General features: G+C 32.5%; 2 protein-coding genes and 3 long non-coding RNA genes across 7 annotated transcripts; 4 read left to right on the top strand and 1 right to left on the bottom strand.

The window, feature by feature from the left end:
• Positions 1-8,483: 8,483 nt before the first annotated feature.
• Positions 8,484-9,800, bottom strand: LOC121122912 (solute carrier family 35 member G1). The gene has a single exon (XM_040717991.2). The coding sequence runs from the start codon at positions 9,753-9,755 to the stop codon at positions 8,637-8,639; it is 1,119 nt and encodes a 372-aa protein (XP_040573925.1). The 5' UTR covers positions 9,756-9,800; the 3' UTR covers positions 8,484-8,636.
• Positions 9,801-19,061: 9,261 nt separating this feature from the next.
• On the top strand, positions 19,062-20,090 carry LOC139906142 (uncharacterized). Its single transcript, XR_011781467.1, has 2 exons — positions 19,062-19,556; positions 19,613-20,090. It is a non-coding gene; the product is annotated as an uncharacterized lncRNA (long non-coding RNA).
• An 11,187-nt stretch (positions 20,091-31,277) lies between these two features.
• On the top strand, positions 31,278-42,562 carry LOC121122873 (uncharacterized). Of its 3 annotated transcripts, none has more exons than XM_040717949.2 (3): positions 31,278-31,438; positions 31,791-32,657; positions 41,808-42,562. In XM_040717949.2, exons 2-3 carry the CDS (start codon positions 31,827-31,829, stop codon positions 42,012-42,014), a joined length of 1,038 nt encoding a protein of 345 aa, XP_040573883.1. In that variant the 5' UTR covers positions 31,278-31,438; positions 31,791-31,826; the 3' UTR covers positions 42,015-42,562. The 3 variants fall into 3 exon arrangements, with proteins under 3 accessions (XP_040573883.1, XP_071746860.1, XP_071746861.1); XM_071890759.1 differs by having other exon boundaries at positions 31,351-31,566; XM_071890760.1 differs by lacking the exon at positions 31,278-31,438 and adding an exon at positions 31,565-31,633.
• On the top strand, positions 32,664-35,987 carry LOC139906247 (uncharacterized). Its single transcript, XR_011781622.1, has 2 exons — positions 32,664-35,481; positions 35,538-35,987. It is a non-coding gene; the product is annotated as an uncharacterized lncRNA (long non-coding RNA).
• On the top strand, positions 36,564-41,269 carry LOC139906246 (uncharacterized). Its single transcript, XR_011781621.1, has 2 exons — positions 36,564-37,074; positions 37,136-41,269. It is a non-coding gene; the product is annotated as an uncharacterized lncRNA (long non-coding RNA).
• Positions 42,563-72,089: the final 29,527 nt, after the last annotated feature.

Here is a 72,089-nt window from a genome sequence, read left to right as displayed (position 1 = left end):
GCACTCAAGTCTATTGTCGCAACTCTTATTATAGGGCTCTGATTGTAGTCACAGTCATTTCTCCTCCATTTTTAATGAATAAATATTAGACTATCCAGTTTTCGGGTTAAAATTTTTTTCCTTCTGAACAATTATGGTACTTTTTCTGCTATAGACAATAAATGTTTGCAGACTCTCAGGTAATTTTTGTTGTGATTCAGACCACATTAATGAAGGGAAATGATATATATGAATTAAATTAGCAATTTTTTTAACTTCATGTACCATATGTACTTTTATGAGAAAATAATCGTATTTTTATTTCTCCGATGTGCTTAATGATTTGTAATTTGCCTAGTTGTTTAATATACATTATTACATATTTTAAGATTTATTTAATTGCTAAATGCTAAACAAAGAGAAGATAAGTATTATAAACAAAATATATTACTTAATGTTATTTCCATAAAATTAAACTATGCAGCGCTTCTTGGTATTGATAATAACATCAACTCTTGCTTCCTTCAATCTAAAGGGATGTTCCATTAAGAAAGTTAAAGCACTTTATTATGGAGGCGTTTACTTCAGCTCATATTAAAACTAAAAATAAAATGGGAAGTACTTAATATAAAATTTAAAAAAAATGAGTAAGACTCTAAAAACTAAAGTACTCTCTGGCTCATCAAATATTTTTTTCCTCCTAAATCTGTCATTATTATTTTCTTATTCTCTTCAGGAGAAAATGTAAAAGTATTGAGTGAGGAGCCTCGTATGAGTGTAATTATGAATAATGGAGGGTAACACCAAGGATTTTTTATGTGCGTTATCTTCAGTGATTAAAATCTTATATGGAATGGGCATGCTAAAAAAAAGAAGCCGAAAATCAACAGGGTAACCCTGACAAGTTGAAGAATGTTCTAGAGTAAAGAAAGAATAATTGGTATTACGTTTCATTAGATCAGCTACAATCAGATGTGACAAAAGAGGAAGGAGAAAAGGATATAAACAATGACATTTTCTGTGATGACGATCCCCAATTCTACTCTGAGTCCTAAAAGACTTACAATTATAACTCCACAACAAATCCTCAGGATACGCTCCATCATTTATGAGGCCAAAAGAATGCTCAATCAGCTTTTGAATATAATTGAATCTATTTAGGAAAGGATGTTCACTACTCAGGAATTAAATAATAATGACAACTGCTAAGGAATAGAAAATTCAGACTACCAATAAAAAAAAAAACAATAAAAAAACGGGCCAGCTAAAAACCGGATTTTCATCACTTTTTATCTTCTATATTTTTAAAGCAACATTTCTATGTTCGTCAACGGCTAAATACTCAGTACATTGCTGGGTACTACCGCTAGTGTTTGATAAAACAAGGAAATTGCAAATTATTGAGACAATCTAAGAACCATTAAGTTGTAAAAATAAGGAACACAATATTTTTAACTGATAAACTGAATACATTCATAATATGTAAAAAGTACATATAAGTATTTACCCACAGCATAATATTTGGGAGAGTACAAGAGGCCTAAACATGGGGAATTTGCACCAAAAAAGGCAATTTTTGACCAACTAAAATGTGACCCCGGCTCTTAAGATGACGAAATTAGCATTTTTGCTTTGTGATACATCATAAACCAAAACAATGATGGGCGAGTATAGTACATCAATAAAAGGCTATCAGTTAGCCTTAACAACGTATGAAATAAAAAAAGTTAACCATTAACTTAATCTTTAAGAGTTCAGAAGTTAGAGTTGGATTGAGTTACAGACCCAAAATTTCATTTCTGAGCAGGAGTACTATTAATGATAAAACATATGAGTCCAATCCGTTTCCTCGTGGATTGATATTTCAAATAAACGTCTTTAAGTAGGGTATACACATCCTAAGAACACTGATCTAATTGAAGGTTAATATCAACTCCAGATTGACTTAAAACGATAATTAGAATATGGTTAAAGTTCAAGTTTAATTATATATCATTATACAGATTGGACGATTTTCTCTGTACTCAACTGTATACATGAGGAGATCTGAAAGTTTTGTTATATGCCAAGTCCTAAAAAATGGTCACATAGAGGGATTGGTAGCACAACATGGACTCCAGAGGTTTCTGACCTTCATGAACTCTATCAGAAGGTGGTGTGGGGTCCTCGTGTATGAGGACAATCCCAAGTCGTACTTCATAACCATATCGATGGCCCTAGCAGCCAGAGAGAAGTCGTTGCCGAAGCGATTCGTCGATTTGGCGGGAAGGATCCTTGATCATCTTCTCCAAGCTGGAGAGGAACTCCAAATCCCTATCTAAATGGCGCCCTTCACTTCCTGATTCTTCTACATCTTTCTTAATCATGACCACCTTGAGAACTAGGCTCCTGGAACACTTCACTATGTCCATAATCCTCACCAACTCAACTTCAGCATTTATAAAATCTGAGATGCGCTGCCTATGGCTTTTTGCTCACTCATGCTGACAAGATGATGAAATGCGTATTATGGTTTGTTTATGCACAAAGGATGGCGGAACCAGAATCTTAAAACATGATAACTAAACCTTTCTACATTAATAAGAAAATTAATATTAAAAGTCCACGTTTCGCTTCTTTAACTGGAGAGGGGTTTCTTACGATAGCTATTTTTAACTTCTTGGACAGTATTAGGGTTGTAATCAAGTACTTCCATGAAGTACTTGTATCCCTTAATTTGTCGATAGGTTGTTTTTATTACCGACTGCGCCATATTGGGTTGTCACTCCTTTATTTATATCCAAGTACCTTTTAGACAAATAATACATATATACAGGTTATTGATCTCTTATATACGATGACCTAAGAGTAGTGAAGCGTAAATGTATAAAATATGAACAAATGCGGGAAAAATTGCAGGCATGGAGCAAAAGTGTTGTTTACTTATATTAGTTAGTACATGAAACAAACGACGGAGAGTATGTCTTGTGGTAAAATAATACAACTCTCTGAATGACAATATGTAGTGATGTATCGTAAGCTGAATTTTGCTGCCTGAGTATTTTCGATTTTCTAAGAAAACACTCAAAGAATTCAGAGTTTTTCTCGTTACTCACTTGAATACTTTTTACTTCCCAGAATATCCTTTACTCACTTTGACACTTACTGCTCTCTAAAAACTCGCCAGTCAAAAAATCATATATTTTAAACAATTTTTTGAAATTTTATATTTAAAAATTGTGATCAACAGTTATTTAGTCAACATATCAATATTTTACTACAATCTGGTTATAACTTATAACTAATATGTTTTTATTGGACTGATGCTTAGTAATATGAATACATATTAATGATAATATATAGAACAAGAAAAAAGATTACAGGTCAAAGTCATTCCAAGCTATGTCGAAAACTCTTCTAAACTTTGAAAAAAATAAAACAAAAGATGATTTTTGAAAATAACCGGGATTAAGAGTACACATGACAGAAAAGTCAACATATATCTATCTGTGGAAAAGTATAAATTCTACATTTCAAAGGGAAAGTTTAGGAAGATTTACGAGTTATAATGGGCTCGAAAAAGAAAAACAAAGAATTCCAAGTTTTTTACGAGTTTAAAAGGTTTCGACTGGTCACAAGGTTATGACGAGTTATGCGTATAAATCAGCTTTTTATGACCCCAAACCAAGTTTTTGTGTTTTGTTTTAATATATAATAAAACTCGAGTATTAATTTACGAGTTTTGCTCCTTAGAAATCACTAATAATATGTATTATTTGATAAAAAATATCATGTACGTATGTTTATGACATAGAGGTCACCGTCATAATTTTCTGAGAATGCGCCATTTTGTTAAACAACCATTTACACTCTGTCACATCAGCTTTGTGGATAATATATATTTTTTTAAGATTGAATATCAAATGTCTTCTACAAAATATCGCAAATTTCTCATCACGGAGTGAATTATGTATTCTAATAAATTATAGCAAAGTAATTTATAATTCAAATAGTATCAGTTACAGAGAAAACAATGCAAAACTGAATTTTGTATTACAAAAAGAATAATTCTCTACAAAACTATTTTGTCTCTAAAAAGCAGAATCCCTTTCACAATGATCTGCGTTATATTATAAAGTTGGGATGTCAATTTTATGACTGTAGATTGTTCGATGTTCAAGAGAAAGGAACTTTTGGCACTCTCCCCAGTTTCCACTGCTTACTTCAAATTTTATTGATAGTAGTTTGCATTGACTTGTCTTTAAAGCCTCGATTTGTCCTCAAAAGCTAAAATAATATGTGTAGTATCAAAAACTTTATACTTAATATGAATAAATTTTTGTATCAAGTACGAGTAAATATGAGATTTTTGAGTCAAAACTTGCATTTCAATTAAATTGCCAGTATATTATACCCTAAATATGAATTGATAATTATATAAAAGAGAGATAAAAGTCAATTTGTTTGTCTTTCTACCGAGTAAAATACAAAGTAGGAAAACAAAACGTGAAGTAGCATTTTCCCGTTATTTTTAATTATGAGGTTTCATTATGCAACCAAACGACAGTTGAAGAATTAAAAAAAACATGGTTTTGTTATCATCCAATGTTTCTGGAGCAACAACAAAGAGGAAACGCGTTTGTGATCTCCTTTGGACTGGTGTCAGTGACGAGAAAGCTGCCAAGAACTTTGTGGAATCTCTATAGTTTACCAACAACGCGCTTAGAAGAAGTTATTCTCTTGAACTTAATGTGCGTATGTTTGGGCTCAGGTGATTCCTATAGAAAGAAATATACATTATTATGTATATTGATTTTATAAAAGATTCTTACGTTAGAGGGAGTAACTGTAATATGATAATGTTTACTTATACTTAATCTGGTCAACTCCATCTAATCAATTAAAGGAAAATTTAAAACAAAAAGAACTTTGGCATTTCCACTTGGACTGTCTAAAAGATTGAAAAGGCAATTATTGCCGCACCTCTCATCCACATTGGATTTGATTCGAGCTGCCATAATGGCCATCATGGAAGCAGGGTACGCCGTAGACATGCCCTTCATCGTCAAGAGCTGTCAGTCTGCTTGCTAACGTGTCGAGGCTATTATTGGTTATACAGGAGGTCTATTGAATAAAAAATATAGCTAAATATCGTATTTAAACAAAGGCCAAAAAAATGATCATTTTTGGTTCCTTTCACTTCTTTTTTGATCTTCTAGTTAATTTTTTTTTTTCCTTTTTTATGGAATTGAGAGGTTTTGTAATATTCACAGTCTTTATGTATGAAGGATGATGTTTAGTCATCTATTGGGCTATTACAAAGTAGGAAAGGAGAGGTTAAAGAAACGGGTACCAAATGCAAACATGGGAGGGTGCCAAAAATGGTCAACATACTTTGTCAATGGCCCCTATACAACAGTGGGTATCTACAATCTCACTATCCAGGGAATATAAACTATAAATATTGACAACAAAGCCATGAAACAAAACATATACTCCCATTTAAACAGCTGTTTGTGTATGTGTAAATAATCAATAGTCTGTAATACGCTCCGCAGCCATTTTTAAAGTGGGAGGGAATAACTGAAATTTGAATAAGTCAAAAAAAAATAGAGCGGCAAAATACTAATTGTAAATTCTCAAAAAGTGGGGTGGCCATGATCACTCTTGTTACCTGTAGTATGCCTGCATAATCCTAAAAATATACAGGGTTCGGAAGGAAAAAGTGGACTGTTAATAAATGCAAATTAAGTAATTAAAATAGAGAGGTTTTGTAATTTTTTTCTGCATATTCAAAATTTCCTGTTCTTTTTGCATAAGTAAGCAATAATAAACATTTCTCAAATCTTTTTTCATAAGTGAGCAAGAAGCAAAAAGGCAGAGGATCTCAGACCTTCTGGATGCCAAAATTGACGTGTCAGAGATTATGGACATTGTGAAGTGCTCTAGGAGCCTCATTTTCAAGGTGGCCAAGATCAAAAAGTCCTCTGAAGGAAAGAAGGAAGTGGGGGACACAACTTGGAAAGGAACTCTGAGTTACTGGGGTACCTGAAGAAGAAGATCAAGGAGGACCCCACAAAATCCATGAATCGCCTCTCTAACGAGTTAGACGTGGACGAGGGAACCATTAGGAGGGCTGTGAAGGAGGACTTGGGATTTTCCTCTTACACAAGGACCCCACACCTCCTGTTGACGGATACTCTGAAGGAAAGGAGACTACAGAGGTACAAGAAAGTTCGTGTGTGTATCAAGGCAAATGGATCCACATTAAAAAATTCTCTAACGAGAAGATTTTCACCGTGGACCAGGTCTACAACCGTCGGAACGACCGTTGGCTTGGGGGATTACCAGAAGAGGTCAAGGGGGGTGTTCTATACAAAACATCCGGCCCAAACAATGGTCCTGGAGATTGTGGCGTCCGAAAGGAAGAAGATGCCTCCCTTCTTTTTTAAGGCTGGGGAGAAAATCGGTCGTGAGGCCTACTACAAGATGCTTAGGTTCACCATACTGCCATGGCTCAAGGCCATCTACCCAGAGGACAACTATGTGTGACCCAAGATAGTGCACCCTCACACACATCGGCCAAATTCCAGAAGTTTTGCATCGACAACATGGCTGATTTTTGGTCCAAGGACATGTGGCCATCATCTTCGTTGGATTTAGCTGTGTGGGTCACCTTGGAGAGTTAGACTAAACCGGAAATAAATATATATATATAGTTTTGGTAAAAAAAAATATCAAAAAATAAAATTATTGACATTTTCTCTAAAATCAGTTATTCAGTCCACGTTTTGCTTTCGAACCCGTAGGTAGTTGCACACCTTTGACTACATACACAGTGTTTACATTGTATTTTGTTGTCAGTTGTTGATTTTTCTGTTTCCTTTCTCTTTATCAATGTTCTGAACGTTGATTGGTTGAATTTGAATGACTTCTAATTTGTAAGTGTGAACAATTCCTAACAACTATCAAATAATAATTTCATAGGTGAGAAGAATGGGAACTAACTACCAACTGATTTGAGGCCTCTTTTCTGTTTCATATTAAGGAAATTTGTGGGGTACATCAAAGGGAACAACGTGCATATTATAAAGAGACGTGTCTATTACTTACAAATATTATAGTAATTTAATCATTGTTTCTATCCAAATATAAATTATTCATGCCTTCGTTGTAGTTAGGAGTCAAAAGCATCTAATTAAGGAAATCTTGATAATGATTATTGATATCAATGTATCAATACATACCTATTGTATAATCAATTAAACACTTGCTATGTAGGTATTATATCGAAATGAATACTTTTTATTTTTAAATACCTACAAATTATAAAATAATTCCGGAAGGAGATTTTATCAAATTGACGAATGCAATTGCATTAATTGATTGTTCTATCTACATGTTTGGATAATTTTTTTTGATTTAAATTAGGAATCAATTCATTATATTAAAAAAATACGTGATAAATAGTAATGATGGGATTTTTGTCTATACTTGAAAAAGTAAGTTTTATATAATAAGTATTCATTACAAAAAGAAACACATTATATATATATTTTTTTATACAAAATATTATATTCTTTCTCGTGCGAACACGCTATCTTAAAGATAACCAATGAAAAATTAGAAGATTTTATTTATATTTAGTTTCTTTATGTTAAAATTCTAAGCTAAAACGATCTACTATAGATATATAATAGGTAAATTTCTATTGTAAAACCTTTTTATATACAACCTTTTTAGTTGTTTTCTACCCATTTGATCTAAATATAATCAAACTTCCGCCCCCTTTTGACACTCTTGAAAATGCAACATATAATTGACCATCTAAAAATACTAAATAAAAAGGAATTTTTTCAAATGCTTGACCATTATATTTATCGTTACCATTGCTCACTACCTGCATATTCAATCTTCAACCATTATGAGGATAATACTAAGACTAACTCACTAATCATCATTTTCCTTCCTACATGTACCTAATTCCCTTTTTTAATTCGTATTTTATATACGTTCTCCCTTTTTACGTTAGTAGAATAATTTTGGATTTTTAATTTTTTTTGGTGGATTTTTGAATCGACGACCCGTACTTTAAAAATATTGAAACACGGTGAATCGATCTAGCTTTATGAACAAAATCAACTTATTATTGAAAAAACAAACTTTTATAACTTTTTAAACTAACCCTTCAGAGCCGAGGAATCTGGTCTGATCAGAATAAATCAATAGCCTTAAGTACTTAACTCCAAATTCTGAACAACTTTTATTTTTTGTCTAAAGTCTGTGTGTATCGATATTTTTCAAGTTTTTATCATTGTTTTTCCCAGCAGGACGAACATCAGAGACACACATTAATTATTTTTATACTTTGTTAATGTAGGATTTTATTTCACTCGAACAAGTAATAATTTCCTCAGATTTTACTTAAATCCTTTCTAAATAACAAACTTTCAAGTTGTTGTGTTAAATATTAATCTTTGGCTTGTTTCAGGCATACTCGAGCGTATAATTAAAATGCAAAACTGTTTGTTATCTAACACATACTGTCTAAATTCTACGACGTTGTAGTATTATATTTCAATTTGAAGAATGTATTGTTTATACTAAATAATTTTCTTTAGAACAAGATTAAGTGAACTCACTCACTGTCTTGCCCATTTCAACACTCAAAATAAATACTATAAAAAACATGGTAAAGGCATTATGTGAAGTCCAAAAAAAAAAACATGATAACAAATAGGTGATTTATTCAGCTTGAGGTCGTTTCGTCTTTTTTGTCCTTCTTCGATTTGAGACTGTTTCTTCACTTCTTCTGACGTTTCAATAATACAAAAAAGGAATCTTCGTACTTTAAAGTTGAACAACATTTTCTTGGAAACAATTTTCCGAAATCCCGAAAAAATAACGGAGACTACAATGATCATAACTCCTAAACTGGTTGTTATTGAAGGAAGATCTCCAAAATATATTACTTGTACTCCATATCCTAAGAGTACATCTGTGACCTTTAGCAGAAGAGATGCTATACCCGCTTCTTCAAATCTATAAATGAGAGAGTTTGTACAGACTGCAACGTAACTCATCATTCCGATAAAAATAGACCATCCAAGATTTGGTGTAAAGGAAGAAACCCAGTCTACATCAAAAATCACACATGCAATGGCAGCTGAAATGCCGATACAAATTCCACTCCACCATGTAATTATATTAACAGGAACATCTTTTAATGATCGATTCAAAACTCCAGATGTAGATTGTCCAAAGACACTAACAAGTGCGGCCACAATTCCAAGTGGTGAGTTGTAATGTACACTTTGCTCACTTAGAACAAGAGCGTCTTCAACTCCAAAAATAGAATCTGGACGAATAACTAGTATAATTCCTAGTAAACAAACAGTAAGGAGCAAAATTTCAAACGGACCACAGGGCTCTTTGAGAAATATCCTTGCAAAAAAAGTTTCAAAAAGTGGAATTGAAGTAAAAATAATTGTAGAGTCACCAAGAGCCATGTGTCTGAGGGCATAGAATTTTCCGAGTAATCCGAATGATCCTAGAAATCCACGGAAAAACAATTGTAATGTAATATATTTGGATGGAAATGGATTGAGTCGTTTCATGAGACACCTCGTTGATGCCAATAAAAATATGACTGAGCTCCTGATTAAAGCTATGATGAAGGGATCTACTGCATCAAGTATTTTCACGATAAATGATACAATCATTCCAAGAGTAGAATTAAATAAAACCAGTAAATATCCGATGAAAGGAACATGCTTAAGCTTGGCCGTAAAATCCATTTGAGTATTATTTCTTCAGAAATCAATTTCATTATTCAAACTAAAGAGTGGAAAATAAAATACAAAGATTTTATTAATCCTTCAATAAAGATTAATTTCTGATCACGTATATTTTATTCTGGATTTCAAGCACAGTGACACTACTCCTCAAGAGGCTTTATCTTTCGCTTGAGTATATTTATTTGGGCTTGCATTTCTTTGACATAACAAATAAGATTATAAAATATGAACGTTCTTTAGGACGGAAGTATTTATACTGGCGTATAATACACAATGCCATTGCTAGACCAATACAGTGTGTAACTTAAGGAGTTTTTAAATACTTTTTATTGGCGTTAGACCGGTCTAAAACGACTGGAGTCCTGTCAATCTGATCCTAGTAACATTTTTCAGATACTTATCCGTCTTTTATGGTTACTGCAACAGCTGAAATGACATAGTGTATAACTATGTCCTTCCAGTTCTTCAACATAATATTTTTCAAGAGATAAAAAAGATGAAGTTTTAAGTAGGTCTGTGGCTACGTTCTAGCTATTATTTGTTATTTTCTTTTTTTATATTCTTCAATCCTAGGTTTGATTGAAGAATAGCTATGAAGTCTAGGAGTGAAAGGGGGGGGGGAGACAGACTGATTAGAACTGTGGTTGGGTAATTTAGAAAATTTGGGTGTTATGGGAGTGGATGTCTTAAATGAGAGAAACGAAATTGAAAGTTGATAAAAGAAATTGCAACGCAGAGTCCAGAATTACCATAACTTGGAGAATGGAGAAATTTTGGATGGGATTTAAGACAATAAACTAAACTATACATCACATATAAATAATGAATAACATTGATATGCATTGTATATGTATTACGTCATGTTACGCAAGTGTTGTATCAGTCATGTATTGCTACACGTATGATGTTTTACCCTTTCGATATCTGTGCTTCCCTTAGCAGTTGATATTTTGAAATGGCATCAGGAGAGCGTTAGTTCCCTCAAGAAATCCTGAGAGCGCACCCGCTCCTGCTCAATTACTAATTTTGTGAGCGCGCTCCCGCTCGTTTTGTGAAGCAATGAGTGCCCCTCATTTTTTCGTTCGTATTTGAACGTGACAACTCTTTCAATCCAATTCAATTTTTTCCCTTTTAAACCTGTTTTATATAATAGATAATGGCAAAAAAGAATGTTTCTACATATATTCAATATTAAGGAAATTATGACCAATTTATTATCGGAATTTCACGCCATTTTTTCAGTGCTAAATCTGTTAAATGTTAATGTTATAACCTACACCAAAATCTGTGATATAATAAAATATGATATTTCAATGAAACAACACAACTTTCTTAAACATCTAGAGAATTGAATGAAATTTTCATGAATTACAGAATACAGTACTCTATAAAATATTCTAGTTTTTCTTGAGACATAACTTTACCTCTCTTTTCTTGTAATCTTTAAAATTATTCTTCAACTTTCAAATTTTTCGATATTGTCTCATAAGAAGCAGAAAACGGAAAAAGTAGTACAATACAAATTTATATACATGAGCAAAAATTCGAGCGATCTTTTCGCTCTTCTAAAATGGCGAGCGCGCTTCCGATCTTGCTCGTGATTCAAAACAATGAACGCACTTCCTTCAAGAATTTTGAGTGGTGCTTACTAATGCTTTGAGCATCAGCAAAAAAAGGATATATTATGCTGAGTTCCTTAATTATTGCTTCACATAAATAGAGAAAAAAGGACAAAAAAACCCTCGTTGTGTCTTGTGTGTGAAAGTTCTGACTCTCAAGTCTTTTACAAAGAGTCAACTGAAAAAGCACTAGTACAATGTTCACTCACATCTGTCCTCCAAGCCACGGCAATACTTTGATAATCTGGGACAAATAGTCAATATACAGAGATGGGAAAGTTACAACGGTGAAACGTTAAAACAAGCTAGTTTTGAAGTGATATGTTTGGTTGCTCGAAAAGGAAATTCCACATCATTGGTGAAGACTTAATCAAACCTGCTGCTGTGAAAATGGGAGAAATAATGTACGGGCAGAAAGTATCAAAAACAACTAAATACAGCGCCTGTGTCTGAAAAAAATATGTAAGTAAGAATTTTCATCTTCACAGAAAACATGAAAGAACAACTGATTTCTTTTAGTAAAAAGGAGTACAGAGTTTGCCATTCACCTTGATGAAACTCGATATATGTTAGTAGCCATTCATAGCCACTGGCATGTGTTCGATACAGGGATTCGGAGGAAATTGAAGAAGAAATGTTACTGTGTTCCCCTCTTGGTTTGAGAACTCTTGATGTGTTGAATAAGGTGAGTTTGATTTAAAGTGAGAAGATTGTATTGTAGTATCAGTTGATGGAGCGCCTGCAATGCTTGATCACGTCAGAACAATAGACCAAATATTCATGTCATCCATTGTGTGATACATCGGTAGGCATTAGTTGTGAATAATTTAGAACCAGAAGAAGAATTTGTGTTGAATGATGTAATTAAGATAGTTAATACTTTAAAAGGGCATTCAATAAACACGAGAATGTTTCGTAATTTATGTGAAGATGGAGAGGCTGAATAATAAAACCTTTTTTCAATAGCAAAGTGAGGTGGCTTTCACATTGAAATATCCTGAAAAGAGTGGGGTCTCAACCCAAACTTGGAATGATGTTTCTGGCTGATACAACCAATCTCTTCTTGCATACTTAAATTATACTTTTATGAATAATAATAGGCTAAAACATGGCAGGGAAATAAAATCAATCTCATCTTAGCAAGGAAAAAAATTTGCTTTTGAATCAAAGCTTCTGTTTTGGAACCAAAAATTAAATGCCAATAAGATAACTATCTATCCAAACCTGGCAGAGTTTTTTGAAGACTGTACACCTTATTGACATGAACAAAACAGTCACAAGGCACCTTGCCAAATTAAGGGAAAGTTTATGAGATAACTTTACAGAGTGTGATTCACATGCTGTTAGTTGGATTGTAAATCCTTTCAAATATGAATTAGCTGATTTTCCTGGCGAACTTGAAGGATTGGCAGAGCATATTGAACATTTTTCCAACTAAGCATGGAATTTAAGGCAAAGGATGTACTCTCAAGCCTTTGGATGTTAAAAGCTACAAAGACTTATAGAACTGCACATTTGGAAGAAACTAATATGTTGCTACCCTCCACAATAATTTACTTTTACGAACAAGGTTTTTCTAACCTTATAAATATCAAAACGAAATACATAAACCGGGTGGATCTGGAACGGGAATTCTAATGCCAAAAGAGATAAAAAATCAGCCATGGTAGTGGATGGAATGAAATTTTCTTATTTTGTAGGATTTTGAAATGTATTAAGTAAACTCATTTTGCTTTGTGTCATGGAGGGATAAAAAGAATAACTGGTTTATTTCTGTTTGTAAATGTGTCATTTACAAAAAAAAATTCTGGAGTGTTATTTCCATGTCATAAAGAAGGACTTTCACTTCCTTTTGTTAAACAATATTCCACTAGCTGTGGATAAATTAATGTTACTCCTATTCATTTTGGGGTAATACTAAAAAAAATTACCTGAGACTGGATTAGACAATCAGTCCTAGGACCGATGCAACACTAATGGTCAAACATAATAAAACACTTTTAAAAAACAGAGCAACATACCATAGCTCTTGTATAAAATATGAGTTGCTGATTAGATTTAGTATTTAGCTTCCTTAACAATAAAAACATCATCTACGTGGGCGATGACTAGCTTTTTTATCCACTCTCAACCACGACTCTTAAGAAAAATTTGGTTAAAAACAACATATGGTATCTAGTCTTCTGTATATCTATTCAGAATTATTTTATTATTTTTCTTGTTGTTGTAGTTTTTTTCAGCAAACTATTTTTCATGAACCGAGCTACAACTCTATGAAAAGTATTATTCGTTTTAATAGCATTAGCACAAAATTGACTATTTAAAGTTGGTGTTTTTTTTAAAGTTAATTTTTGCCAATTCTCAGATATATCCAGTAAAATGAAAGTATTATACGGTATACTTTAGGCTTTTCTCTATCAAATAACAAAATAATATAAAATTATTTCAGCTAACATAGACATTATAGGACTGGAAAAAATATAATTTTAGTAACAAAATATAGTAGGTTGTCTACGTGACACAGAAAATACATATGTCAATGTCTACAAATAAATTGTTTTGTTATCTACAAATTTGTGAAAAAAAAACTGATTTTAAATAGCTCTAATACATTCGAAATTGACTTTTTAAAATTTGTATTTTTTTTGTTTAAATTACCAGAAACATCTATAGATCTTTGGTAAACTACGGGTAGGATTTTGTAAATATTAGACTTTATCTATCAAGTGTCATTACTTAATAACAGTATATCCGCTATGTGATGTCATACTATAAGGAAGTGTGTTCTTATGTTATATTTTTTAAACTATAATTCAATATTGTTATTACCCACTGTATTTGATATATTTATGTTAAATAAAATAAAAGGTGTATTAATTTAAAATTTGAATTATAACCTCTTTAACTTAATGAAAGGTTCAATTGGAATATAAATAGTAAAATAAACGTTAACAGATAGTGTTGGCTATAACATTTGTCATCCACCATGTATAAAGATAAAATTCATGTTTGGGACTAGAAAAAGTGCAATTACTCGGTGCTCATCCAACAGTTAAAAACACTTTTAGTGTCAACAAAATTTTGCACTCAATTTACATACATAGTACTACCTTATTTTTAGTCCTTGATTCCATTATTTTTGATTTTTTGTAACCTAATAATATATGACGGATTCTTTAAAAGTTATTTTTAGGATTATATTTAGTGTTATGTTGGTTCCTACTTATTCGGTTCAGTCCAGTCTTAAGACCAGTCTTGACATTCATAGATGGATCCATCACTTCACTCCCGAATCAAAACTATCATCATCTAAGTGGACAGCAAAATTTTGAAACCCGTACAAAGCGCCCAAAGGCATAACAAATGAGTTTGGGATGTGTATGGTATAATATTCATAGATTTTCTTAAGAAAGGAGCCCGCTATGTCTTTCTCACAATGAAAATTCCTAAATCAGGGTCTGAGTCATATAAATTTGCAGGGGAAGAAATCCAGTACCTTCCATCAACTTCACGGAATCATCGAAGTATTGTAAAAAGTGTTTTAAGAAATTTTAACAAATATTTATCATAATTGTTAATTTGCATGTTTACTTCTTTATTTTTTTTAAAGATTGATATTTAGAATGATAGTTTAAATTCTACCGAGGAGCATTAAGTATACACTATAATGTTTATTTATGTACTTTTTACGCAATTGCACTGGTTTATTTATATATGTATGTTGTATATCATATATAAACCAAATAAATAATGCTGAAAAAAACAACAACATACTATTAGCAGTGAATATTATGTATGAAGCGTTATTAGAGATATTAAACAACAAAATCACGGAGAAAAGGCACCATTTGAAGAAGAAAGTGCTGTTTCACCAAAATGACACACTGTATCACAAGCACATAAAAGGAGGGCGTCGTTAGAAAATTAAGGCCCAGGAGATTATATTAAATACAAAAAGGTGTGCAGCTACCTTATACACAGTGTGTGTAGTATCCCAAGTTCCAGCAGTGGCCTAGAAAACTAAGGTTGCTTAAGACAATGGGATTTCAAAAAGTGGGGACCGTGAGGAGAGGCTAGGGGGAGGGACACGGGAAGGTGGATAATTGAGGATTTCATAGTACACATGTTTCGTATACAGGGAGCCTCAGCTAAAAATGTACTTAGCATAGTAAAATTTTTGGGAAAACTTGACTTAGAACTATTTTAGTTATTATATCATAGAGCCCCAAGAACCTTAGTAACGGACCTGGATTAATAATCTACCCCGTCCTTCCCTCTTTTATTTACACTGTCTGATGCCTAAAATAACTTTTTTAGATCCCTTACAAGCTCTTAGTTATTTGGAACTCAGATACAACTGTAATTACCCTGGCGACGTAAAAAAATAATTGGAAAACGCTGGAATCGCACAAGAAAAACTCAGAAAATTGACTTATTGATTAAAGCTAATTTATTTTTTATAATATACTTATATATTCTATACAGGAACAAAAGCACTAGAACCGAGACCCATAATCGACATATAGCAGTCTCGGTTCGATATGCTGGTTCTAGTGGATCAAGAATCGGAACTGCTAGACCGATAAGGACACAACCTTACTCCTAAATGAGTAATTGTATACTTTTAACTGGGAGCCTTCGATTAATTGATCTAGAAAAAATCTTGAAGGGAGTTGAAGTCTGTTTTTAAAAGAGACTCCATGTGGAGGCTTTGTTCACATAATTATATATTTTATTATAAGTAAGTGTATAGCTTATTTAATTAATAGTGAGTAATGTTTAATTGTAAATTTCTTTTGATTTAAAATCATCTTGAAATATATATGTTGTTTAAGAGGATTTTTATTCACTAAGGAAGGGTCCTAATACTAAACTCGGTCCGAATATATAAGAAGTAACATAATACTAGATATTGTCCTAAAAATATTTTTTAATACATTTTACATACGTGATGATCAAGTTTTTAATGATTTAAATAGAGTTACTATGTTCAAAAGATACACAAAAAAGTAAGAAGGCTTTTCTCTAAATCCCTAATCATATAAAACGATATACATATTGTATATAGAAAGCTACCTATTATTTTTTACATCAGAAGAAAAAATAACATCCAAGATCCCGAAATATATTCAATAACAGCTAACTATTATAAGAAAACAAATACATAAATACTGATACAATATAAATGTATTTATGCTTGTATTTAATAATTAAATATTTTATGTAAGAATATTAAATACTTAATTTCCTTTCATATCCCACAAAACACACTTATCCCTTCAAATCCTAATGTGAATAATTTCTCTGGATTCTTTGACACCCACAAACTAAAATGTATTATTATATGTTATTATTTTTAACTACTTTAAATACCACTAGGTCCATTGGGCTCATTTGTTTAATTTGATTGTTTGCCCTACTTCCCGCATTGCCCACATACTTTCCTAATTTTTTATTGCTTTGTTTTTACCTCTAAATCAATGAGTCTCAAACTTCATATATTCTGAGCGAGCTTACAATACGACAAATACTTGCTGGAGCATTGTATATAAAATAGAACTGATACAGGTCCTAATGATCAAATCAATGCTTACGTGTGCCGGTGACTTTGTTATGATGCAGCTGTCTGTATTGCTGACAGAAACTTGTTGTATCAACAAACTTTAGTGAAGTTTTCAGTATCATGGCAACAACTGCTCCAGATATAAAGAAGATTGAATTTACCAAGGAGGAACGGTCCAAAACTACAGGGATAATTCCAATCAGAGGGGAGGGGGAGCTCAAATGTGACTGGAGTCCCAATCCGGACCATGAAAAAGTTTTGTCTGGTTCTTCTGGAGACTGATGACCCCAGATCAATCATCAATTGTAACAATGTCGACCAGGAAAGTCAGGTCAAGCAAATTCATCCAAAAAGTTCAGACCTTGATCTATGATGACCCAACCAGAAGCTTCAACTTCATTGCTGATGAGTTGGGGACCAATAAAGTGACTCTGAGAGCCTGCACGTTGGAGGACTTGAGTACAAGGGACAGCACTTTTTAACATGTCACAGACAGGTTGCTGAAGTGGCTGAGCAAGCACTGCTATAAATTCATTTAGAAGTAAATATAGGCCCCACTAGTCTGGATCTTAATCCGTTGGATTCTTTTGTCGTCTGAGGCTACGTTGATTCTAAAACAAATCGAACATATCATACCATCAATGACTTTTTGATTGCCTCATTCCGGTTCCGAATCTAAGCCTGGATTCATGTTGGAGGTGGATACAATGAAAGAGCTCTTCCTCAACAATCATATGTATAATTCAAGCCAATTTTCAATTATTCAAGAGATGAGAAGCTATTTCCGTGGTCGGGGAACAGGGATAAATGATACCAAATGGGGTAATTTAGAAAATTTTGGGGGTAATGAAACATTTATTTCCTAGTTTTAAAGGAAATAAAACTCATGCAACTACTTTTGGGTAAATTAATTTTGTTAAAAGTTCTTTTGGGGTAGCTCTAAAAAAAGTTAGTCGACTCCTGAGCCATTTATTTGTACTGATCACATACTTGATGACGACATAATTTTATACACTACTGACTTATTATCATAATTATTTTTTTACAAAGATATTCATAAAAATTATGGGATTAATATTAATATTTTGTGCGAATATTCTAATAAATGTTCTTACAGTTACAGAATATCGTTTTAATACCTCATAAAGCAAATATTGGAGCAGCACTTTGTAAAATAAAGATCATTGTTTCAATAACCTGAGGTTGATGCAATTTTTTGGATTCAAGGCTTCAAAGATTTCTTCGAATGTTTTTATCTAATTAAAAAAGGAATTAGTTGGTTTTATAAGTACTCCTCTGGATAAGACTGATATCCAAGGCGTAATGTCTAAGTGACAGACAAGATCAAAGACCAAATTCCCACAGCACAAGAGAAAAATTTCTTTTGTGAGTATTCTTTGAAAAAATATGCATAGAGAAAAATAATTATAATCGATTTAATAATAACTTTAGAACAAATTAAGATACAAAACTCAATTTGAAAAAATGTTAAGAGATAAAATAAAGGTCAGAGCGTGAGCCTCTTTTCCCCTTATTTAGTCCCAATCGAACAGTCGATCAATGTTTAAAAAAACAAACATTATGTGTATTATGAAGTCATATTATATACTAATATCGTTAGGATGAATAAGTTCGAAATGATAAACCAGTTAACAGTTGAAAGGACACCAAATGAAATTGTCGTTAAAAACACACATGTTCTTATTCCTAGTCTTGAAGGATTGACGAATGCAGTGCATATAAATATTTTTAGTTTGTTAGAGTACATCTGTGTTCTGATTAGTCATAAAACAAAGAAAGAACTCACATCAACGGATTGACGTTTGAAGCAACTCCAAACCTTTTAAGACATATTTGTAAAATCTGTTTCGCATGAATGTTCATTTTACCAGCGTATGCACGTATTAGTGTTGGTTTTCGGTCTGGAAATCCTTGACCGTTCTTAATTAAAGAACATATAAATAGTGTAGTAAAAAAAAATTATTTTTATAAAGGGTGGTTTTAGTAAGTAATGTGTATCTTGCGTTGTATAAGTGTAATAGGTTTGCACTAGATAGTGATGGAAATATGATATATTATATATATATAAAAAACATATTAGACAGTTGTGGGATTGTTTGAATCAGTATTGTTGGAGTGCGCGTCAAAGATGGAAACCAAGATAGAAAATACGCCATATTGTAGAGTGTTTTTTTTTAGTAAACGCGAAAACACAAGCCAGGATTCGTTAATTCGGTTCTGCTAATTTTGATGTTAAATATACATTATGGTCGGGGAAGCCAATTATCGAAAATGTGGATAAAGTAATGGAAATCGTCTCGTCCGACCGTCATGGACGCAATGTTTTGATTGCATGGGAAAAAATAAAAAAATGTATAAAAATAATAATCCATGTATTTTTAGCACACCTTACCTTCACATTTCGATGTTGCAATCAATAAGATTGTATTAGAGCTTGAGAGCAGATTTGCCACCGACGATACAAACATCACAATGGATCTCATTGCAATCGTCAATGACAGTGAAGTGGAGACCTGTGTCATTGAGCGTGTCGCCAAGCAATACAGACTTGAACTCGAGCAGCTCCAGTCAGACCATGCAATCTTCCAGCAATTCAAGGTTAATATTATAATGTTTCATTTTGCATTATATGTTTAAAATTTATGTTTCTCTAGGCAGATATTGACACAGAAGACATGGTTTCGTCACAAATTGCTGCAGAGTTAATAAGCTCGGGAGTGTTCCGCCTGATGCCAGAGCTATACAAGGTGATCGTTATCCTGGCCTCAATGCCCATCAGCAGCTATGAGGCGGAGCGGTCATTCTCCTGTCTCAGAAGGCTCAAGAACCACATGAGGACCACCATGGACCAGGAGAGGCTCTCCTCCCTCACCCTCTTGAACATGGACAGGGTGATGGTGGACAAGGTGCTCCATGAAGACATGGACAGTTTGATTGACACCTTTGTGTCAAGGAAAGAGAGGAAAAACTTATTCTTCTATTCATGATAAAGAACACATGCATTTTTTTCTTCATTTTTTTCAAACACATCACCACGTATACATGCGAGTTAAGAACATCAAGACTTGTGAACATAATTTATTTTCTGTCGATGTAACCGTTTCATGGTATATTATAATCCCGTTCATTATCTTCATCCGTTATTATTTTAAAAATATTTAAGAAGGTTTAAATTGTTTGACTTAATTGTATAGTTCAAAAATTTTCTCTCATTCTTGCACCGTGCATTTTATACTCCATTATACTCCTTCCTTTATGAATAGGTCGGCATTGACTTTCCGTCTAGAGTTTTTCCTTTTCATTTTATTTTTCCCAATGTTTGCCTGAAGAAAATAATGGTCAGACAGTCCATTGGACGATATTCTTGCAAGATTTAATCTATGCTGTAGCATTTGCCCTGTTTAAATATCCCACGTTCACCACTGAAAATCAACCGTTCACCCTTGTAAAGCGGACCGAAAAATCTTCCTGACATACGGCACTGGTGAGATTCTAAAGGTTTTCTTGGAATTACAGTCAGTCGCTATCATGAGTTGGAGTAGTGGGGCACGTGCGCTTGTCGTCGAAAAAATATATATATATTATTATATTATATAATATATTATAAAATTAACCTAATTGCAATTTTGCTCTTGAGATAAATTGGTTCGAAAAATTAATAAAAAAAGTTATTTTCTTCAATTTCTAATATGCAAAAACAATTTTTTCAATTTTAAAGAGCTACAATTGGTGGCATCAAATCTGATATTATGCAAAAAAAAATTATTTGTAAAGTTTGTCCTAATTAAGTAATTGGAACCAGATTTAACAGTTAAAATATTTTTACAAAATCGCTAATGACTAATTACTTGATCTACCAATAAGTCTCAAGGGAAAGGGTGTAGACCCAGTAGAAAAAGAATATGTTTTATCCTTCCCTTTGCTAATTAGCTTAAAATTGTCAGCTGTCATAAGGTCTATTTTAAAGATATTGCAGATAATTTATGTACTACATTGTCGGCTCAATATAATTATTTATCATAATTAGCCAATACTTATTAATTGCAATATATTTTTCATAATGGTAACGTGTAGTACAGTGTATTGTAATAATAGATCAACTTCAAGTAAAGAAAGATTATGGACCAAGACAAAGATTTTCTGAATTTTTTTTTTTCAAAACATTTCTTTTTTGGATTTTTTTTAATGGGGAAAAAAATCTCCCCCCTCCACATATAATGCTGCAGACATTCTTGTTTTAACAATAAGAACATAACTTGGCAAAACCACGAATATATATTTTTTTTGTAGAAGAAGATAGACTCCCATAACTTTTTTTTTTCTCCACAAAAAAACTTTTTCGTTTTTATCTTAAGACACAGATTAGCAACAGTTCAATTTACAGCAGCACCAATCACACGGTAGCTGGTCAAAACTCTTTTGGAAACAGCTGAAAATTATTGACAGTCGCAATGAAACATTGATTAATATCAACCAAATCGAGGAGCCCATAGTGTTGTCTGTTGGTATCATATCTACCGGTGTATACTATAGCATCATTATACATTTTGTATTTCTATTTCTGATATACATACATATGTATTTTGATGAATGACAGTTGCAAGAGAAAAATCAAAGTTTCATAATAGATGGATCATCTTTTTTATTAATTCACTTAGTCATCTCCAAAAGAATGACCAAGGGAACCCAAGTATGATCCATGTCAAGTAATCACGCAGTTCTAAGTTACTAAACACAAAATCAAAAATTAGGCCATTAGATAGACAAACAAACTTTGCTTTATAAATATAGATACTCTGGGTTTGCAATCGAGCGGAGAATGAGGTACGCTCATATGTATGTATGTATGTATATCAAAAATAGAAAGACAAAATGAATAAAGCTATAATGCACACCTGGAGGTATAATACCAACAGACAACACTTGACATTCAAGTTAATATCACGATCCTATTCGTGAACGTATTTTTCTTCATTAGGGCATATTTGTTGATATTTATATAAGTTTGAACATGGCTCTTTCACATACAAATAAACTGTTTTTCGGGATCGGCTTTCGATTTTTGTTACTGCGCTCTCTTCGTGAGTGTTCTGAACGTTGACCGTTTGAATTAGAATAAGCTCAAACTTGAGCTTTGAATAGTTACCAACAATTATTCAACAATAAGATAATTAACGAATAATAATAAGAGTTTGAGAAAATAAACTGATGCGTTGGATGATTGATGATTTCTTTAGTCGTTAGAGCGCTCACTAATAAAAACAAACAAAATTAATTTTAACATACCAGCGTTCATATTTTATTCAAATCTCAACATATACTGAATATGTATGTGAATTATGATATACATAAGAGATCCATAAGAAAAACCAAGAGAAACAGTGTAATTTAATTTTAGAGATTAATTAATGGTTTAAAAAAAAAAAAATCCATTTAATTATATGTGTATAGCTATAGATTTTTGAAATTATTTTACAAAAATTTTTGTTTCATTTTTTTTTTCAAAAAATTCAATTTTTCAATTTTTTTTCTAAAAAATTGTAATTAATAGGTTTTTTTCTCCCCCCTCCCCAATTAAATAATTTTACTTTTTAGTAGAAAATTTAATTTGTTGTAAAAAGAAGTGTATTTTTAAAGTTTTTTTTACCAAGAATATAATTTTTTGTAAATGGCTGCGGACTTTTGAATTTTTTTTCAATAAAATATAATTTTTTGTGAATAGCTGTAAGTTAATGAGTTTGTTTGCGATTAAAAATGGATTTCCGAAATTTATTCCCAAAAAATTTAATATTTGAAATTTTTGTAAGCAGATGTAAATTTTAGAACTTCTTTCACGAAAATAGAAGTTTTTGTTCATAGCGGTAGATTTTTGATATTTTTTGGAAAGTAACAATGGATATTTGAATTGTTTTCCAAAAAATTTAATTATTTTGTAAATAACCGTAGATTGAGGATTTTTTTTTTTTGAATAGATATCTATGTATTTATGAAATTTAATTTTTTATAATAATTTTTTATATTTGAAACTTTTTTCCTAAAAAATATATTTTTTTAAACAGTTGTGGAATTTTGATTTTTTTTAAGGATAGCCCTTGATTTTTGAATTTTTTTTCCATCAAATATAATTTCTTTGTGAAAAGATATGAATTAATGATTTTTTTTGAGAATTGATATGGATTTTCGAAATTTTTTTCCAAAACGTTTACTATTTGATTTTTTTTTTTTTTTTAACTATTGTGGATTTTTTAATTTTTTTCACAAAAAAATAACTTTTTGTTAATAGCTGCGAATCTTTGAAATTTTTTGATATCCACAGCGGATTTATGTATTTATAAAATTTATTTCCGAAATTTTTTTTTTTTTTTAAATAGTTGTGGATTTTTGAAAAAATATTCAAAAAAATTTATATTTGAAATTTTTGGATTTTTTTTCAAAAAAATATCAACCCCCCAAACACGATCTTGTGTACTTATTTTACTCTTATCTAATACTTGACTTAACAAATATTCCAGTAGTACTTGGTACATAATATATATTAAGTACATTCAATAATACATTTTAATATTTTGTACAACTGTTTTCATTTGAGGATTTGACGTCACGTAATAAACTTAGTTAGAATTACATAATCACTAAGTAAAACACATCTTTTTATAACCTCTCTGTCGCTCCCCAGCTCTCTCTCTTTCTCTTTTGTTATACTAAGTATTTTAAGTGTATACTGCTGGGGGAAATATGTTGCTCGAGTCGATAAATAGTACCCATAGACGTACATTGTATCCTTCCTTAGTAATCTGAGAAGAGAAATATGTCCCAACTCCCAGTACACTAAAATATAATTCATATATAAGTTATATTTTAATATTAAACTTAAAAGTAACAATACCTACGATTTTATATAAAAATCATATATCGTCACAAGTGACGTGTTTTCTAGTTACATTTATACATAAATTAGTTTTTTTGTGAAAAGCTATATATTTGTTTAAAAAAATTCCCAAAAAAATTGTTTTATGTAATTTTTTGTGAATAGATGTGAATTTTTGAATTTTTCGAAAAAATGTAATATTTAAAATTTTATTTTTGAAATTTGTTTCAAAAAAATTCAATTTTTTGTAAAAGCAATGGATTTTTTAATTTTGAAATTTGTTTCGCAAAAAATGTAATATTTGAAATTTTTTTCATTAAAATTTTATCTTTTGGAAATAGCTATAGATTAAAGAAAAAAATTCCAAAAAATTTTAATTTTTCGTGAATAACAATAGATTTTGGGATTTTGTTTCCAAAAAATTTAATATTTGAAATTTCATTTTTGAAATTTTTTATAAATAACTGTGGATTTTTGAACCGTTTTTTACAAAAAATTTAATTTTTTGTTAATATCAATGATTTTGATTTTTTTTTCCGAAAAATTTACTATTAGAAATTTAATTTTTGAAATTTTTTTCCAAAAAAATTATTTCTGAATCTTGTTTTCCGAAAAAATTTGACTTTGAAATTTTTTAGTAAATAGCTATGGATTTTTGAAAAAATTTCAAATAACTTTAGTTTTTCTATTTTTTTTCCAAAAAATTCCAATAACTGAAACTCCCCTCTCCCTAAAAATTAAATAAAAATAATAATACATATATTATCCTGCAAACATCCCTGATTTGTGTATTTTGTATGTAGTGTTATGTTAATTCTTATTTATTTCTGAGGACTGCACGGGAATTAAATTTAAAGCAAAGCTATTCATTAGTAACTTTGTCCGATCCTATAATTCTATAAATGAAATCTGAAGAGTTCCATAAACACAAATATAATCAAATATAAAATACAGTGAAGAACATAAAAATAATTGAAGCGCCCTCTATGTTGTTAACATACCTATTTGATACTAATACATTTTGAATGTTTGGTCAACTAAGAGGACGCCATTTTTTTTTTTTTTTTTTTTTTTACATCCTCACTCTATCTTTTTGACGACTCGCTTTTCGAAATATACTAAGTTATGGAGAATATTCCTTTAAGCTGTTGTAATGTATTTTCATAATTTTCACTTTTGTATGATTTAAAATAGCTGACTCTACGTATTATGAACTCAAAAAGGTATTGCATTAAATTTGGATAATTTATATCAATCAAGGGCCTTTGTTTAGAATTTGTGTCATTTCATACTATTTTATTGATTCTTATTTAGATAAAATGATCAATTCAATGTATGTAATTATAATATTAATGAACAGTTGCTATTAAAAAAATATAGACAAATTACTTTTGACAATCGAGATTGAGAGTGGATAAAATAGTTGATCCTGTTCGTGGTTAACAAGGTAACGCCATGATCAGGAGAAGAAACTCAATCCGATCCGGGGGTAATTTGACATTTCCACCTCAACGTGAAGGCCAATTTTGACGCGGAGTTGTTATACATATAATAGTCGTTTGAGTGATTTGCTGTGAATGTTTTTTGTTAAAATGAACAAAATCGAGTATCCAGCAGTCATTAAATATTTGTTTTTGAAAGTGCAACCTTTAAATAGATTCAAACAATAGTAGACTTATAAAGGGTTGTTGGGTTAAAATTTGACTTGTCTAAGTCAATCCATGTCGGTGAAATTGAGGGCAAAACAAAAATTGTCACGTTAATATTTAATTTGTAGAGAATTCGCAGAATACTATTTGGACGGGTTACAGAAAAGTTATGAGAGGTTTGTAGAATTACAAGGAGACCCATGTTGAAAAATAAAATAAAAATGCAGAAAAAATGTCTTGTATCTTTGTTACGTCGGAAACTTTTTAGACCACCCTCGTATACTAGATTTATTAGAACAACTTCCCATATAATGAATAATGCTTACATTTAGGATTAAATATGCCCACAATTTATTTACAAAAGTCATAAAGAATTAACCTTCTCTAAAAAAAATGTCTTTCTGAACAACAAAATACTTTGATTAAATATACATAAAATATATAAAAGAAGGCCGTTCGACAATTTTTTTATAAAAATGTAAAATTACACACAAAAAAAAAGTAAAGGTCAAATGTAATTTTTAAATTGATCTTTGGTAGATAAATTATTAAATCAATTGTTAAATTAATCGTCGCAACAATAATTTAATTTTTGAATGACTTCAAATAATCTTTAAAAGATATGATTTTTTCTACTAACGAGTTTGTAAAAAAGAGGTGGCGTGAGTAAGGAGTATAGCTTGTAGTTCCTTGAGGAGGGGATTTTTGTAAAGCTTGAAAATACTTATGCAGCAAAATTCAGCTCGTAGGACATCACTAATATTTTGCCACAAAAAAGTATCAAAATATTGATTTTAATTTTATTATTAGAACATAATATATTCAATATTGACACTTGTTAGATTTAAGTACTTCTAAATCAAGCCAGATGCGCTTCCCTTAATATGCAAGGCTTAAAAAAATTAAATTTTAAGATCCTCCTCTTTTTTTAATTGTAACCTGAAGATGATTTTTTATTTGCCAAAGCTGCCATCATTATTTTTCTGTTCTTAAAGAGAGAACAATAAGTTTAAAGTAGTCAGTAGTCTGTAAGAGTCAAAGAGTAATTCTGAGGATTTGTTGCGGATTTATAAGTATAAGTTCCTTGTTGGACTCGGAGTAGAATTGAGGATTTGTTGCAGAATAATAAATGTAATATAATGAAACGTCATAACAACTCTCCTCCCAAAAACATTATTTCAGTTGTGAGGATTACTGCGTTCATTTTGGGGTTCTTTTTGTTTAAATATATCGGAGATTCATATTATTTGAATCTCCCATATATGGTTGTGTACAAGTTACAGTTGATTTACAATAAAAATTGTTCAGCCTCCTTACCGGGTGCACCGAAAAAATCATTACACTTTGTGTTTGCTACATAAATCAAGGTTTTTGTGAATGCGGTAAAATTGTTCCAGTCAAATAATAATAATAAAAAAAACTAAATCTTCCTAAGTGTCTAAGCTGAGAAAATGCCATGTAAACGTGACCAACTAATTTCGATTCCTGTATTTTTGAAGGCTGGTAAAAAACCAATCGAGGAGAAGTTGTTACCATGTGTCTAGACCGACTCCCCGGACATCAACGGGGTGTTCCAGTAGGATGGTGCCCATGCACTGACGTCCAAAAGAGCCCAGAAGTGGTTATGCACAACTTTCCTCTCTGCCCAAATCAAATGTGGCCCCCTACTCACCAGATGCCAACCCATTGAACTTCACTTTTTGGGTGAATGTTGAGTCCAAGGCCTGCACTCTCCGTCACCCAAATATCAACAACCTCAAGGACACCGTCAACCAGCACTGGGATGCCATGTCTGAGGACTACATCCGTTATGAGCGCAAGACCTTCCGTGACCACCTGGAAGCCATCATTGCTGCCGAGGGGGGCTACATCGATGACTAGGGTAGCCAAGACATTATATAGGTTATATACATCTAGATAAAGTTCTAGATTGAAAGTGTAAAGATTTTTTCGCCGCACCCGGTATGGTGAGGGTAATAAAAAAATGGAAAGTGTGATTGATGGTCAATATTATACAACTTGTATATCGGATGTAATTTTATACTTTTGTGCAAAAATCACATATTAAATAGTATTATGTGGCTCCACTCACCGTTTTTGGAAGCGAAGGGCCCAATAACTATAACGAAAACAAATGTCATTTTTTTGCTCACATATCATAATTTGTAAATTTTCAAAAATCCCAAGGCCCTTTTATTGAATCCTCCTGTTATAATTACAATAAGTTTCTCAATGTGTTTTAATGTATGGGTTGTCGATTCGAAAATGCACCAAAAAAATTAAAAATCCAAAAAGGAATTATTGTACTAACGGAAAAAGGGAGAGCGTGTATTAAATACTAATTAAAAAGGGAATTAGGAAGAGGATTAGCGAGTTAGTCTTAGTATTTATCTTCATTATGGTTGAAGCAAAAACATATTTGTAATGATTATGTTGTATATTGACAAGTTTGACTAACTTCTGGAGTTATTTAAAACATTAATTCGAAATAAAATATATAATTCGGGCACGTCTTAGTTTATATAAAATATTATTTCGTGGAAAATTTTGTAGTAAATAATAATAGTCTCTTGAACAAATGCAGAAATGTGCAAGCTCACTACACATTCTATGCAATGTTGGAAACTTCTACACCATTTTACACAATAAAGTAAATTTTCACTTTTGAGTATTTATAATAACATAAACTCTGCCTTCCTTCCATTTAAAAGGATGTTCTATCAAAGGAATGAGGACGTTAGGTTGGGTTACCGTGATATACAATTTGAGTATTAACAAAGATCGTTGAAATTTCAAAAGAATTTGAACTAAAAAGGGGATTTAGTAGTTTTATAGATAGGTTGAAACGTTGAAAAAAGCTTCAAATTGCGATATTTCTTTGCTCAAACGCCTTTATAGGTCCTCAAAGTGCTATATTTGATGATTTAAAGATGAATTTGTAATAAAATACACACATTTGTTTTTAGCGTTCAAGTTCTCTTGTAAAAGATGTCTTTGCAAGCTATTGAACTACCGTGAGATACTTGAATATATTCATAGTTCATAATATTAAATGAATTATTTATATATGAACATTATAAAGTTCAAATGCCATCAGTTATATTATTCATAAATACATAATAACCATGTGATTTAAATGGGTGATATATTTTAAATAAAAAAGGTATTTACGAGTCTCAAAATTTGTAAATATATCACCTTGTTATTCTTCTAATTAAAAAAAAGTAGTTATGTCACCATGTCTTCTAAAAGAAAATGAGATATATGGGCTAATGTTGTATAATTTAACAAATGTGCCATGCACAATCTTATATAATGAAAATTAACTCCTCAATATAATTGATTTAGTACATCTTCCTCCACCAGAATTTTGTGACCTTAAATTTCTTGGAAAATTTTTTCAAAAATCCAGATCTCTTCACAAAAATAAATTTTTTGCTAAAAAATTTATAGATTAAATTTCAAATAAAAAAAATTTTGGACAAAAATTTCGAATATATTTAATTTTTTTTTAATGCTTATTTTTCTTACTCGTTCTCGCATATTCAGATTCAAGTGATTAAGTGAGTAGATCCAATTTGTCAGAATTGACTGACACATCTGTTCTTTTGCAAATAATATTGTTCATTGTCGTAAAAAAGTGTATAAAAAGTAATATTCATTCAACTTAGAGATATTTAGCAAGGAAAAAATAATGTTGATGTGTGTTTGTATCTGTGGATGAAAACAAAAAAAAATCTAATGTATATACATATTTTTTATCTAAGAAATAACAATTTAGTCATTTTAATTAAATATCGCGTCGTTTTGAATATAGCATTGAGTGTGTATAGAGTATGAATTGTTTATTGTGCTCCCTGATGTGTATCACAGACATATACACATTTTAGATCTAAGAAAATACCAATGTAGTCAAATTAGTTAAATTTCATAGGCGTTCTGCATGTAGCATCTGTCGTGTGTCGTTAAGGCTCACTCAGGTAGGTATCTTGAGACTAAAATACTCCCTAGCCAGGGGTTCCCCAGGATTATATTTTTTGGAAGGCTTGATTTTTGGAATTTTTTGAAAGAAAAAATAAAAAAAAAAATTTCTTCGAAAGAAAAATTTGTACCAGAAGGTATCAAAGAGACAGGAATCACAAGCCTTAAAATATAAGTTACAGCAGCAATTTTCTTCGAGCTATGTCAATTTGTTTATGGAAGAAAATGTGAATGCAAAGCCAAAAAACTGGACTGAAGAAGTTATTCAAAGTTCTCTGATTTTGAGATCAATGGCTGGAGGAAATACATATAAATTATCTTCAGAAACTTTATCAACTTTGAGAAAATTAATTTCAAAATTTAAAGGTGCCCCTGGGATTCACTATAAACTTATAGATATTTTGAGAAAAAAAAGAAGGATATTAGGAGCTGAATTAGCCCTTACCTCCTAATTCGGAACAAAAAGTATCAACAAATTATTCATTTTCTGCCTTGGACTGTGGTATTCAAGGACTTGGTAACATAGCAGGATACACGGCTAAAAAGTTTGAAGCTAAATACCCTTAATATGGATGCAAGGCATGAGATCATCCTTCTTTCAATGCAGATTTAATACTTTGGATATCAGCCTTATCAAGAGGAGGGTTGAATAAGCCAGAAAGTTCATATTTTATTCAAATAAAACAAATCGAGGGTTATCATGGACCAAACATTTCAAACCAACGTCAAGTTATTGATTCATTAATATCTATTATTCAAGTGTCAGCTCCAAATTTCACTCAGGATGCCATTATAAAATATGCTCGATTAAGAACTTGCATTAGAATTAAGGAACTAAATGTGCAAAAAACAAAGAAATTGGCCGAAAAGGACATAAATTATCACATTATATTAGATAAGTTTCTAATAATAATATTAAAATTCTTGCAATTGGTTAATAATAAATTTACCAAATGTTAACTTTTTTATGCAGATGATTTTTAATATTAAGTTAAATTTAAAACACAACATCTCCTACTACTAGCATTATCTAACTACGTCTTAGCGTCAACTTACTTGATCAAGAAGAGCATTCCATTTACCCTGGTTGAAACATTGGTTGTAACTACAAAAAGTCGCTCCCGTTTTCGAGGACATATTTTATACGACTTTGATCATGGCCGTTGGAACTTGCGTCGTAATATCTTTGTTTGTTTGTTAGTGGGAAAATCATATTAAGTAGTATAATTTTTTTTTGTTGGTAAATTGCAGGATTCCCTCTAGCTAAATTGTATCCTACGCCCCGGCATGTTTTTATGTTTTCAATAGTATTTAATATTACTATGTTTTTAGAAACTCTTCATCAGAGAGTATCAGAGTATTCCCTCTTGTTTACATGACTATTTTTCATCTGAAATGATTGGCCTCCCACCATCATAACTTTTATAGATGCTATTAACTCCACATTCTTCCGGATTCATTAACCTTATTATTTATGCAACCAAATATATATATATATTAAAAAATAGGGAACATTCATGTACATACATAAAATAATAAGAGGATGTGAATGAATCCTCCACGTGATTATTTTTAATCTCTAAATGATCCTCTTTGAAATTATCTTTCTACGAGGTATAATGACATTATTAAAGTCGAATCCCGACACTAATCATTATTGAATAAGTATGTCATGGATTAATAAGAAATAATAATAATTGTAGGGATATTTATAGAATATAAATATATAAAAGATATTGTGTGACTCAAGAGAAAAGTCCTGCCTGCTCTTTGAGCACACATGTGAGATATTTATTCCCCCTCCGATGTTGAACCTGTTGATAAAGTTATGGAGGATAAGGAGAGGTGTCTACGTCTAGCTAGCTACGTAACAAAACTGAAGTAGCGCTGCTCCTTGGATGTTGACTGTTGTTGTAAGGAAAGTGAAGAAGGATAGCTAGGGAGAAGAGCCCTGCATGCAGTGGTGGTAATTAATGTGAGAGGTGAGGTGATTAATTAAATCTCGGTGTGTGAGGGTGGATGTAATTTAAATGACGTCTGTGATGTGAGATACGTAGATATACGGGAATGAACTAAAGAGAGAGGGAGAGAGAGACATGCGATACTGAGAGTAAGATTGACTGTATATAGGATCTAAAAGGCAGGCCTTCGGGTTACTTACTTACTACTTGTATAATGTAATGTCAATATATAATAATATTTAAGAGGCGAAACTCTCGAAGGGAAAGGGGGGATCCTTCTTCACCTGCCTTCCATCGAACGCTTTCATTATTATTATTTAGGGAAAAGGCACGTCTAGTGACTTATTCTTGCTTACATATTTGCTTCTTTCAGTTGAATTGTCATGGACTAAGGGATTGAGAGTCAAATATGGCTTCTACAAGTACGAGTTCTTCTGACGATGAGTTGATTCAAGTAATTGATGAAATGAGCAAATATATTCACTCTGAAAATACATCTAAACCTCAACGCTCTCGTCATACAAGTTCACATTCTTCCAAGTCGGGGAGCCTGGACTTCTCTCCCATCTCTGAGCCAATTGCACAACTCCCACCTCCTCCTCTCAAGTCAGGCTCCAATCTTCAACAAAGTCCGAACGAGCCCACTCATTCTACTCTAGACCTGGGCAAACTCCTTCATTTCGATGAAGTCGATCTCGTTTGCTCCGATTTACTTCAACGCTTCCGATCAGCTCGAAGTGAATATCCAAAAAAACTGGCGGAAATAAGGGATTCTGTCTCGAAGGATGATCCTCTCTGCACCACAATTGCACTGCTCAAAAGCTCACTTACAAGAATGAAAGGCTTCTTATTCTCCCTGGACCCAATGAAATGGCTCCCTTTCCACGATCGGTTAGGCTTATACAACACTCATGCTTGTACTGTTGCCATTCTAAGGGCATCAGTGGGATTCAATCCGGAGAGTGCACCAGCGGCATATCCACTTCCTTACGGTGAATATTTGGGAGAAATTGAGGCGCTACATCTTATTTTAGCACATGATCTATACAACGAATTACGATCGTTATTAGCTCATATTCAAGAATTAGATATAAGAGAGCTACACGTCATGCTACTAGTTATGATGGTTGCCTTTTTCTCCCCCTCTTACTCCAGTATCTTACCCCAGCAATCAAAAGTCAGACTCAAGCAACCCGAGAAAGTCGTCAAAGTCCACGATTATTATACGCACAAGCTTCAGGTAAGGAGAATATATTCATAAAAAAGAATAGATTTATCTTTGCACTTTTCTACTAAACTCTTCTTCTCTCCTTTTCTCCTTCATGGGATGGACCTTTCATTTGATAAAGAGGAGTAAAATTTAAATCGATAGGTTTTTTTTTCTTCTCTTAAAACAAAATTGATAAATTTTTTATGTGTTTATCTACAAATCAGCCCCTTCTTTTGATCATTAAACAGACCGAAAATGACTCAATTGATCTTTAAATATAAAATATTCGCATTTGACTACCACTCAATGAATAATACATTTTATCAATTTCATCTGTTTACAATTACATTGATAAGGTCTTTCGCCATGAGCACGAAGATGCCATGGATCAATAATTAAAAGTAAAGAAAAGATGGTTGGTCAGCTTTTCCCTTCCTGCATATTATACATTATTGAAACTTTCTCAGTCATTTTTAACTTATTTGAAAGATTATTTTTTTTGTTCGTCTTTTATGATTTATTTTTTTTACTTGATATTATCAAATTTATATACATATGTACATACGTATTTTCTAATAGGACAAAAAACACATCTCTTTTTCTCTCTATTCCATTCCTTGCAATTGTTTTATATAAAATGATTGTTTAATATTTGAACATTAATTAATTTAAATATCAATTTCCATGCGCCAGAGTTGTGTAGACTAAATGTGTAGTCTCCAAAGCACGAAATATATACATACAGTCAAATCCGAATAAGAGTCAAAATAAGAGGGTTATAGCAAGTATGTTGCTTTTATTCAATGTAAGAGAATAAAACCATTTTTTTGATTACTTAAGTACACTGGTAATCGATCCACTCAATGAAATAAGACAATTTGTTGTTCATTTCAACGTATATGTATTTACTTTTTCTGGGAAAATTGATTTTTTTAAAATTTCTTCAACGGTGGGATTGTCAAGCGCATTGCTAAATGGAACGAATCTTCTTCCAAACTTAGAATTAAATAAATAAATTCGATAAATTAAAAAAAAAAAAAAAATAAAGGCCGTGGAATATTTTTTACCGGTTCTGGTTCAAAAATTAGTTTCCTTAGATTTTATACTAAAAATATAAAACATGGGCACTCGTAGAGTGCGAACCTTTGCCTATGATCACTTGTTCTAATTTGTATCTTAAGCTATCTGGTCGATTATGTATTTTTATCCTTTTGTTCTACCTTGATCTTTGAATTTTCAAAATTTTATGACCTTTTGCTGTGCCCATATATAATCTTCGAACCAAGTTAGATCAAAACCGATCTGTAACTTTTGCCATAAACAGGGGTAAAAACATAAACTCCGTTCAAATTTGTTGGCGGAAGTAATTATGCCTTAAATGCCATTCCGCCAAAGGGGCATCAGCAGGATTGTGTTTGGAATGGTCGGAGGAAGTTAGCTAAGAAATTTGATGACATGTTATACCGGGTGATCAACTGAAATCTGACCACTTACTAATTCAATAAGTAATTAAGGTTGAGTGATTGAAATTAAATAATATTCCGATACATTAACGTATAAACAATTACTTACAAAACAAACTGGAGCTCTCTACCTTACGTACAAGTTCAGAAGATGAGACTCTAACGTGTTCGACGAATTTCCATTCCCGCCCTCCTTGACGCTCGAAAAACCCGGACGGAAGTTTCCAACTAGCACGGCGTTTCCAGGACCTCTGTCTACTCCATCATTAACGAGAGGAAGAAAGCCTGTGTAAAAAAGGCCAAACTAGATCCGGAGGAGTGTAAGAAAACAGCTCAGGCTAATCCATCAAGTTCATGAGGGGCCATGCAAGGGATCTCGGAGTTTCACACCAGATTTTCCAGAGAGCTATCAAAAAAAGTGGGTTGAAAGAGCCTTATGAGGGAAGAAAGGCCACTTTTTTCACCAACAATGAAGGACACCAACAAGGCCAAAACCAAATTGGTCATCATCTTCAGCGACAAGAAGACCTAGACCGTCGGCCCCTTGAGAAACAGGAAGAATATCAGGTACTTAAGCTTTGGAGACATTGATTAATCAATGAGGACACTTAGTACCACAAAGCTATCTGCTTCCACCATATTCGTGGGCTTTTTTGCCTCTAAAGGCAAGGCCTCTCTCTCTTGTGTGGTTACCGGTCGGGTACATGCTCATAGGCTCTGACTATGTGACTGCCTTGGAGGAGAACCATTTGGAGTTGGTGAAGGTAAACTATTCCGATGGAAATATAGTTTTACAGCAGGATGGTGCGCATGCACACACCTCAAAGGAGGCACATGAATGGTTGGCCAACAACATTCCCTTCTGGTGCAAAACTTTTGCCCCCCTAGAGCCCTGATGCCAATCACTCAACTACACCTTTTAGATGCATATCGAGGGAAGGTCTGCAGTGCCCGTTATCCAAACACCGAGGCCCTTAAAGCTTCTGTCAGCCAGCACGCAGATGCAATGACGGAGGATTACATCCGCAGTGGGTGCCATACCTTCCGCCGCCGCCTGAAAACCAATATTGCTCCTAAGGGCGGCTACATTAAGAAAACTCAGACATGCATCTACTTATGGGATTAATTTTGCTGAGGTTCTATTGTTAATAAATAAATTATATCATGTTGAAGATTAAGATTCAGCTTCAGTTTTTAATAGACCCCCCGGTAAAAGAAAATGTTTATTCTTTCTTTGTTTTATATAGGAACATTTCCGACTCAGAAATGGGGGTGTACGGGGCTTTTTTAAAGCCTGCTGGTCCCGCTTTTTGAATTTAGTAACTCGATATGCCAATAATAATAATTAAAGTGATGAAGAAGCTTCTTTCTGGTGGATTGTATATAATTTAGTTAAGCTTATATTTTGAAATAATTAAAAGCGGCATATCCCGATAATTTCTTATAGGTGTAAAACCCCATGAAATCCTTGGATAACGGGATCTTGAAAGAAAAACCATAATATATACCTACATTCAAATCCAAATATAAGAAAAGTACGCTTATAGTCAATGTTCTCTCAAATGCCAATTTTTAATACTTAGCATTTTAAAGAAGGTGAAAAATCTGCAAAGAGTCTCGAAATAAGGAGTTCTAAAGTCATTTCGAATATAAGAAAAATCCGTATTTGAGTGTAAATAGTAATTCTATTTGACATAATACATAAAGGATTGATGCTAAATAGTCTCAAACAATTGTCTACATAGAATCTACATATGCACAATATGATAGCAATTAAAAGAAATTCATAGATTATTTATGTTTTGTAACTTGAAACTTATCTTAATGGCCCAGTCTATTTAAGTAAGTAGTCGCTCTAGCTTTATCTACACGTATATACATATATATATTAATAAAATATGATGTAAAGGCCATTTAAAATTAAATTAGAGTTTTGTTAATGATCCATCATATAGAACAACTTGTCACATACACATAAAGCAGTTTCCCTGAGGTTATAAGTTGCATCATCATTGAAGGCGACGCCATTTTTGGGGGCTTATAGTTGATATTTTAATTAAATTATATGAACAAATTCCCAAAAATCTTAATGAAATTTCTTCAAATGGTTTTGAAAATAAATATGAGATACTGCATTGAATACTACTTAATGAGAATGATAAACACGGATATTTGAATATAATGAAAATAATATGTACGGAAAATCCCTTTGATATGGCTAGATTTGTACAGTTATTTTTGTTCCCGAAAAGGATGTGAGAAAAATATCTTATTCTGTCCACTTAAATAGTTAATTGATTGTCCAAACTATGGAAATAAGATTGTAAAACGATGTGATAGTATATTTATAATGAAATATACAAAATAGGAACATATATTTGATTGACAGCAAACCATATTATTTGTGGGTTCCATCTTGACATCCAAATACAGAGCAATTGTTCACTATTTTTTTTAATAATAATGAAAAAAAAAACATTTTTATTCTTTTAAAACTTGGTTTCTTATCTCCCCAAAATGGCAGATATCAAGGATGGTGACGTCACACGACAGCCCCCTATATTTTTAAATCTATAATATTATATTATTTAAAAAATTTCAAGTTGTAGTGATCATTGCTCAACATAACTTATATATTTTGCGGTAGACACGGATAAAAAAATGCTATCAATGTCACTGACCTTAATAAATTCCTATAGTACACATAAATTTATATTTGTATACCCACATATATTAGAAAAATGAATGTTACTTTGAAAGGAACATCAATGCGATTACTGTTATATGTATATAATTATTTATCATCAAGGAAAATTATTAATGAATAAGACGAAATAATCCTCTTATAGAGAATGAAACGAAATAACTTTAATTAGTACTGATAGTAATGTAGTAGAATGCATATACCGGGTGCGGCGAAAAAATCTTTACACTTTCAATCTAAAACTTTATCAAAATGTATTTCAGCAACCTGTTGCAATAGGGTATGTCAATAAAATAAAAATAACTGATACAATGTCTTGACTATCCTGATCATCAATGTAGCCCCCCTCGGCAGTAATGATGGCTTCCAGGTGGCCACGGAAGGCCTTGCGCTCATAACGGATGTAGTCCTCAGACATGGCATCCCAGTGCTGGTTGACGGTGTCCTCGAGGTTGTTGATATTTGGGTGACGGACGGTGCAGGACTTGGGATCAACATACACCTAAAAAAGGATGTCGAATGAGTTGGCATCTGGTGAGAAGCGGGGCACATTTTCTTTGGGCAGAAATACTAGTTGTTTTTCAACCACTTCTGGGCCTTTTTGGACGTTGACGCACTATCCTGCTGGAACACCACGTTCATGGTCGGGTTCATGTTGGAGATCACAACAACTTTACAATCTTTCTTGGTTTCTTGCCACCGTCCAAAAGTGCGCGGACCGAAATTTGTTGATGCCTATTTTACTGCATTCACAAAAACCTTGATTTATTTGTAAAACGAAGTGTAAAGATTTTTTCCACGTATCCGGTAGTGGTACTATGTAGATATTGATTTAGTATTGTAGGCTCCCCTTTCTTTTATCAGTCCCATATGTCAACACAAAAACAAGTTGGGATGATTTTTCTCCAAACTGAGTCTGGATTACATTTGTAATCTTCTGCAAATTGTCGTCAATATCTATAAAAAAAAATTAAATGTTTGAAAGGCTAAATCGGGATCAAATTAAGCCCCATAAATCAAATTTGTACTCTCAATCAATTTATCTTACATTTCTATTAATAAATGAATAGTAAATTAGTCCTTTGGAGTTACCGCAAATTGCATTTAAAGGTCGCAGAAATTACCTCTGTTAATAGTAATGGAAAAATTTAATGATAGATTCTAGCTTTTTTTAACGGTTATATCAGAGCTAAAGAAAGTCTCATGTATAAAATCAGGGATAGGCAACTGGCGGCCCGGGGCAGCATACAGCCTAGTGCGGCCCACACATGAATTACATAAAGTCCAAAGAGAACCGATGAGACTAAGTTTCATTTGATGCTCATTGGTACCACAAAAATTAACATTGACCTCCGATCCATTGTGAGCCAGCAGGCCAAACCGCAGGTCTCTCATTAGGTTTAATTAATTTTGCCGTTTTTGAATGTGAGCTATTCGGACTAAGTTTTTTTAAAGAAACTTAAAAATATATGAAACACTTTTTTTAAGCAAGTTTTTGTATCTGTTGCTTATTAAAGACATGTAAAAATGCATTTATTCGTAGAAAATAGTTGTATGTTGGTTTAATAAACATACAGATATCAATACATTTATTATGTGTTCTTAAACAAAACGAGTAAACAAGGCATTTGCAAACTTGTTCATTGAATATGGCCACCTTCAGTATTTATAACAGCCTTAGCATGTCGCCGGAATGCCTTGCAGGAGTTGATGACAAATTCCTCACACAGGTTGTCCCACACAGCCACTATGGCGGCTTTCAATGAGTCCACATTTGGTTGGGGAGCTTTTTTGGGTTCCCTCTCCAAAGTGCCCTACACAGCAAAGTCCAGTGGGTTCAAATATCCCGAGGAAGGTGACCTACTATAATATAATATTATAGTAGGTGATAATATTTACACTTGTCCTCAAAATTATTCATATTCTTGTTAATTTTTGTGATGCAACTAACGAATTTTTCTCAAGTTTTTTTTATTTTTAATAAATTATATGTGACCTAGAAATGAATGACGACTATCAAGGAACTTTTGATTTCATTGGTATTTATTGATTGTAAACTAAAAATACTATGTTCATAATTATTAATACCCTATCTCCCCTTATGTTTTAATAGTCAATAGCATAACCTTTGTTTTTTATGGCTGCTCCTAGACGATTTTGTACGCCTCCACAAGCTTCCTGCATGTGTCCAGAGTGCCCACTCTTTCTTGGCAAATGCCTCAAGCTGGGCTGGGTTTGTCGGTTTCCCTAGACATCATTCTTGTCTTCAAGTCTCGCCACAATTTCTCGACAGGATTCAAGTCTGGACTTTAACTCAGCCATTCTAGAATGTTGGTATTGTTATCCTTGAACCATTTCTTCACTACTTTAGCATTTTGTTTTGGATCATTATCATATTGATACGTACAGTTGTGGTAAGGCTAGAGTTTCTCAGGAAACTCCTTCAAGTTTTCAGAAAGGATCTTGATGTAATCCTCCTTCTTCATGATTCCTTGGACCTTGACGAGGTTCCCTGTGCATTTACTACGTGTTTTGTTTTCAGCTGTCGATTTTTCTGCTTCTTCCACCCCCTTATTACTTATCAGTGTTCTGAGCGTTGATTGGTTGAGTTCACGTCGTTATATTTATTCTGTAACACAAACTTTCATACGATACAAAACAGATCAAAGGGCCAAAATAAGTTGGTAGTTAGCCAATTCTTGTCCAATTCTTCCCAACTATGGAATATTTATTCAATAATTGTGGAAAAGTGTTCAGATCTTAATAAGAGCTAATTCTAATTCAACCAATCAACGTTCAGAGTACTGGTTAGGAGAAAAGAAGGTTAAGTCTCCACAGATGATAACAAAGTACCGTGTATAATTTGGTGTTAGTGAGTCTGTAAGTTGTGAATAATTCCCAACCCTTTTTAAATAGTAATTCCATAGGCGTAGGAGAGGATAATTTTTTAGTGGGACAACCTCAATTTTCCCGAATATTACAATGAAAATGAATTGAAGACTATTTTATAATATCTGCCTTTTTAAAATATTAAAAAACAGTTAATTGTCCAAATATAGCAAATTAATTCTGGAAGTTGTTGAATTCGCCCTACTAATACATTTTTGTTTCTTTTTGTAGAATAAAATGTTGTAAGATATTATGTATATTACGTGAATTGTTCATGCGACTAATATCTCTGATTTGAAGCCTTATAATGGTGCATGTTGTTGAACTCTTAACTCCTCATATGCATGTTTATACTCATTAGTATTGGGGTTTGGCCTGGAAATCCTGTACCGGTCAGAGACTGTTATAATTTTAACTAATTCGGTCTCGTTATACAATTCATTCTGTATTTACTGGGGGGTATGGGGGGCTGGGCTAAGAAAAAACCAAAAAATATCTCTTGATCAGATCTCGCGTCATGTTTTTTAAGAGAAAAAATTTTGAGTGGAAAAAATGACTGGTTTTTATCTCCAACGGTTTTTAGAAAATGATAATTCGGGTTAAGATTTGAATTTTTTGGACATCGCTGCAGATCAGTCTATAAAACTTTTTACTGTAGTGTTATCACGATACTAATATTTTAGTACCGGCTCCGATACCAATATAGATATAAGTAATTCGGTACTTTTCAACTCAACAAATAACCCCAAAAAAATGTCGTTAAGGGCAATCGACATGCACGTCCAGGTAGTATTATGTCGGTCTTTATCTAGGAATGAAGAGCGCAATCCCGTTTAGTTCAGTGCTGCATATCAGTCTAAAAAATTAAAAATTTCGCTCCTTGATGATGTCAGTTAGATTCATTAATTCTATTTTGTATCAGTTCTAATTCTGAAAGTCTGAAGGACTGACGTTCTTAAGGACCGGTCCTAACATTAGACTGGATTGAATGACACAACCCTACTTACAGAGGGGGGTTGCACGTATTATTTTTTAATAACGTAGTGGATGTGCAAGTACTTTTTCTAATATCAGTTAAGTATAGCATCTTTTTAAATGTATTAGTACCCGGTACCACCATAGCACGGGTATACGGAGCAGCAATACTTCAGACCAAACCGAAAAACAAAAATTCTGTCTCGGATCGGTCTCAACACTAATTTCTAAATTCTCATAGTTAGTGTTGGATCGGTCTTAAAAACTAAAAAGACCTTATATAATTTGTCAGTCCTAGGACCGGTACTTATGGGTATTTAATGCCAACTAGAACAGCTCAAATGATGTAGTTACTAACTACGTCATTTCAGTTGTTGAAGTTTTATAATTATTCATAACCTCTTTCAAAGAGACAAGACACCTGATGGTTTAAAGTAGAAGGTACGTGGCTAGAACGTATTTTTATACGTTCTAGCTATCATTCGTGATTTTCTACGTTTTTACATTCTTCAATCCTCACTAGGAGTGAAGAACATTTATAGATAGCTAGGACTGTAGGAATGAAGGACCAACTTAGATAGTAAAAATGATCAGACCGAAAGAAAAAAAAACTGAAGGGGGGTTGATTATTTTTTGGAGGTTACGTCATCTGTGGATCATTTATTTGATGACGTAGTAGAGTCACACGTACTGGTTTCCATATCAGTTAAGTATAGTAACTTTTTAAATGCGTGAGTATGTGGGTACCACTATATTAGGGGTTTACCGAACATCACTACTTCAGACCAAACTGTGACCGAGTCTCAACACTAATAAATACATATATTCTCATAGCTAAAGGATTTCTTCGATTTTCGCCTTCTTTGTCCTGAGTGAAACATAATTATAATGTATACTTTTATTTTAATTGTTGAATTAATTACTTGCCGCGTGATTATAGTTTTTTTCATATAATTATGAATATTATTTCAAGCGTAGCTGCATATTTTATTCATGCTACAAGTTGTTGTTGCTTATGAATAAGCAAAGTATATAATAACTAAGCTTTTAGAGACTTCTGAGCATGATTTTGAATATATATGGATTATGTATAAAATATAAAACATATTTATATACGTTTAAATAAATCTACTTTTTTCATATTTATAGGCATACCTCACACTACAACACGGACATGAAACTTGTCCACGGATCATGAACGCCATCATAACAATGATTGAAAAAGTTAGAAATTTTAGTGATCGACTCCGTGAATTCCTTTGTGATGTAACAAGATGTGGTCTTCAAAAACAATGTGAAAGTGTTTGTGAAAATATTGGGCTCATGGCTTTCCTCCTTCAATCTGAGCCCCTCTAATTAATTATGTAGAACCACGAGGCCGTAGAATGAGGATGATCTTTATCCTTCCTGGTCGTGTCCTCCATACTCCTTCCTAGTCTTAAAGTCTACTATGTATTTCCGTCTCAAATATGATTTCCTCGATGTATTGATTCCATATGGGGTCTGGAAATGGCTGAATACGTACATATGTAATTGTGTTTGTATATACTTAGCAATATCGCCATCAAATGCATCTTCAAATACTCATTTTTCGATGAGAGCCGCCTTATACCTATCATGTATACACACACTTGAGTTATTCATGGTTTCTAGAATAATAGAGAAGAACCCGTGCAGCTGTTTCTTGGGGAAATATAAATATTAATTTTGAATATATGATAAATGCTAAAGGAAACATTTTTGCACCGAATAATAGTTAAATATATCCCCTATAAATATGATGATGTTTATTTGTTAGTTTACCCATGTTATAATGATTTGTGTTATTTTTTTTTTGTTGTGATTTTTTTTTCTTTGAAACTTTGTTGTAATAATGTATGAATAGAGAAAAATTATAATTATTATCATTGTCTTTTATCATTTCCATTGTAGTTTAAAAAAGTGTAATTACGGTATGGGACGTCGTTCATAATTTTTATCAACAGCTGCAATGTTTTCCCAGAAAAAAAGTCAATATTGAATATACAGTTCAGTCGGGTTTAATTTATGATGGAGACTTTTACCATGGCGTTTTATAAAAATAGAGCCACCATAGCAGGATGATAGCGGCGTTGCTTAAAAGACACGTAGGTTGTGTTTGATAGGCCTAAAAAAATAAAAAGACTACGGTCCTAATAAAATTTGTCAGTCCTTCGTACTCGTCCTTATCTTTCTTATATGGTCACTTCAACAGCTGAAATGACGTTGTTACTAACTAAGTCCTTTGAGCTGTTCAACACAAGGTCTATATAAAATTGGTTTAATATAACCTCTTTCCAAGATACTCAAGTATCTTGTGTCTTTCAAGCGATAAGAAAGCTGAAGTTTTAAGTAAGAGTGTGGCTAGAACTTATTATTAATAATAACGTTCTAGCTATCATTTAATATTTTCTTCGTTTTTATACTATTCAATCCTAGCTTTGAGTGAAGAAGAGCTTTAACGATAGCTAGGACTGAAGGAACGAGGTATTGATCCTTAGGACCATTGAATGCTAAAAAACATTGGACCGATAAAGAAATGGACTGATGATGCAATCAGTCCTAGGACAGATCCTATACTATGGGTAGGGATCTTTCTACAATTTGCAAGTACAAATTTTCAGTGGGCTCCTACAATTGATAAGTATCTCGGCTTCAGCCCAGGTTAGCCTTTGCTTTAAAGTGCCGTTGGCCTCGGCCCAGAGTCGATGAAATAAATAAGTACTTTTTTCATAGAAAATGTCAACAAGAAATGATGTTTCCTATAAAATCCTGGTATTTTATTATCAAAAAGAAAAAGTTGATTCGAAATTATTTTCATTAAAAAATAATAAAATTTAAAATGATTAAATTCAAATTTGAAAAGAAAAGGACCCTTACATTTATAACTTAAGGACCACTAACGGTAAAACGGCTTTGTTTATGCAATAAATGTTAGCTTTATCAAAAATGATTGTTTAACAATACAAATAATGTTCTTTTATCAGGCTTATCAATGCTCTGATGTACGTAGCATCATTACAAACAAAACAGTATTTATGCTATTATAATAAAAGTGTTTAAACATGTGTTGCCATATCCCAAAAGAATGAATTTGACTCTTTGTATGCACTCCCGCACTGAAGTAAATTCGAAACACAGTTTTGTTTTTTTAATATTTAAAAACAATCTTTTATTAATAATAAATTGTGGCGAGTATCAAATTTCTTTCAAGGACATAATATATGTTTTTTTTTCGGCTAAGATTGCAGAAATAATACTTCAAGTTAAATGAAGTAAAATGAAAATAAAAGTGTGACAAACTTTTGCAAATCTCTTTTTATATTTAAAGCAAAGCATCAATTTTTTAGTTGTTCATTTTAATACTAAAATATATACACACGAAGAGATATTACTATTTCTATCATTATCACTAATAATTGCTTTTAGAGTCCGCAGGTGTTTTTTTGAATTTCCTAGCTCCATCCGACTCACTGTTGAATAATTATTGAATAGTAGGTTCTAATCAACCAAATTATATAGAATTGGGATTTTTGAGTGATTTTTTTTGACCAAATGAACAAAAAAAGAGCCCTAAAATAGGGGAAAATGAGTATCCAAAATATCAAAATTTAATAATTTGTATCTAAAAAAATAAATCATTTTTATAAGGATAATTTAAAGTAATTAGTGTTGTTTTATATTTACAATAATTTACTCATAAATTTTGCTATATCACATCTATACTTTTTACGTATGTTTTTAAGTTTTTAAACGTACTAACAGACCATTCAACGTCCACATTAGTTGTTGGAGCAAATTTGAAGTTTGTGTGATCTTCAAGAGTCTTGTAAGATGGAGGCATATCAGCATCACCACCACTGATTATACGTTCAACTTTTTGCATAAATGTAATATCAGGATTTTGCAATTTAGCGGAAAAGTGTTTCTCTTTACATGCAAGATTCAAAAGGGATTATTCAACAGTCAATTTTGCACCAAATTTTCCCCGTCCTCTAATTGGCTGTTGTCGGAATCTGGCTCCCTCACATATCCGATCATGTAATCATAACCTTGATTGCATCATCTACATATTTTTACCTCCAAAAAGAGAGCCTAAGGAAGGAGGATTTTTGTGGGTGGATTTTCCCAAGAAAAATATCATTAAATAATCATCAAAAGCTGTTGTGTAAAATGAATCCAATTTGTTCTACATATTTAATATCAGTTTACAAAAATGAACAGTTCTTCTCAAAAAGTTCAAGGTAGGCAATTTTTTGAGCAATCGCACACAAATCCTAAGTTTAGTTGTATATAACTAAAATGAAACTTATGTTATGTAATAATTAAATGCTGGATTTCCTGGTAATCTACCGTAGGTGTAAAATTCTGGGAATTTGGGGTCCCGAAAGAAAACCCCTAGTGCCCATTTAGAGTATGAATGTGACATGTCTGAGGATTACAAAAATAATATGGGCTTGAAGTGTTTCCGAAACACTTCAACCTTTAAATATTCTGGCCCCTTTTATCAAAAGGTGGCCAATAATATATTTGTTCTAGATATTTAGTTTTTAACATGGATTAATCAAGAGGAAATCTTTTTCTGCGTCCTTTTCATTAGTCGTCATAACATTCTATTCGTTTCTATAGCTTACTCCCTTGAATATACTACGAATGAGGAAGTTAATATACTATTTTAAAGAACTGTTTCAGAATTAAAATAGAGATTTTGATTTGTGTGAAAATGCCAGAACCGTTTTATTGCCACGGGATATAAAAAAACAGAGAATATAAGTTCCCATCGAAACTCACGGAGAGAGAGAAATGTATACTGTCCATTAAAATACTTAATACTAATTATACTTATCCTTCGATTGACAATTACCAAGAAGCCTCAAATGCAGAATTCCTTAAAATTTGTAATATAAGTAACTTGTCAACACCATAAGTAATGTTTTATATTTATTAGGTTTATTTGTAAGCATCTTCTATGAAGAAATTTGAAAAAAACAATATCCTCTGAAAATTGATTATTTTTAAATTCGCAAAAACATATATCTTTATTTGCTGGTAAGCTTACTGAGCCTATGAATATGTAAGATTTATATGAGTATAATTATCAAAGAAGAAAACAAATTCACTAATTACTTCTGTAAAAAGCAGGCATCATCACTGAGAGAATATTCTATGTATTCATAAGAAATTTTGTTACAGAAAGAGGGATTATGTTTGGTAAATTGTTAATTAAAAATCTGTGATAAGAAACATTCAACTATTGATCAAAGAAAAATATCAAAATTGAATGGAACATGGTCTCATTGTTAGTATATCAAATTGAAGTCTAATAACAATTAGTAAAATATTTTCTATTAATGTTAGTTATCCCGTTTGTTTAAGTCATAGATATATTCGTTTATTTGACAAAAATTATTTATTTAATACTGGTTATTGATCTCATATCACGAAAAGTTTTAAAAATATCCGAATTTTACGGAAAAAATTAAAAAATTTATTTAATACGCGTCGATATGTATGTCGATCCATACATATGTATTGGTTTATTTTGGATGCTCCATCCCTTGATAGTAGTATTTTGTTGTTACTTATTTAGGTCTGAAGACTCCAGTCCCCATCCAGACCAGTCTCGATTCAGTACAGTTCAGTCTTTGATGACGTCACTCAACTTTATTCAAGTACCGGTTTCATGGACTGATAGGACTACTGGTTCTGAGACTGGACTGGACCAAATAATTGAGGAATACCACAACACTACTTGATATTGTATCCCACGGAAATGAAAAATATTTTTATTGATGGAAAAATCCAACCTATTGCATATTTGGGAAATGTTTTTATGAAATGTATCTGTTTTTACACTTACGGTATCAAAAGACAGTTATTATTATTTGATATTTGCAGGGGCGTCCGCAGGGGGTTTCTGTAGGCCCCCCCCCAAAAAAAAAACATTAGTCCCCCTCCCAAATCAGTTTAAAGAAAAAAAAATTCACTTTTTCTTCATAAAAAAAGGTCATTGAAGTAAGAAAGGTAAATCGTGGAAAGAAAATTGATTTCAAAGAAGGTCAAGCCCCCAAAATAAAATCGTGCATGACTTGCTATGTTTACATTGGACTCAGATGCTTTAAGAGTATCTTTAGTCACTAGAAAATCTAAATAAAAGAAAAAAACACACATACAATTTATACAATAAACAACTTAGCAGAAGTAATCATGTCAACAAAATAAAACTTTACACTTGTACATTGTCGAATGTACAAAACCTTTTTCCTTCATAATATAACTGATTGAAAGTCTAGTAATGGGAGAAAAATTTTAATACGTGATCGTTTTTAATGAAATACAGTCAAACCTGTATTAAGCGGTCAGGCAAGAGAAATTTAAAAAAAAACTGACTGCATAGTGCAGGCTACCCCCTTAAATAGGTTTCTGATTTTGTAACAATTCTAACTTTGAAAATGGACATTTTCAAATGGCTGATTAGTTCGCCAGATTCAAGTTCCCTGAAAATAAGATGCTTTAAAAAGCCCTTTTTACAGGGTGTGGCAACAGAGCTTCCTTTTTTATAACGTTTGGCAATCAGACTGTAGAAGTAGCAGCGAGGTTAGGAATTGTTTTATATTAGAAGCGAGATTCTAATTTTTGTTTGCAAATAGAGTCCGTCACAATTATGCGTAAGGAATTTTTGCTTTTTACTAGAAAATTGAATATTTAATTTTTTTTTTCAAAAAATTGAATAGTTAATTTTTATTTCCAAAAAATTTAATTTTCTGTTTGAAGCTATAGAATTTGGAAATTTTTGTGAAAAGAAGTTGATTTTTGAATTTTTTTTTCAAAAATTTAATATTTGAAATATAATTTTTCAATTTTTTTCCCAAAAAATTAGATTTTCTGTGAGTAGCTATGAATTTAGAAATATTTCTTCTAAAAATTTAATATTTAAAATTTAATTTTCAAATTTTTTTCCAAAAAATTATAATTTTTGAATTTTTTTGAACAAAAAATCCAAAAAACTAAGCCTTTCCCCGTTAAAATAAATACATATATATAATTCTGTGGATGCCCCTGGTGCCGTTTATGAAAAACAGTTAATTACTTCAATTTATAATTAAAAAAATGACTTTTCCATTCATATCCATAGTTTGAAATTTGCAAAATAACACCCCGTAAAATAATGTAAGAGAGATAAAATTAGTGCCATCAGATGTGATGTCATGCATGAATTTTAAATAGGTATGATTTGTTCACATCGGGTCATGAAAAATGGATTTATTTGAGAAAACTCATACATTTTTAAAAGCTAAGTAGAATATAATTAACTAATTATTTAATCAACTATTCATCCATCATTATAGATTTTTGGCAATTTTTTTGTATTAAATAACTATCCTTCTAAAATTTATGGATACAAATTTTTTTAAAGAAAAAAAACAACTGGTAAATTCGGTTTATTCAACAATGGGAATGTCATCTATCTGATTTGATTTTTAAAGCTGTATTAAACAAAATTGTAAATAAGTATTATCATTATGAAACTAAAATAAAACTTTTTCGGATTTCTAAAGCTTGTTATATTGCCTTTTGGAAAAAGGAAGTAATGTTGCTGCGTCCTGGATAATGAAAAAAATCCAAAGACGTTCGAGTCCAAATCTTTGATTTTGTAATCAAGTAGAGTCGCAAGTCTTCAAAATAACATCCAAGTCCCCACCATTGTTAATTTAATGCTCTTAAAATGATAAAAATTAGGTTTTTTGTGCTTTAGTAGAATATTACTATTCTTAATTTAATTTGAGATCTTTACAAAATAGTTCATTATCTACTCATCGAGAATGCTTGGAATTAAGAAATTTAGAATTAGAGAATAAGCTATTATGAATATTTTTAGATGTTATAAACTACACACTATTCGTTTTTTCAGTGCATCATTGAAACATTCTTAAAGTTAAGGCCAAAAGTTCCTCAATCATATATAATGAGGTCAAGCATTATTATAGATGTGTAATTAAGCAATGTATTTTATACCTTTTTAAGTGTAATGAAAATAGTTACACTATACTATTCACAATAATTATTATCGCAAAACATTAGAAAGACATGCAAATGTAAGGTTTTGTTAATTTTCATTCCAGAAAAAGTTACGTGTTTTTTAAGTAATTTTGACGATTGTACAATAATATCTACACAAGAAGCCTATTAAGTTAAGTATTCATTGGATTGTATAATTTTTTAAGATATTAGAGTTAATTGAAGGTTCACAGAGATTGAATTGAAGTTTTCGAAAGGAAGACCGGATATGAAATATCCGAGACTGAAATAAGTAGGTTTTTATAAATTTATCATAAATGAATGTGTTGATATTTAATTACTCACTCCATTCCACTTGTTCATACTTTAATCCTTTTTCAATCAAAATTGATATTTTAAATTAAAAATAGTACCTCTGTTTAACTAAATATCTGAAACAGGTGTATAGTCCTTTTAAAATAAATATATATTTAAAAAAATTACATGTTCATTTAGGGCTTAGATGAAATCAAAATCATAGTTTTCACTTCATCAATTTCTCACTATTTGAATAAATTACAATGTTAGATACATTTAAAACCATGGTGGAGTTTGCAGAAGGCCCTTGATCCTCAAAATTTATTATATGAACATGATTGTGATAGCTATTGATGTAAATCTTGTCATTATTATTTAATTCCTGAGTAGTTAACTTCTAATCCACCTTGATTAAATTATATTCAAATACACATAAACATTCGTGTATCCAGAAAAAAGACAAAGGATAACCTTAAGAATTTGTTGTAGAGTTATAATTTAAGTCCTTGCTGGATTCCGAATAGAATTGAAGATCGGCATCAGAGTAATTCTTGCAATTGTCTTTCTTCATTTCCTTTTTCCACTCCTCTTTCTTCACAGTTGATTGTAGCTTATCTAATGGAATGTCATGGCAGCTAATCTACTCTCCTCCAACACATTCTTAAAAAAACCGGGGTTATCTTATTGATTTTCGGTTTCTTTTTTTTTAACTTGCAAAAAGTACTCACGATTTTCATCACTGAGGATAGCTTTGCTGTGAGATGCGCGTTTGATAAATAATTGGTAGAAAATTGGGGGAAAAATTGATTTTAAAATAATCAATAACTCAAATGATACATCAAAAACAATGAAAAACTAGAATGGGTATTCGATAGAGCACAAACCTATCCCTAAAGTCATTGACCCTAAAAATTAACATGCATTTCCGTTTTATATTAATAGTCAAAAGTTTGCAATGCTGAATATTTTTTTACTTATTGTGTTACCTTTGAACTTATGTCGTATAAGAAGTATCCAACAAAATGACACTAATTTGAGTTATTTATCGCAATTTGTTCCAAAGTTATGCTCAATTATGCATTTTTAACGTTATGTTTGACCTCTCAAAATTTAATGGCCTCATGCATATAAAACCTTGCTACAAAGTTTTACCTAAATCGGGCAGATACTTTTTCTTTAATCCTGCTTACAATCAGACAAATAAACAAAGACATTACTTCCGTCCGACTTTATTCGCAGAGGTAATTAATTATATTATTACAAAATGATTGCTCTTCCACTAAATTTCTTTTACGGCTCCAAATAAACTATTATCTAAAACTATACTACGATTCCGTAGAAAATATGAAGGAATTGATGTATTCTTGAACATAGAGACAATGATTGACGGGACCGCAGACCTTGATGTGAAGGGGTATCGGCACAATGAAGGATCCTTCCATTAAAGGAGATGAGATCCACCAAGTGAGGCACAAACAGAGGAGATCTCTTTAACAGAACGTGAAATTAAAGAGCGGATCAGAATGACCATGGAACTATACAAATTCTAAGCAAAGGCCCTTGATTGATAAAAAATGTTTAAAAATCTAAATCCTATGTAATACCTTTTTTGAGTTGAAAGTACACAGAGTCATAAAAATGAATCAAAACAGCTGATAGGAAACTACTACTTCTGTATTTATTTAAAAAAGCGAGCCGTGATAACTCCTGAAGAAAGTAATTGTTTGGAATATTTTCATTACTCTTACTATGAGGCTTTAAATTAATTTTCACGATTTGCTTCCTCACATTGTTTTTAGTATTTTAGCTGTTTATATAATTCAATTTAGTAAAATAAATATAATAATAATTTTATTCGGAAGAGGTTAATCTAATGATTCTGCACATACTTTAAGTGGTAGGAGGATTTTGATCAAATTGAAAAGTTACGTTTACATCCATGTAGTCTTATTATTTAGAAACAAAAAACAACTTAGTTTTGGATTTTGTTTTTAAGGAAAACAACAAAACACACATAAATAACATATATCAAGGTTCCAAATTTTTGTCTTAGTGGTCTCTTGGGGAAAGAATAAACTCATATGTGTTGTCTGTTGACTGACTAAATGTAAAAACAGCCTATATTTTGTAAATATTATATTCTAGTTCAGTCAGAGTGTTATTGTTGGTCCATTTCTTTGTGTTGATCCTCTTTTTGTCACTGTTTTCTGAGAGACCCTAGTGTTGTGATTACTAACCAACCTCTTCATCACTGCAGAGTAAGGTGTGCATTGTTTCGTTGTTGTTGTTTTTTTTGTGACAAAGTAAAACTTTGGAATTTTAAAAGTGTTCCTTTTCATTAGAAAAGTATAGATCTTTCATTAAATTATGTATATATATACAGGGTTGGTCTTATCTAGTAGTTTATATTTTATTACTTTCAATTTTTCAAGAGTAAAACTTAAACAGAAGGTTTTGTTCTTAATGTAGTACTCGGCACAGCCTTATATAAGCCATATATTATATGAGCCATCAACTCGAATAATTACCTTAATACGATGCCTAAATCCCTTCCAGACCTAAACTATGTCAGAATCGAACTTGGTCCACTCCTTCTTGATAGAAACCTCTAGAGATGGGACATTCCGGTAAGGATTACCGAGTAATACACGTTCTCTGCTCCAGGTGCACCTAGATAGAGTAGTCCAAGGATTTTGCATCTCGAGAGGAGGGCGGCACACATTTTAAGGTCCCAGACGTACGAAAAGTTTTGTCTCAGGAATGCCTTGGTCTTAGCGGCGCGATGACACGGAACTCCGTCTTGAGTAAAAACAAAGCTGTCCCCAAACAAGGTAACACTTTTTATCCGGAAGTTCGATGTAAGAATCTGCATAGAGCCGTTATTTCCTCTCCACAAAAATGGGATGACAGACTTTGCCTGTACTGGTCACTTGATTTTTTGTTATGAAGACATGTCTCACTCAAACATCGAGACATTGTCTGTATGTTCGGTTGTGATGTAACGGTAGTTCTGCTTATTCACAGTGGCATCAACGGTGAATTTTTTTTCATCAGAAAAGAGAAAAACTTAGCGGAATATTTGTTGGCTTTGAGAAAATTTAGAATCTTCTTTGCTCTTTCCAACCGTCTCAGATTGCTATGTTCAAATATAAGATGTCTTGTTCTCCTCTTCCGTGATTTTGCACCAATATTATTCCAGATTGAGAATGATAAAATGTCCATCACAAGATAAAATTAACCCTGTTGTAACTAAGTACTATTCTCTAAAAAAATTAAAAGCTGGCAACACGATAAATATATTACAAAATGTTTAAAAAAAAATGTTTCCTTTCGACCTTTTCACAGTCGAGATTGAGAGTTGGATTTTGTCTCTTGTCCTTCTCAGAGTCACCCTTTGTACGCCCAAAAAGAGTATGGGGTGAAATTTTTGAAGATTAAAGCTCAAAGTTTAAAAAAAAACCCTTTATTGAAGGCTATTTCCATTCAATGGGGCCAATGAACAGCGGTTTATTCCTTAGAGACCCTAAACTCTTTATTTAGAAAGTAAATCTCTTCAAACTTAAAACTCCATCTTTTAATCCTTCCGACAATAATTTTTTCTTGAGTCTCCCGGGAGGATGGAAATTCAGTTAAATAGGTTAAATTGGAAGTTGAAACAGCTCAAGACTAGTCTGCAATGGGAATACTCGTGAGGGTAAATGGTGACCTGGAATACAGGACATAGAGATTGATTGGACCTCCAAGAGGGGAGATGGGGCTATCGTTATTGATTTCAGAATAAATTAAGTTTTTGAAGTTTATCATAATAAATAAAAAAATAAAATAAAGTCTATAAATTATGTTTGAATTTGTGTTCTTTCTTTCTGACTTGTTTCGAAAAATATTTTTATTTACTCTTTAGTTTTAAATTCATTTGGGACGATACCCACTTCACAAATGTATCGCCATCGGATGTTTTCTGAACACCATTTCTTGGAGCCCATCAACCATAGCTTCTTAAGGAATAAAAAGTAAATAGGATTGTCTCATAAATAATCTGACTATCAAGTACAAGATTCAAAATTCATCAGTCTTCAACGTTAAAAACAAAACAATATATCGACTTATTTCTAAAGTGATTTTTATTAATACTGTGTTTCTTTAGTTTTAAATAAATTGGATATCTTGTTCGTCACTATTTACTTTATCCATTTGGAATTTGAATTTATATTAAAGCATTTAACGGTCATATCATGTATTGCGAGCTCCGGGTATAAGAGCAAACTTTATGTGAGATAGTACTAATCAAATTCCATGTGAAAAATTGGTACAGAAAACGTAGATCCAGAAGATAAATTGTACAAAATGGGACATCAGTGATCACTTCAATTAAAAAGTAGGTCAAATATGTTTCCCTTATCTAAGGAGATACAAAGGAATAGGGGCCTTAATAACACAAAAGGTGTTTTGAACTGTAATGAAACTAATTATACTGCAATAGGGATACTGAAGCGTTTTAGTTATTTTCTTCAAAGATGGAATATCCAGGGACTAAAGGCACAGGTAAATTTGCAAATGATGCCTCCTGTCCCAAAAAAGTATTTTCCTTTAGCCTCCATTCCCAAATCCAGATGTTGAAGTATGGACGTTATTATGGCATTTTATTGAATTCCCAGAGGATCCCCATCTAGTATCCTAAATTTGACCACCGTTTTAAGTCACTCAGACTCTGAGATGACAATCTGATTGATGGCTTATTAGGGACATGAATGTGGCTTCCCCCATTTCTTCTTTTTTCTCAGGACTTATTTTTTAAATTCCTTTATACTCTAAGATGTTTGTTATAACCTCAAGTAACTCCCCATTGCATCCAAGCACATCTCTTTACAATGAGCGGGTGATCTTACTGCCCTTTTCTAGCTTTGCTGTCAGTGTCTGGGCTCCTCTCCTGCTGCCTACTGGATGTTTCTAACCTTGGACTGTATCCTTTTTTTTACTCAACAACACCCCCATGCTCCTCTGAACATTTTATGCTAAAGCTATGATCAGGTTCCGACTTAAACTCAGAGGATATGATTAAAACAGCATCGGGCTTTAGATACTTTTTGTCTCTATGTCATGTTCTTGTAAAGAACATTGTAAATTTACTGTTCAAAATGTTGAAAACGTCAGATAAATGGACAAAATAAATGAAAAATAAATACTTGTGAAAAATATTAAATTTTTTGATCATTGCCATTAGTCCCTAGGCTAACGGTCGCAATGTGCTACTTGGTTTAATGCTTTATTTCTACATTCCTCTCTCTGTCTCTTTTCTTCTATTCATTGTTTCTATTCTTCTCTATTCAGCCCTGCAACGCTAGTAGCATATAAAAAAAGTTCATTTTTGGTACATGTTAGCAATTTTCTGAAATTCAAGATAAGGTAAGAAAATTGTGAGAATAGTTTATTATCTGGGAACCTTATTCATAAATTATATTATCGAAATTTTAATTTAATGAACTTATTTATAGATGAAAAATTCATCCTAATCAATAAATAAAGTGTATGTTTTAACAGGTTCAGGAATAAGTTCGGGAAGATATTGTAGTATTCCGTACGATTACCGTTACACTACTAACGTTCGAGTACTTCATGTTGGTTTAGTGAGATATTTATTTGAATAAAATCACTGTTACTTCGAGAGTCTTACTCGCATTCTGTTCCAGTCTTATTTATTTAATAGTATAGAATATGGCGCAGTTGATAGTTTAAACAGAATATACTCTTAACTAACGCAGAGATTAGTGTCGAGCTGTATGTATCGATAATATAGTAAAAATAATCAAGATCGGAAAGAAGCAGAACGCCACCAAAGTGCTCAGGAAGCTAGAAGAGACCGGATTCATTGGAAAGAAAGCTATTGAGGACCTACGAAGTCTTTGTGATGGACTGGAGGCGATTTCAATGGAGGACTTCAAAGCCCGTTCTAAAATAGCTGTGATAGAAGAAGAGATAGTCCATGTGGAAAAGAAAGTCAACGAACTCAGAGAGGTCATGAGGGAATACGCTCAAGTCGAAGAACTTTCGTATCAGGAGTTGACTGATTCTACACAGTACGAGGATTACTCTAAATTAGTGGAGGATCTTACAACTCAGCAGAGAAGACTGGTGGAGCTCCGATACGAGTTTGAGAATGCACTAAGGATCAGTGTCCAAAGTGCTGCCAATAGCACCCTGGAGCCAGGAAGAAAAAGTCTCTAATGCCCGCCCCTTTAGAGCATATAAATATATATTTATGTCAAGCTATGGCAAAAAGCATTCTACCGATATTACTCAGCCAACAGCATGCACCTATTACCTTTAGACGAGCAGAGATGATATTTGGATGCATGTCTAACCGAGATCAGCCTCAGCACTCTCGAATAATTCTTGGAAATGGATGACTCCACATGTATCGAGATATGTATAAATACATTAGATAAACACTACAAAGAGAAATACTAGCTGTTAAACAGAAGGATCGACTTCTTTAGATGCGTGCAAAGATCAGGAGAAGCCTTTACTACGTTTTATAATAAAACTAAAGCGTTATGCACCGAAGCCGAACTCGATAGTTATTCTACTGAATATGGGCATCATCTGGCATCATCTGGGCGTACGTTTACTTGTGAGACTCATGGATAGAGAACGGAAAGAAGATATCTTCATTTTCATTAAGGAGGTGTATGAAGATCAACCTACACTTCTACAAGGCCATGTTGGTAGACAAGATCATTGACAAAATTGAGAAGAATCCTGGCGAATCGATGAATGCGATCGCTGAATGTATCGACGTAGCGTCCCATTTAACTGTCCATTGTGTCACTAATGAAAAACTAGGGTACCACAGCTCTGCACGTTGCAAGGAAAAGCTTTTAACTCAGTCAAACAGGGAGAAAAAAGTAACCAAGGCTTTGATCAAGCTAAAACAGAAGTCTCCTGTGAAAGATCTTGTCTGGTTCTTCTCAAATGAGAAAAATTTCTGTCAAACCCAGAAGCATAAATCAAGGAACAATAAATAGTCGACTAAAATCTTTATAATGTCCCTAAGATCATGAAGGTCAACTACCCAAAGTAAGCTGTGGTTCTTGGCGTTGTTAGCAGTCGGGTCACGTTATGCCGCCCTTCATCTTCAAGACGGTCCTGATGGTCAATGCCAGGGTTTTAATCAGTGTTCCGTACACCAAAGTCTTTCCCTTGATCTGCAACATTATAAATGAGCAACTTTAGATCTGCAGCAAGAAGGGGCGGCACCCAATCACAGTAGCAAAATTATATTCGATTTTTTTATTTGAAATTTTGATGTATGTTCTGCCGAGTTCTTGGCCTCAAAACTCGTCGAAAATGAAACCTTTGGATATTATTTCTGGGGCCATGTTCAATGGGTCTCTAATGAAGGTCTCCACAGCACAACTAGTTCCCTGAGGGCTTGGATTAGGAGGCAATTCTGGACTTTACCCAGTGGGACGTTCAAAAAGAAAGTGTAACGTTGTTAACGTGAGGTCAGAGATAACGGCGATTTTATGTTATGTTAAAATGTTGATTTTTTTAATAAAATCTGTTAAGAAATAATGTCAGACCAGCATTTTACTTTTTTTTAATCAGCATGTAAACGTTTAAATGAACTATAAAAAAATCATGAATGGACCATAATAACTCGAACACAAGCAAACACATAAAATTTAATATAGAGCACATTATTAGTATTCAATAAATTAACCTAAAAATGCAACAAAAAGGTTTGGAAACCCACATATTTTATTGTTATTTATGCAATTGTACACGAAAATGACCAATAAAATCTTGACTAAAATAGCAAACGTTTTAAATAGAACTGTTTATCGTTTAATTTTGATTCATAACCATATTCCAAAGTGAAGTAAGTATAAAGATAAAAATTAAAGGTACAAGAATAAACCTTATTATAAAACGTCAAGAGATTTGCTGTCAAAAAGGGTCAATTTTAATTAATTTTTTCAGTTGAACTTTTAATTTTTTTCTGTAATACTATATAAATAAGGTTGCGGGAATATTTCTGGAATTAAGTATAAATAAGTCGATGAGATGACTTAATCTGTAACAAATAATTATCAAATACATTTGATATGACATATATTTAAATTGAAATTAATACATATCCTTACAATATTAATTACTTATTACAATTGATCAAATAATGGACATAATTATACTTAATTTCGGATAAATAGTTTGTCACGCAACCTCATATTGTTATCATTTTAAACCATAAGAAAATTAAATTGAAAAAAAAAACAATCATACCTAATTGATTTTTTTTTGAGGGAAAATATTTTGTAATTGTAACGTAAGGCTTATTCTTTATTTTTAGCTATAAAATGAAGCAATGGAAAAATATATTAGCGTCCAAATAAGATATTTCATTTTTCATGATTTTTGAATGATTAAACACTTTTTGTAGGAAATGAATTAAATATAACTTAATAAATAATTGATTTTTCGAATACTGGTAAGTCTTTTTTCTTAATTACTAATATATTTAACTTCGAAATATGGCTATGAATCAAAATTATAGGCTATACAATAGATTTAAAAAAAAAAGATTTTAAAGGTCAAACCTATTTTGTGCTCTGTGCCCTAAATAACAATAATAAATTAGGGCTAACATGTTGTTATATTTTTGATATTAATATTTGATTTCATTTATTCTTCCTTGGAAACGTTATTTTAGATGAACATTTAATTTTCTTAGGATAAAACTTGCATTACTAATTAGTTATTTCGTTTGTATCTCCATGTATGTTTGACAGGAACTTTTGTTCGGAATTAAATGAAAAGAAACCCTCCCCTTGTTGAGAAATTCTTGAGTTTCCTTATCAATAATTGTATTGAAAATTGTGTAACAGCAACTAAGCTCAATATTTCATAAAAGTTGGATTTCTTAATCCTTGAACAATGTTAATTTGTTATTTTTCTGTACTTAAAGTAGAATTATATCACAATTATAATCCCTTAGTCATATACTTAATCAATGATACAGCTACCGAGTGGTCCATTAAAATCTGAACACTCTGACTTTTAAAATCAACAACATATAATTTATTAATTGACAATATAATTTCAACAAAATTAATACCATAAATAGATGTTTGTCTCGGCTCTCTTGATCATTAATGTACCCCCCTTTAGCAGCAATGATGGCTTTCAGGAGGCTGCAGAAGGCCTGGCTCCCACTACGGATGTAGTCCTCTGTCATGGCGTCCCAGTGATACCTGACAGTGGCTTTGAGAGTTTCGGTATTTGGATGAGGATAATTCTGGTCTTCTACTCGACTTGCACTGAAAAGGTTTAATCTAGGGGCTTGGTTGGCATCAGGGTTGTAAGGGGGTGTGTGCAAAAATATCAAAAATAATTCAAAATAACTTAAAAGAGTCTTGCAACGGAGGAGATGGGGTTCTCTAATTGTTGGTGTCAAAAGTGGCCTTTCCACCATCACAAGGCTCTTTCCACCTACTTTTTTATAGCTCTTAGTATATATAGTATATATCTTAGCTCTATAGTGTGAAACCCCGAGATCTCTTGCACGGTCTCTCATGGACTTGAGGTGATTGGCCTGGGCTGTTTTCTTTAACTCTTCCGGATCCAATTTGACCCTATTGATAAATCACTTCTCCCTCTCCAACGTTTGGACTTACTAACGGTGGTCTTGGATGTTTATCTTACTCTTAACACTCAGACACGTGTAATCTCTTTATTTACAAACATATAACTCAAATTATTTACAAGAAGAATCACAGAATCTCATCACAGCATGTACATAAATATTAGTGATTTATCGAACAATTATAGATTCCATAATTCAACAATGGAGGCACTCTACTGTTGGAGTACGCAAATGTAAGTTCGTCAATCATGTTCTAGTGTCGTTTTCTTGACTGGTACGTAAGCTAGGTTTGTTCTGTTTTGTAAATAATTGTTTATTCTTTAATATATAGAAATATGAATTAATTTCAATTACTCAACCTTAATTAATTATTAAGTGTCCAGATTTCAATGGACCAGTTGGTAAATAGGAGGTACCTTTAATCAAAAATACTAGTCATTATACAAATTTGTCTCAAATCCTTAAAAGTGTGTACTTTTGCAATTTAATTTCTTGATTATAAGAGTTTAATCTTCTTGTCACCTTAAGTTTTTTTAATGAGAAATAATTGATTATTCTATAGTTTATAATTTAATGGACGTGTGTCTAATACATAGAGTTGTGAATCTTAAGCATTTTTGGTAAACAAGTAACCTGAAAATTAACATGATAACCCTTACAATTTGAATAATGATTTGGAGGAGAGAAGATTAGCTGTCATGGTGTTTAATTAGATTAGCTGAAAGTAGCTATGAGAGGAAGGAAATTAATACAAGTGACACTCCGTATCAAGCAAGCACATATACAGGGTAGGGCAGCAATACGTCGACTGGAGAAATGGACTTAGAAATACATAAACTATTTTATATTTTCATTAATGGGCAAAAAATAATGTTAACAAAACATGTAGACAAGTTTTTGCAATTTTTTTTTCTCACTCAATATGACCACCCTCATTATCAAGCGCAGCCTTTACACGTAGCCTGAAGGCCATGAAGGAGTTGATGAGACACTACTCTGACATGTTTTCCTATGCAGCTACTATGGAGGACTTCAGTGAGTCCACATTTGGTAGTGAGGTCCTGTTGGTTTTCCTCTCCAAAGTGTCCCATATAGAAAAGTCCAGTAGGTTGTAATCTGGTGAGGAAGGGCGCTGTATCTCTTTGGACCAGAATCGAGTAATGTTATCTGCACAGAAATGTTGGTAATTTACGGACATGCGAGAGGTGGCACCGTCCTGAGTCCACACGTAGTTACCCTCCAGGTAGTTTGTTTTTCAGCCATGGCAAGATATTGTATTTAAGCACCTTATAATAGGCCTCCTGGCCAATTTTCTGTACAATTTTGAAAAAGAACGGATGCAGCTTCTTTCCTTCAGAGGTCAACCATTGTTTTGGCCGGATATTTGGTGAGGTAAACCATTTGGATTCTTCTTTTGTTCCGGCGGTTGAGTAATGGATCAACTGTGAAAATCTTCTTGTTAAAAAAAAAAAAAAAAAAAAAAAAATCACAATTGACCCATTTACCTTGATCCATGTGAGAATTTTATGTTTAAGTTTTGAGTTAAGTTTCATGAATATGAAAATATTTTGAAAGAAGCGATTGCAAGAAATAGGTCTACTATGGCCACTTGAGGGATGCAAGGTGTCAAAAGTGTATCTGTTGGCGGAGATATGTCAAGTGAAAGGTAACGGAGATTGCGCATGGACGTGTGAAAGTTCAGAGGAGCTCAGAATTGAAAGATGAAAGGAAAGAAGAATACAAAATTGAATTTAGATATAGAAGAACAGAAGAAATGCTCGAGGTTGAAGGGGCTCAGATTATCTCAAGTACGAACAATTAATGGAGGGGTGGGATAATCTAAGCTCCACTGGAAAAAGATCTGGTGAAGATATTACATGTGGATACTTCAACATGTAGGAACATTCCTTTTAATACTATCGGCAAGGGAGAAGGTGATACAAGAGTTGTAATACAACTACGTAAACCATCAAAATCTCCTGTAAATACTGATCTTATTCTTTTAGCACGGACAAGGTCAGGGTCTGTCTCGAAAAGAGCTTTTCTAAGTTCAGGCTTATCTCCGAAAAGAGATCAAGCTCATAATAAAATTCAGAGGAATTAATTTCGCCAATTTTAATCGTTTATCATATTGATGATATTTAAAAAGCAGACCAAATTTGAAGATTCTTTTATTCAACGGATCTCTAGGTGTCAGGAAATCAATGTAGGAATTGGTAAACAAATTTCATTAGACACAAGAGGAGGAAAAAACTGTATTTCCCGTCACGCCTTAATGAAAAGTTTAGTTTGTGATAAACCTGAAATTATATGCCTTCAAGATATTAACGCTCATATATCAGCATCTTGTACTTTGAGATGCCCTATTTGTATTCCTCATAATTATCACTAATTTTTCACAGGCTCTGGAATGGATAGGGGAATACTTTCTCTAATTTCAAAATCTCTCTAAAACTATTCAGAAAATATATCAAAAGATTATAATTGACCTTTCAAGAAACTCAGAGTCTAAGTGGCGTGCATCTATTTCGTCCTATCCTAACTACAATTGGTTAATACTAGGAACTGATTTTATTAATGACAAAATAGATGAATTATCTCATTCTTGGGGAGCTGTCCAACAGAGGATCATTTGGAACGGGGCACAAGTCTTTTTATCCTCTCCTACTATTGACATTGTGCGTCAGAATAGTAATAAAAAGTTTTTCTTTAAAAACTTGATAGCCCCAAAAAGTTGGAATGGACAGCCTTATCTAAGAATATTATCACTTTTCATTATCTTGACCATAATTCTTCCTTCAAAAGTGGAATGTTTTTCTTTCCACTGAAAAGAGCTACAATCATCTCACTCCTATTCCGTAGCACTTACAGATAAATTTTCCCTTATATTCAGAAGAAAAGGCGGATAAAATCTGTGATGGATGCTCAAACTTATCTAAAACCTGGAAGAAGAGGATCACAAGCTCCATATATAAAATCAGGGATGGAAAGCAATTTACTGCCCAATTTCAAATATCCTCGGGTTTTCTTTTTGTTAATACTCTCTGTAAGGATTGTGGCAATATGTTCAACACTGTTATATGTACATGCGTTTGCGAGTTGCCCGGCACTCCAAATTTTGAGAGATTTTATCACACTGAACGTTGCTGCAATTACAGACAAAAAATATAACGCCTTTCGTTTTATTTGACCTCTCCTTAAAAATTCAAACTGCACCAACAAAAAAAGCTGTCTTAAGCTGTAAAAGCTTGATTGCAGAGAAGTTGGGAGTAGTGGATCCTATCAGAGTCGAAGAAATCAGAGCTATTCTGATCCCAGCCGCAGTCCCATATTCTGCCTTCTCCGTTAGGATTCATGGAACTCTGTTGGGGACATACTACACTACCACCACTCATTGTCAGATAAAAACTTTAAATTATTTCGACGTTTACTGCAAAATTATAAGAAATTTAAAAGCTATTCCGGATCTGCAGAATAATGATTGATTTATACCTTTATTTAAATATTATTTAACTTTTGCTCATTCTTTTTTATCAAATTTTTAGCTATTTTGTGGCTTTGTTTTATTTATTTATATATTGTCGAATTTTATTATTGAATTTTTTGTTGGAAATGGATGGATTACTAACATCCTATAGAGCAATTTTTCAGAATGTTTGACTTTGGCTTAGGGAATTTATTTTGAAATAGAATGTTTAATTATTTATATATATATATTTGTATGTAACTTTTCTAAATAAATAAAGTCATAAAAAAATACAAAAGAAATATCGCCATTGCAGTAATTCTACCTATATCATTGCTAGATACGGAGTTGTGTTTGTGTTTATTTCATTAATCTCATAGCTGTTTGCAGCTCGTCTTATAAAACGTCACGATAGCTAAGAGTCTCTCCTCCTAAACATTCTTTAAGTTGTCAGGGTGATCACGTTAATTTTTGATTACTTTTTTTTTAACATACAGGCATTTTTTGTACAAGAAACTGCCATATATTGTGATTATGAATTATGGATGATTTATTCCGGTAGTAACTGTCATTCCATAAATTCTTCATCAAATAAGAAGATCATCGAGTTGCCAAAATTTTTGAGGTCATTAAAAAAATACTTACAACGTTTCTTATGAAAATGTTGATGCTTTTGAGTTTAAAATGACCTCTCTTCAAACTGCCCAGGAGCATTCACAATCATCGACACGGTAGTCATACAAAAACTCTAGCTACTAAGTGATAAAAATGCTCCCTAAATCTAGTCAGAAATGTGGCTAGTTTGGCAATACTCATGCAGTGGTGTAATCAAAACAAAACAGAAACAAAACATGTTGAATTCTGGTACTACTTTTACATTTAGTCTCATATTATTTAAATAAGGAGGTGTTTCATAGTGTTTTTTTATAATATTCGCTTTCGCCCCAAAGCCAATTAACGCTCTCTCAAATTGGTAATTGGATGCAGAGAACCCCAGATTGGGAACCACTGCTTTAGATCCTAGAGGGAGCTCCACAGATTAAGTACCTCTTCTGTGTAGTCTATTATTTCATATTTTGAATTCACGTGTATAAAATGTAATGCTAAAAAGTATTTAACTTGTTCACTATGCCTTATGGTATCAATTTAACCTACTAATAATACTTTATTACTATTTAGTTTATATTCAATTACTTTCGAGTTGAGTGTATAAGACTCTTCCGTGAATTGTCTGACTTGACAGCTCTGCGTCAAGGGAGCTTTTTGACCATGCCAAGAGTAATTTTAGAATTGAGAGAGAAGGAAAGTTCTTAAGACTCTGTTAGTCAACTCACCCCGTAAAGATTGTATGGCTCTGCTGCCCACTGTCCCATAAGACCCAATAGAACATTCCCATCTTATATTTGAGAGGATTTTCATTCTAAAATTCATCTGTAGGTCCTTGGAGTGGATGAATTGAGTTTAAGCAAACAAGGCAAGGAAAGATGTTTGTATCCTTTCCTTCGAGAGTCACCCTTTGTACGTCCAAAAAAAAGTATGGGCGCTCTCCTCCTAAGAAACAAAGGCCTTCACAAGGTTATTTCCATTTAATTTGGGGCAAAGAAGCGGCATTTTATTTTCAAGAATATACATTGGGCTGTATTCGAACGAATCACTCTCTCATTAGGGTTAAAACTTCAAGGCACCATCTTTAAATCCTTCATGCAATAATTTATTGAATCTCTCCGGAGGTGGAGAAATTGATGGAAATTCCTAATGCACAATTGGAAGTTGGGAAAGCTCAATACTGGTCTGCAAAGGGATTGTTCCTTTTTGTTGGACAGAAAAGATAGCAAATAGTGACCCTGGGTTACAGGCGGCAGAGATTGATGGGACCTCCAAGAAGTAAGAGGATTCTACGAATGAGGGAGTTATTGGATTCGGAGTTTATTAATTTTTTTACAGTTTATCTCAGATGGATGATAAATATTCCATATATTCAACAATAAATTAACAGAAATAAAGTTGATAAATTATACTTGAAATTGTGCTTCTTCTAACCAACTTTTTTGGAGCAAAACTTGTGTTTGCTCTTTAGTTTTAGAGTTATTTATGATAAGATACTCACTTGACACATGTATCTCTATCGAGAGGATCGTTTCCTGAAGAATCCACCTACTATGTACAAGATTTAAACCTCTATCAGTATCCAATGATTAAGAAAATACAACTATATTTATCGACAATTGGCAACTTCAACTTATTTCTATAGTGGTTTGTTATTAATGCCATTTTCCTTAAGTTTTTATTAAATTAGATATCATGTTCGTCACTATATGGAATTTAGCTTAAAACATTATACAACCACATTATGTATTGCGAGCTTCTGGTATCAAAGCACATATAAATTTAATTTTTCAAGGAATTTTTTTTTCATATGTAGCTTATAAGGGAAAATTCATGTACTCCACTTATCAAATTTCTTCGAGAAAATTGATATAGTAAACAAAAATTCAGTTAGATAAATTGCCAGATAATGGGAGCGGGTGATCACTTCAAGGAAACCCGGAGGTCAAAATTATTTATCTAATAAGATACAAAGAAATTGGGGCCTTAATAACATAAATTATGTTTTGACCTCCATTGGAACTACTCACTCTGCACTAAAGAGAGCTGCAGGCAATCACATGATGCCCATTCCATGGCATTTGAGAATTTCTTTTGCATTAAATTATAAGGAGGAAGCTGACAAAATTTGCGACAAGTTTTTAGAAATATTGGGCCTGCCCATGTCGTGGAAGAAGAGAGTTCATGGGTTCAATTTTAAAAGTAAGAGATGGAAAGCGATTCACTTCGCAACTTCAAATATCGGCAGGATGTATATTCTCCAATGCTCCTTGCAAGGACTGTGGAAAATTGTTTAATACAGTTATTCATGCTTTTGCTGACTGTCCTTCACTACATACACTGAAAAAATTCATATTGCTTAACATAGCAGGAATAAGTGATAAATTCGTGACTGATATTCTTTTATTCGGGCTCACTTCAAATATGTCGAGTGCTCCTACAAAAAATCGTGCCATAGTGTTGGCTCTCTCGAACTGTATAAGTAGGATAGCAGAGAAGCTGACAGAAGGCGTCCCTATCCAAAATGAAGAATTTAGAGCTATTTTTATTTCAACTTCTGCAAGATACTCTGTCTTTGCCATTAAAATTCCGGATTCTTCTAATCTAACGTGGAAGTACACGGGAGATTTGATACGCTACTACCCATATTGTTCTAAAGACAATATGACGTTTCTTCGCCGTCTAATAAACATCCACTGACGGTTTAAAAATTTTAGTGCATTCAATGCTTAATTGTTGTCTTTTTGTCTCCATCCTACGTTTTTTTTAGTTGTATGATTTTGATAATTTTTATTCATTTGTTTTCTACCTGATCATTTTACTAATTTTATTGAAGATTTTTATCAAATGTGATAAACTATTACAGAGTATTTTAATCATCGTTTGACTCACCATGCTCATTAAGTATTGTAATTACTTTAGTTTGGGGGTTTAATTGTAAACTAAAATGTTTATATATATATGTTTTTATATATTTAATTTTTCTAAACGAATAAAGTCTTTATGTGAAAAAAACAAAACTACTCACCCTGCAATAGCAATCTTGAGGCATTGCCTTCAGCTCTTTTTTAATTTCATCTCTGTAGGTATACAAGTGTACTCTTCAAAGACAGTAAATGCAAATTTGCGAATAATTTGAACAAAAGTTATGCTTTTAGATATTTGGATGTGTTATTTTATCTCCTTCCTTCATTTTTCCGTCCGAAAAAGTGCTGTCAAACCCAGAAGGTGAAGCATCAGTATGAATTTCTAAATATGAGTCGAATTCCTGGAGTTTAAGATAAATCAAGTCTCTTAATTGACCACCATTTTAAGACACTCATACTCTAGGATGACAATATGATTAATGGCTTATTAGGGGCATGAAAGTGGGGCATCAATTTACCTCCCATTTGCATCCAACGAATCTTTTTTTTGGGGGTTAGAGCGCCCTTGAAGTCCTTGTCCATCTTTGTTGTCAGGGCTCATCTCCTGCTGCCTGTTCCTAAGCAAGGATTGCATCCTTTTATTTGATGCAGCAATATATCATGCTCCTTTCAGGCATGTCTTGGCATCTAATTTTATGCCATAGCTATGATCAGTTTCTGGTTTAAGCTCGGAGGATATGGTTGGAACAGCATCGGGCTTTAGATAATTTTTGGTCCTAGGTCACGTTCTTGGAAAAAATATTCCCTGTTCAAAATGTTGACAACGTAACATAAATAACAGAGTGACGTTAAAGAAAAAGGGACATTTTCCAACAAATATTGACCCTACACTCTCCTCAAGCTAACAGCTGCGTTTTACTACTTGGTTTAAATCTTTAGTTTGTTCATATCCATTTATAATTTTTTTCTCCCCAAGATAACTAAAATCTTATTTTTAAACTGAAAAAGTTTAGTACAAAGGATAAAGAGTGAAATTAGTCACATACTTTCTATACCTTATACATGTGTCGTCTGAAAAGTTTCCGACCTTACGAAGATACAAGATATATTTTTTAAAATCAAAGTCTCCTTCTAACTCTAAGCACTTCTCCAGAGATGCTCCCATCTCTGTCACCCTTCCAAATAGTATTTTTCTCTGCAAAATAATTGTTCACGAAGGTTTGACAAAAATCTTTGCTATTTCAGGTGTAAAATGGGATATTCAAGTTTCATCTAAAGGAATTAATCGGCTAATTGACGCCAGAACTCGGATTTACGGCGCATAAACTGTGCCAACAGAGCAATACTAGATTATGCCCATTTTTACGAAAATACTCACATCAACTCACTCAAACAACTGTTATATAACAACTGCATGCCCAAAATGACGTAAGAAGCTTTCGTGAGTAGCTGGTTACAGATGCTAAATGGGGGTAACTACCCTTATTTATGAGTGCTACCATCTTCACATTGACGTCGAAAACTTTTCCGACCACCCTTAGTATTGTGTAGTTATATTTGAACTTAACCCGACTACTCTGTAGTGTCGGATTGGTATAAAAAAACTAAAAACTATTAGACCCGTCCTAGGGCCAGTCTTTATCGTCCTTTTATGGTAACTACAAAAATATTTTTTTTGGGAAGTTTCATCCTAACCTCTTTCAAAGAGACAAAATACCTGAAGTTTGAAGGAGGAGGTGTGTGGCTAGAACTTATTATTATAGATTCTACCCTTCATTCATGATTTTCTTCGTTTTTATATTCTTCAATCCTACCAAAGACACGTCGTTATCTATTTTGCATCACGCAACCTTTCCTTAAAAAAGAAACAAAATAAAGGCCTGAAATCACCTGATACTTAAGATATAAGTCAATCTTACCAACTATTGTTAACATGTCATGTAATCCTAGACTATCATAGTCTACCATCCTCTACAATTTTTAAAATGAACTATATATTTTATAAATATTAAAATCCTAAAAAGTATTTTATTCAAAACTGCATATAATTTTATTAACATTTATTAAAAACGTGGCCATACATTTGTATATGATAGCTACAATTTATATATGTATATATAATAAAATAGCCAATTTATATATATATACAGGGAGCGGGGATTATATTGTCGCCTAATTTAAACCTTGATAACTTGAAGACAACATTATTAAATAAAAAATTGGTTACCAAATAGGAAAGCTATTCTCATCAGCTGACGATACTTAGTTCAGTTAGCATCATGCTGTTATCATATGAGGAGATAAATAGCTATAAGTGGAACAAGAAGCTTTCGAGGTCCGCCGTAGTCATGGCATTGGTTAATAATGGAGGTGAAATCTCCAATTCAACGATTGCTTCAACCTTATGAGTGAATTTACGGACTGTTCAGCGTATCCGTAAGAAGCTAGAGGACACCTGGGATGTTGATGTCACTATAAAGAGGGCACCCAAGGAGGAGGGCTCCGACAGGAAGGTCAGGGACACCGACTTTCTCAAAAAGGTGAAGAAGATGGTTGAGGATGACCCTACCAGAAGGTGGTTCTGCCCTGGATCCAAGGGGTGGCCGGAGACAGGCCCTGTGTGTGGCAACAGGACTCAGCACCCTGCCATGTGTCCAAAATCTCCATGCAGTGGTTAACCGAGAACTGTTATGACGTCGTAACCAAGGATTTGTGGCCTCCTAACTCTCCCGACCTTAATCCTTTGGACTATTTTGTCTGGAGCTATGTCGAGAGACATACCAATAAACATTCCCATAGCACCAAGGCCAGCCTGATGGACTCCATCAAGGAGGTATTCGGCAACATGGGCAATGAGATGGTCAGAAGAGCCTGCAGCCGGTTCAGAGGCCGTATTGAGGCCGTTATTGATGCCAACGGTGATTATATCAAATGAATGGCTACTCTATACCTATATGCTCGTCATAGTTTTGATTTTCAATAAAAAAGTTAAAAAATGTATATTTTGTGTTGTTTTTTGTAGAAAAATATTTTGGCGACAATTTGATCCCCGCTCCCTGTATAAATATATAGGATAAAGGATCAACAAGATTGTACTCTTGTCCTCTAAGAAACGGAGTATAAATAATTAATTTGTTTATAAATTATATAATATCCATGACGTATCAAGTGAGATAAAGGAATCGACAGCTGACAACAAAATACAAAGGGGTTCTTAGTGCTAGTAATGTATTGCCGTGAGGAGTGAAGAAAATAAAAAGATAGATAGGACTGAAGGACCGACTAAATCGGTCCTTAGGACCGTTGAATGATAAAAAAAAAAAGACGGGGTAATATAAAAGAAGATTGGAGGGGGGCTTTATTAGGGAATCAGTCCTGGGACTGATCCAACACTACTACTCTGATATTATAAAAGGGTAATTTAATAGCATTTGTCTACTAGTAAAAGAAAACTCTGTTGTCAGTGCCAATATATAGAAATGTAAATTATTAGTACATATATATATGTAAATATGTACATATGTATATTCAGAAGTGTCAAGAGTGCTATAAATCCATTTTTTATGAATTTTACTCAGGTTTCTCTATTTTTATGATGATAAAATGAAACAATATTTTCTCAAAATAAATGTTACTTTTTATACTATTTTTAACATACTATTTGAATATCATTTTATAGTATACGCAGCGTGTCAAAAACGTAATACAAATATCATTGTAACTATGTAAAATTAGAAGGAAACCTTCATCCAAGCCGGTTAATCACCCCAATGTTATATACACAGCAAAGATCAAGCATTTTTCTCCTGAATATATATAACCGGGTGTAGTTCCATTATATTTAAACAAATTTTTAAACAATTTTATAGCCACTACGATTAATTTGAACTACGCTGTTAAATTTGATCACCTTAAACAATAATTTCAAAATCGGTTAACCGGTGAGCGAAATATGGTCCTTCTTTTTAAATATCCTAACCACTTGGCGGTAAAACTTTAATAACTGATTTTAGGGATAATATTTTTGATGGAATTATAATTTTGCTATCAAATTATATGGTTTTGAGGGGGAGGAGCTTGAACTTGATGGGTTGATCATTGTCAAACTAAGGAAAAGCAATGATTTTCAATTTTGTTATGTTTCGAGAGGCATATCTTTGGGGCTTAATTTGAGGATGAAGCATTTCAAAAAAGTTTGATTTTTTTTCTTTTTTGATTTCCATGTTCCACTAAGAAATATTTATGTTAGTTACTTCCTTCAACCTTAATTCAACCATGGAAATTTAATGTTATTATTGAGTAGTATTTGTAATTAATAGCTAAAGACTTTGTATTTTAGATTACCTTTATTTGTTGTAATACATTTAATAGGCAATATGTTCAACACTACCACTACACATTGATATAATAATAAAACAGAAAATAACAAATTTTTTATGAAAATATATTGAGTGTCATTAAAGCAATGTTCCACTAATATACTAATTTAGTGGAACATTGCTTTAATGACACTCAATATATTTTCTAAAACTAACATAGAAGCAATCAATCTAAAAAGAGTGCTCTCAGTGGATTAATTGCTTCTAAAACTTGTAAATACAATGTCTATAGTCTTTAGATACAAATACTACTCAATAATAAAATTAAATTTGAAGGAAGTAACTAAGATAAATAACCACTCTTCAGTAGAATATGGAACTCTTAAAGAAATCAAAAATATTTTTTTTTCACAAAATTCGTGCAATCCTTCATCCTCAAGTTGAGCCTCAAAGATTTCCCTCTAGACACACTAAAACATTGGAAATCATTGCTTTCTCTTAGATGTCAATGAAAATAAGACAAAAATTCAAGCATCTCACCACAAAAAAATATAATTTGATACCAAAATCATACTTCTATCATAAGTTTTTCTATATGTGAAGGCCAGCTAGTGGTTAAGATTTAAAAAATGGTCATATCTAGCTAACCGGTTGAGGGACTTTTAAATGTTTTTTTTTCAAGTGCAAGTTTTAATGTATACATGTCATTTTTAAATGTTTTTTTTTTACATAATTCAACCATGGGTATTTGTTGAAATATAATGAACATACCCAAGATTATCATAAAAAGGTACTTCCACTAAAAAAAAATAATGATAGAATTACTTAATTTAACTTATTAATTAAGTTTCGTATGTTAACAGTCATCTGGAGTAATGCCGAAGTAAAATTTTAATACCTAAACCTGATAAAATTGATTACATTGTTCCGAAAGCTTATCGATCAATCCCACTAAATAATACCATATTAAAAGGAATAGAGAGAGTTATTTATTAGCATATGGAGTCCTTGAAGTGATAAATCAATTCTGATTTGGAAAAGGAATGCCCAGAGACTCGGCGCTGGGGAAAATGATAAAGCTTATAGTGTGGTACTTGATTGTACAAAAAAAAAGTAAAGTAAAGATGAAAAATCTCATTTACGCCTTCAAAAGGATGTTTACAAATTGGAATTTTATCACAATTCGTATGGAATTGTTTTATTTAACATATAATTCTGCATAATCCTGTACTAATATTTAGTTTTTAGAGATGATAGAGGCGTGATAATAGTTGAGATAGGTCTGTCTATACCATGCAAAAACGAGTCAATGAAATAGGGAGGTGTGTAAATAAGATTGGTTTTAAGTTTAGTACCAAATCAGTATCTTGATTTAGTCACCGACACAAGATGGAATTGGAAAGTGCATTTGGATTACATTATCAAGAAGGCAAAAAGGGCTTTATTCTCTACTCAAAAAAAGATTGTGTCTCACTGAGGTTTAAGACGAATATATAAAATACTAAATAGATACGTAAGGACTACCGGAGCAGGAAAATGGGCGTAGCGTATAGTAACTAAGCAGTTTCAAATTGAAATGTGAGATGAAAAAAACAGGTTAGAATGCTTACTGTTTTGTAGTATGATGAAATCTACACCAACTAGGGCTATGAAAGTCTTACTCAATATTGAACCTTTACATCTAAGCATAAAACGAAGAGATATAGCAAACCATAGACAAATAGAAGAAGACATTAGAATAATTTGGATTTTTACAAATAAATCCAAAGGAGGGGATTGGCATTAAAAATGCAAGAAGTGTTGAAATCGATCTTAAATATCTTAAAAACACTAATAGAGGTTACTCAGAAAGAAAAACTTAGCATAATCTTTTTTGAAATGGAAAAACAAGGAGGAACAATTAGTTCAAGATTTCTCAATTGACAATGGCAATGACCTAAGATAATTTCAATTATTAAGACTGAATCAAGTGGAGTTCTATGTTCTCCAAGAGTTAGGATTAAAGGAAGATAGAGGGAATCGAAGGAAGATATTTCTAACTTAATAATCCATATCAAGAGATTTTCGAATTCGGATTCTGAATTCCACGAAGGACGACAGGGTAAAAAATCATCCGAGGTAAACTACCAGAACTCATAATGGAGTAGAATTGACTTTTTCCTTGAGAATGAGATACCAGGATCAAAACAACGAAGA

Source organism: Lepeophtheirus salmonis, chromosome 8 (genome assembly GCF_016086655.4).
Source record: "Lepeophtheirus salmonis chromosome 8, UVic_Lsal_1.4, whole genome shotgun sequence".
Taxonomy (NCBI): domain Eukaryota; kingdom Metazoa; phylum Arthropoda; class Copepoda; order Siphonostomatoida; family Caligidae; genus Lepeophtheirus; species Lepeophtheirus salmonis.
The sequence above is the reverse complement of the archived record's forward strand: the minus strand, read 5'-3'. Positions and strand labels throughout refer to the sequence as shown.

Excerpts from the sequence above, each read along its gene's own strand:
- LOC121122873 (XM_040717949.2), top strand. The coding sequence starts at position 31,827 with ATGGCTTCTACAAGTACGAGTTCTTCTGACGATGAGTTGATTCAAGTA. Across the intron at positions 32,658-41,807 it reads ATTATACGCACAAGCTTCAG|GCATACCTCACACTACAACA; the intron begins GTAAGGAGAATA and ends TCATATTTATAG.
- LOC121122912 (XM_040717991.2), bottom strand. The coding sequence starts at position 9,755 with ATGGATTTTACGGCCAAGCTTAAGCATGTTCCTTTCATCGGATATTTA.